Source organism: Hemitrygon akajei, chromosome 3 (genome assembly GCF_048418815.1).
Source record: "Hemitrygon akajei chromosome 3, sHemAka1.3, whole genome shotgun sequence".
NCBI lineage: Eukaryota > Metazoa > Chordata > Chondrichthyes > Myliobatiformes > Dasyatidae > Hemitrygon > Hemitrygon akajei.
The window spans coordinates 196,284,472-196,350,482 of NC_133126.1; the positions used below are offsets into that span (position 1 = coordinate 196,284,472).

At 43.6% G+C, this 66,011-nt stretch overlaps 1 protein-coding gene across 1 annotated transcript; it reads left to right on the forward strand.

The window, feature by feature from the left end:
- Positions 1-34,994: 34,994 nt before the first annotated feature.
- On the forward strand, positions 34,995-52,395 carry LOC140724650 (extracellular calcium-sensing receptor-like). Its single transcript, XM_073039074.1, has 7 exons — positions 34,995-35,197; positions 36,637-36,732; positions 44,839-45,130; positions 46,048-46,371; positions 47,599-47,826; positions 51,275-51,398; positions 51,488-52,395. Exons 1-7 carry the CDS (start codon positions 34,995-34,997, stop codon positions 52,393-52,395), a joined length of 2,175 nt encoding a protein of 724 aa, XP_072895175.1.
- The last annotated feature ends 13,616 nt before the right edge of the window (positions 52,396-66,011 follow it).

The following is a 66,011-nucleotide window of genomic DNA, read 5'->3' on the forward strand; positions in this document are numbered from 1 at the left end:
GCAAAGTGGAGGGGAGGGAAGTTGTTGTTTGGGCGGAGGGAAGACAAGCAGACAGGTGATAAGTTAAATGGGGTGAGGAGATGGGTAGGTGGGGAGAGCAGATTAAGTAAAAAAGTTGGGGAAATGATCATGTTACGTGAGGTTCTTTAGTGTGTTGGCTCTTTTACCCGGCAGCAGGAGGTGTACACATGCTGGGGGTGTGAGCTTGCATGGTACGCTGAGATGTGTCCACTACTCAATGCAGTTTATGGTGTCTGTGTTGCCCTTAAGGCATTTGTTTAGCTTTATTACATTTTCGCTTAAGTAATTCGTTTGTAATTATTTGCTAGTTAAACTTAAGGTTGTTGAAAGTAGATTCACCGTCCGTGATTTATCGCGGCATGCGATGACGTCACACCCGGTTTCGCCGTGTCTTGTGGGAAAATACCGGTTTGGAGAAACGGGAAGAAGGGGGCTTGTGTGTGCAGGATTAGCGCGAGAAAAGCTTTTATTCTACGTACTAAGAAACATCATAGAAACAACGCCATAAGTTTATATATAATCGATATGTTGAAGTAAAAATGTTAACGCTGATTGTACTAAAAGTAATGACGGTTGATAAAATTTATTTTAGTTGTTATTGAAAGCGTTGCTGGATAGTTTGTGTGGTGTATTTAAAGCAAGTTGATGGCGTAGGTAGATTCTGACTGTATGTTGTACTTTTATGTTATATAGTTTGTTACAGTTTTACTTTTACAAGTATTTATGACGTAAATGCAATGCCAAGAAGGAAACAAATACTGTATATATTTTGTATTGATTTATCAACAGTTTTCACCATACGTTAACGTGGAAGAGTGAACAATAAACGGTTAATCTCTCTGCGATCGTGCCCTCATTGACTACGGTTTAAACTCGGTGTTTAGTTCAGAGTTTTTACACCTGAATGAGAACACTACAGTGTCCGAGTTAGCGCTGTGCCATACATAGCCATAATGCACCTGGATATAATTGGTCATATGATGCATTAATAAATTTAATTACTGTTAAAGAGGACTTGCCACATCGTGCCAGTTTCTCAATGGAGACTATATTGGTTTTTCACCTTCCTCTTTAGTTGACAAACCAACTGCATATTTTCCCAGTGTGGATATAATTAATACTGCGTGGCATTCTTTTAATGCTATCAAATTGTGTACATTATTTTACGCAGAGAGTGGCGTGCGTCTAGACCTCGTCGACTGTGGTTGTGTTAGGTACATATATGATATATATCCCTAAAGTTTTCTTAAGTAGGCACATTAATGTGAAAAGTGTGGAGTCACAGGGACTGTTGTTGGCAAGAGGGAAAAAGTATATATTAGATATTGAACTACCAGTGGAAATAGCTTAGCAAAGCTGTTCAAAGATGATGATGATGATGATGATGATGATGATGATGATGATTATTATTATTATTATTATTATTATTATTATTATTATTATTATTATTATTATTATTATTATTATTGTGCTGAACTGTTATAAGTCCCGCAGTACATGGTGTCAGTTCCTCAGAATTTCCATCACCAGTAGAATTTCTCGTGCTTCTATTGAGATTTATTGGTGCCTTCACACCAACGCTTCAAATTACATTATGTTGAGCCCATAAGCTCTCGCGTTAGTGTTACTGGAATATAACACTGCTCACGGAAGATTCTGATCACTGTCTGTCAATTAACTCACTCTCACAGGCGAGTAGAGAACATCTCATCGCTTGAGCATGCACCACCCACTTTACAAGGAAACAACCGTTTCTAATGTTGCTGAAAATCTTGCAAAACGTACACAAGGTACTGGAGAAACTCAACATTTGAGACTGTAGATAAAGTGCGGAATAGGCAGTGGATACTTCGGGCCAAAACCCTTTATGAGAACTGAAAACGCAGCCACTCCCCAGCAATGAGCACCACTGTTTCAATCCTGTCGAAGTGTTTTGGTCTAAAATGTTAATGTACATTTCCCTCCTAAGATAAAGCCTGACATGTTGAGTTACTCAGCTTTTTGTATGTTTTGTTTTTATCTCCTTTTCCACATACTTGTGAGGTCAGCCTTGCACTAATAGGCGAACTGAGGTTTGTCTACTCAGACTCTGTGGGTGGAAATTAGACACATGAAGGGGTCAATCACTCTACTGGAGTTTTTTTGTAGACCACCTAGCCGTAACATGTACATCGAGGAGCAAATAGCGAGACAGAGACTGAAACCCTGAAGTAATAATAGGGTTGTCGTGTTGGGAGACATTAATTTGCCCAATGTTGATTGGCATCTCCCCAGCGCCAGGGATTCAGATGGGGTGGAATTTGTTGAGTGTCTGCAGGAAGGTTTCCTGACACAGTATGTAGTTAAGCCAACAGGACGATAGGTGGTACATGACCTGGCATTGGAAAATAAAAGTGGTCAAGTTTCAGATCTCACAGTGGAGGGCATTTTGGAGATAGTAATCATAATTTTATCGCCTTTACGATAACATTGGAGAGGGATACGAAAAGAAATCCGAAAGCGTTTGACAGGACAGGAATAAAGCGACATATGAAGCTATCTGACAAGAACTTGGAAGCATAAATTGGAACAAATATTCTCAGGGAAATGTACGGCAGAGATGTGGCAAATGCTCAGGGGATATTTGCGTGCCGCTCTGTATCGGTACCTTCCAATGAGAAAGGAAAGGTATGGCAAGGTAGAGGAACCCTGTGTACAACGAGAGTTGAAAATCTAGTCAAGAGGAAAAGAAAAGCTCTCTCTCTCTCTCTCTCTCTCTCTCTCTCTCTCTCTCTCTCTCTCTCTCTCTCTCTCTCTCTCTCTCTCTCTCTCTCTCTCTCTCTCTCTCTCTCCCCTCTATTACAACACAACAACCAACATCTACCTCAGCACGTATGAACTGAACTGAACTTTATACTTATAAATGACAATTCATTATCCCCTAGACATCGATAGAGCTTGTTTATTATTGATTATTATTATACCCACACTTTTAGGTTTAGTATTGCTGACGTGTATTATCTATAAATTTGCATTATTGATATTGATTTGTGTATTTTACTAATAAACACTGTTGAAAATAGTACTACCAGACTCCAACGGATTCTTCTATATTTGCTGGTTAGACACCCATTTACGGGGTACGTAACACATGTCAAAGTAGGACATACACAGTAAATGGTAGGGTACTGACGAGTGTGGAGGAACAAAGGGATCTGGGAGTTCAGATACAAACTTCCCTGAAAGTGGAGTCACAGGTAGACAAGGTTGTAAAAAAGTCTTTTGGCATCTCGGCATTCATAAATCAAAGTGAGTATAGGAGTTGAGATGTTATGGTGAAGATGTGTAAGACATTGGTGAGACCAAATTTGGATTATTGTGTGTAGTTCTGGTCACCTAACCATAGGAAGGATACAGTAAGATGGAAGCCGTATAGAGAAGATTTACCAGGATGTTGCTGGGTCTTCTAGAGTTGAGTTACAGGGAAAGTTTTTTAGCAGTTTAGGACTTTATTCCTTGGAGCGCAGAAAACTGACCGGGGATTTAATAGAGGTTTATAAAATTATGAGGAGTATGGACAGAGTAAATGTGAGTAAGCTCTTTCCACTCAGATTAGGAGAGATAAATACGGGAGGACATTGCTTTAGGGTGAAAGGGGAAAGGCTTGTGGGAACATTAGGAGGAATTTCTTCACTCGGAGAGTGGTGGGAGTGTGGAACGAGCTGCCATCTGACGTGGTAAATGCGGGCTCACTCTTATGTTTTAAGAATATATTGGATAGATACATGGATTGAAGAGGTCTGTGGGGTTATGGATTGGGCGCAGGTCAAAGGGACTAGTGGAACAAAGATTCAACACAGACTAGAACGGCCGAATGGACAGCTTTCTCTGTTGTGGTGTTCTATGAAGTTACGGTTCTACATGGTAAATGGTAGGGCATTGAGCAATACAGTAGAAAAGAGCGGTCTAGTAATAATGGTACATAGTCCCCTGAAGGTGGAATCTCATGTGGATAGGGTGGTGAAGAAAGCATTTTAAATCAGAGCATTGAGTATAGAAGTTGGGATGTAATGTTAAAATTGTACAAGGCATTGGTGAGGCCAAATTTGGAGTATAGTGTACAGTTTTGGTCACCGAATTATAGGAAAGATGTCAACAAAATAGAGAGAGTACAGAGGAGATGTACTAGAATGTTACTTGGGTTTCAGCACCTAAGTTACAGAGAAAGTTTGAACAAATTAAGGCTCTAGTCTTTGCAGCGTAGAAGGTTGAGGGGGTACTTGACTGGTGTTTAAAAGTAAGAGGTAGATAGATAGAGTTGACGTGGATAGGCTCTTTGCATCGAGAGTAGGGGTGATTCAAACAAGAGGACTTGAGTTGAAAGTTAAGGGGCAAAAGTTTAGGGGTAACACGAAGGGGAACTTCTTTACTCAGAGAGTGGCAACTGTGAGGAACGAGCTTCCAGTAGAAGTGGTAGAGGGGGAGTTCGAGTTTGTCATTAAAAAGTGGATAGGTATAGGGACAGGAAAGAAATAGAGGGTTATGGGCTGAGTGCAGGTAGGTTGGACTAGGTGAGTGTAAACGTTCGGTATGCATTAGGAGAGCAGAGATGGCCTGTTTTCGTGCTGTACTTGTTATATGGTTATGTAGTTATACATTAGTGAGTTCCACTTTGGAGTATAGTGTGCTGTTTTGGTCACCGATCTATAGGAAATCTGTAAATATGAAGGAGCGCAAAGGATATTTCCGAGGATGCTACCAGGTCATGAGCTTCTCATTGAAAAGAACAGATCGAATAGCTTTGATGTTTAGTACACGTAACGTAGAAGATTAAGAAGGCTATGATAAACTTAATCAGCAAGAGGTATAGATGTGCTGTTTGCAAGTAGACGTTTTACCCTGAGGTTGGATGGGACTACACATAAAGGTCATGTGTTAATAGTAAAAGGTGAACGTTTTAAGAGCCACATAAGGTGAACCGTCTTCATTCAGAGGGTCGTCAGAGCTTGCAACGAGCCGCCAGTACAAATGGTGTATGCGAGCTCGATTGAAATGTTTAAGGATCGGCAGTTACATGGATGGTAAGTGTACGGAGGTCAATGGGTCCGGTGTAGGTCGATGAGTAGGCTATGACTGTAACTTAATATGTTTCAGCTCACATTTATATGAACTGTTTCAATCTGCCGAGTAAATAATGTTGAAAAAAAAATCCAATTACGATGTTTTCACAAACAACAGAAAATCTGGACATGCTGGAATTATAAGCTACGCTCGCAAAATACTGAAGGAAATCAGCAGCCAGAGCAGCAACTATGGGAAAATGTACAGTAGGTGTTTCGACAGTGCTAGAGAAAAAAATAAACCATGAGTAGTTAATTTAAATATGAAGGAGGCTGTTGAAATATCAAGGTGATTGCTGAAAATGGGAGGGGAAAGGATGAAGCAAATAGCTTTGAAGTTGAATGGTGAAAATGATACAGGACAGGAGAAGGGAGTATCTGTTAGGTACGGATCGAATGCCAGAGGAGAGAGAAATGGAGGGAGGGACATTAAAGAGTGGCGAGGCGATGGACCGGCAGGCAAGAAAATAGCTGAAAGATAAAGAGGATGGGGACAGTTGAAGGAGAGGGCCAGGGGGGTAGGTAGTAGTCCGCTATCGGATTAACGGACATTCGAATAACCAATGTTCATACCATCAGGTAGAAAGCCACCAAGACAGAATATAAAAAGCAAACACGAGGAAATCTGCAGAGATGAAAAACATCGACTTCCAGTTCCCCAGTTCCGTGCCCACAACTGTTTTCATATTAAGTGATAATTTGCCAGGTTCCACCGATTGCATCAAATGTCCTTTAGACTACTGGTCCAATCGGGCAAAAAGAAAAAGAAAAAGTTGAGATATTTTTCTTCCGAGAAGTTCTGGTGTTTGCATTGCTGATACTTGTTCTATTGGCTGTGGGTTTTACATTGATGATTGCAGTGATTTTCTACGAGATCTCAAAACTCCATGGTCAAATCGAACAACTCTGAACTTAGTTTCCTCTCCTCTTTACCCTCCAGCTATGTTTTATTTTTTCGCTCGACTTCATTGGGGAACAGATCGGCTGCTAATTAATGTTGGCTTGTCTGCAGACAGCAAAGGGTCGTGGTGGACAGAGTACATTCGGACTGGAGGGTTGTGACTCGTGGTGTCCCATAAGCATCTGTTCTGGGATCCCTACTTTTCGAGATTTTTATTAGCGACCTGGATGTGTGGGTAGAAGGGTGGGTTGGCAAGTTTTCAAACGACACAGCGGTTGGTGGTGTTGTGGATTGGGTTGAGGATTGACAGAAATTGCAGAGTCATTGATAGGATGCAAAAGTGGGCTGAGAAGTTGCAGATGGAGTTCATCCCGGAGAAGTGCGAGGTGGTACACTTTGCAAAGACAAACTCCAAGTCCGAGCACAAAGTAAATGTCAGGATATTTGGGAGTGTGGAGAAGCAGAGGGATCTGGGCGTACATGTCCACAAATCCCTGAAAGTTGCCTCACGGGTGGATAGGGTAGCTAAGAACGCTTATGGAGTGTTAGCTTTCGTAAGTCGAGGGATGGAGTTTATGAGTCGCGGGATAATGATGCAGCTGTATAAAGCTCTAGTTAGGCTGCACTTGGAGGACTGTGTCCAGTTCTGGTCGCCTCACTATAGGAAGGATGTGGAAGCATTGAAAAGGGTACAGTGGAGATTTACCAGGATGCTGCCTGTTTTCGAGAGTATGCATTATGATCAGAGATTAAGGGAGGGCGGCTTTACTCTTTGGAGAGAAGGAGGATGAGGGGAGACATGATAGAGGTATACAAGATATTAAGAGGAATAGATAGAGTGGACAGCCAGCGTCTCTTCCTCAGGGAAACACTGCTCAGAACAAGAGGACTTGGCTTTAAGGTAAGGGGAGGGAAGTTCCAGGGGGATATTAGAGGAAGGTTTTTTACTCAGAGAGTGGTTGTTCCGTGGAATGCACTGTCTGAGTCAGTGGTGGAAGCAGAGACACTAGTGAAATTTAAGAGTCTACTAGACAGGTATATGGAGGAATGTAAAGTGGAGGGTTATATGGCAGGCAGGGTTTAAGGTTCGGCCAAACTCTGTGGGCCGAATGGTCTGTACTGCGCTGTATTATTCCATGTTCTATGTTCTATGTTGCGCCGCACAGCTTTCGGTGTTCTGTTCGTCCTCTGATTTCCCTGCATCTTGGGCAAAACTATTCTTCTCGTTATTGCCTTTAAAGCAACCCTTCCCAACAGCAGCGTAATGAACTTATTCAGACCCGTGCAGCAACGACCTGGTGTCATCATTCGTACTTTTTCGCAAGTTTTAGTTTGTATTGTCTGGCTATGTGTGTCACGTCCCTATCACTTGAAAAACACGAGTTACTACAGAGACATCATTATATTCGAATGTAACGTTGGCACATTGATAGTCATTTACTTAGTGTCAGCTTATATTTCTCTATTGTCCATCATTTGTTTAGTGTTTGCATTCCTTGCTCGGGAACTGCCGACAATTTTAACATCACCTTCAACATGCTGAAATTTTTGCCGTTTGAATACCTTTTAATAGCTTACGTGAGCTCTGCGGGAAAGTAGACCATGGCTGCAGAAGTGTTCATTGTCTGGGCATCGAACTTTGGTCTGCCTTTGTTCATTTTTGTACAGAAATTTTACATTATCTTACTATAACCGGAGATTAATACAAAGAAAAATATGATATCTATAGGAATTTCACTCTAACTACTGTAATCCTTTGCATCATGGTCACATCCGCGTGCGCAGTTCTCCTTAATTAAACAAAGTTTTGAAACCGTTTCATAAAATTGCAGTTCGATATCCAATTTTGAATGAATTTAATCAAGTGTGTCGATGTTACTGAAAGCGAATTGCAATCTATTTATTTTAGTGTGGATTGTTCGACATTTAATATCGAGTATGTCTAACTTACTGTGTATTTCTGGTTACTGTCTCATCCAGATTTGCCGGTTGAAACTTTTCCTCTGCCAGCACCGATCTTTAATTTACACCGAATGCTACTAATTTGTTAGTTATTTGGAACTTAAGGAATTTGTATGATTGATTTGTATCTATTCAGTATTATTTAATCATGTAAGACGTTAATCATTGGAGAAGCTCGTCAAGGACTGCTAGTGCGAAGTAATTCCAATGTATTCTACCTCAAATGTCATCAGCAGCTACATTACTGGGTGTCTACAACTGCTCCTCCTTTCAGCCCATGTGGGAAGTACAGTCAAATCCAGCTCCTGAAAGACCGCATTAAGGAGATGGGGTTAAAGTTGGATGAATAAGGTTATTGGGGGAGGGAGAGCAATTAATGCATAAGACAATTGAGCAAGTGGTTACACTCAGAGTGCAAAATCCAGAGACAGACGGGAGATTCTGCAGCAGGTAAACAGACGCAAGGATAATGTGTTGACTTGGAGGTGCTCCGGCCGAGGATGTCTCAGAACGGTTGCAAAATATTCATGACGGCGATTGTGAGCAGCCAGATGTCGTGATGTATGTTGGTACCAATGACAGAAGAGGCAGTAGAGGGGTAGAGGTCCTGCGTAATAACTTTTAGGAGTTAGAAATATGACCGAAGAGCAGGACCTCCAACATGATTATCTCCGGATTACTCCCGATACAATGATCTAAAGAAGGTGACAGGTTGAGGACATTGTGCACGGGGCAGGGTTTCTAGTTCTTGGATCACTGGAACATCTTCAGGTGAATATGTGCCTTCTATAAGTGGGAAGGTTGCGCCTGAACTGGAGAGCAATCAGTACCCTGACGGTTGAGATATGTTATTGCTAATGGGGAGGGTTTAAAGTAAATTTTCAAGGAGGGGGAAGAGGGAGAGGACAGGAAGGTTGGTACACAATTAGAGGCAGCTTATATGGAGTTTTGAGGGAGGATAGGCAATGATAGATAGATAGATAGATAGATAAATAGATAGATAGATACTTTATTCATCCCCATGGGGAAATTCAACTTTTTTTCCAATGTCCCATACACTTGTTGTAGCAAAATTAATTACATACAATACTTAACTCAGTAAAAAATATGATATGCATCTAAATCACTATCTCAAAAAGCATTAATAATAGCTTTTAAAAAGTTCTTAAGTTCTGGCGGTTGAATTGTAAAGCCTAATGGCATTGGGTAGTATTGACCTCTTCATCCTGTCTGAGGAGCATTGCATCGATAGTAACCTGTCGCTGAAACTGCTTCTCTGTCTCTGGATGGTGCTATGTAGAGGATGTTCAGAGTTTTCCATAATTGACCGTAGCCTACTCAGCGCCCTTCGCTCAGTAAAGATGCACTCAGCCAGATGGTTTGAGAAGTGTATATTTTCAGGTAAGGAGTAACACACACAATGGTGAAGTTACTGCATGGATCAATAAGTAGAAATATGGCATTATTTGGCCATTATCGTGGCTTCGATGCCTGAGAGGCAAGAATAGCTCGGCGCGTGCCGGCCTTTAGAAGTTTTAATAAGGGCAGCGACGGAAGCAAAAGAGGAGGGGGCGGCATTTCTAATCAGGGTTAGCATCACGGCTGTAGAAAAGTAGGAAGTCTCGGAAGGATTGTCTGGAGAGTCAGAAACAAAACTGGAAAAGAACAGTCCGGGGTGCCAGGTAACAGACCGAAACAGACACCGTGAAGCAGAGAGGGAGGCAGATTCTGGAGCGTTTCAAAAATAACAGGATTGTTGTTATGGAAGATTTAAAGTTCACTACAATTGACTGGCATCTCTCTGGAGTAAAGGTTTTATATTAGCTGGAGGTTGTTAGATGTGTTCAAGAAGTTTTTTTGGCCGATCGAGGCACGACTGCACAAGGGCGTGGATGTCAGCCAGTTAGAATAGCGAGAAGAGTTTAAGAGGAGACGGTTATTTCTTCAGCAGTTTGATCGAAGCTTGAATGCGCAAGCGCGTGGACGTCAGCCGGTTGGAAGTGTGTAAAGAGTTTAAAGGCGACACATTTATAGAGCAGGAGTTCGTAGAGGGAGACAAAATAGGAGGGATTTGGCTCAAAGGGGCTTCTGATGTGGATTACAAATTACAGCAGAAGATAGAAGCGACGTGCAGAAAGGCAATGTCCTGATAATCGTTAAAGATTTTAAAATGTAGCTTGGGAAAACTAGATCAGTACTGGACATCATGGCAGAGAATTTTTAGAATGCCTAAGGAATGGCTATTAAGACCAGCTTGTTGTTGCACCAACTAAAGAATCGGCTGTGCTGAATTGGATGTTAGGCAAAGATATAGAGCTGATAAGAAAATTTAGGATGAATCAGCACTTAAGTGACAGTGATCACAATAGGTTTCAGTTCGTATTGAAGTTTGAGAGGGAAAAAATAAAATCCAACGTGTCCGTATTTCTGTGAAATAAAGGAAATTACAATGACATGAGATGTGAACTGGCCAAAATTGAATGGATGGGACATTCGCTGGAAGGATAACAGGGCCGAAATAGCTGGAGTTTCAGCAAAAGATGGTGTAAGTAAAAGACAGATATATTCCAAATAAGACGTTATTTATTTATTTATTTATCTACTTATTTATTTATTTATTTACTTACTTATTTATTTATTTATTTATTTATTCATTTATTTATTTATTTTAAGGGAAGAATGACACTACCATGGCTGAAAGTGAATTCTGAGCGACAGTAAAATCCAAAGAGCTGGCATACAAGGAAGCCAAAGCTAGTGGGAAGATAGAGGGCTCGGAAGCTTATAAAATTAGAAGGAAACTAAGTAGGGCATTAGGAAAGAAAAGATGAACTCTGAAAAGAAGCTGGCGACTAATATCACAGAAGATACTAACAGCTTTTTGAAGTACTGTATATAAAGTGTAAAAGAGCGTTGATGGTAGATATAGCACCAATACAAAACTATGCTGGTGATATTATGAGAGATGTGGAGATGGCAGAGGAACTGAATGCACCCTTGCTCTCTGAATAAAGTAGCTGAAGAGATTGCAGTGCATTACCGATAATCTTTCTAAAACCGATATATTCTGGCATTACCAAATGACCGGAAAATTGCATATGTTACTAAGCTGTTTATGAAGGGTGGGAATCAAGAGAAATGAAACAGTAGACCAGTTATCCCGACATCAGTGGTTGGGAAATTGTTGGAATCGATTGTTAGGGATGAGATTATAGCGTACCTGGAGGCACCTGACAAGATAGAACAAAGCCGGCATGATTTCCTGAAAGGAAGATCCTGCCTGACAAATCAAGTCCAATTCTTTGACGAAATGACAAACAGGGTAGACAACGGATATGTAGTAGATGTGGTGTACTTAGATTTTCAGAAGGCCTTTGCCAAGGGGCCATACATGAGGCTGCTCAGCAAGATATGACACCATAGAAGTACGGGGAAGTTACTAGCGTGGATGGAGCATTGGCTGGTTGGCAGAATACAGAGAGTGGCAATAAAGGGATCCTATTTTGGCTGGAGTTCCACGGGGATCGGTGTTAGGACCGCTGTGTAGTTTTTTATGTTGTATTTCAATGATTTGGACTATGGGATGAATGAAATGTGACTAAATTTGCCGATGATACAAAGATAGGTGGAGGAGCGAGTAGTGTTGAGGAAACAGAGAGAGAGACTTATATAGCTTAGGGGAATGGGCCAAGAAGTGGCAGATTACACACAATATTGGAAACTGTATGGTCATGCACTTTGGTGGATGAAATAAACGAGAAGACAATTATTTAGATGGATAGATAATTCAGAATGAAGAAGGGCAAAGGACCGGGGAATCCTTGTGCAATATACACTCAAAGCTACCACCTGGTTGAGCCGGTTGTAAAGAAGGCAAAATCAATGTTGGCATTCATTTCTAGAGGCAAAGAATATAAGAACAGGAATGTGATGTGGAGGCTCTATAAGGTACTCGTGAGATCACACTTAGAGTATTGTGAGCATTATTGGGCTCCTTATTTTAGAGTGGATATACTGACATTGTTCAGAGAAGGTTCACGAGGATGCTTCTAGGAATGAAAGGATTACCGTATGAGTAACGCCTGGCAGCTCTTGAGCTGTATTCCCCGAAGTTCAGAAGAATGAGGGCAGATGTCACAGAAACATTCCGAATGTTAAAAGGCTTGAGCAGATTCGATATGGGAACGTTATTCCTCATGGTAGGGGATTCCAGGACAAGAACACATGACTTCAGTATTGAAGGACGTCCAATTAGAACTGAGTTGCAAATAAATTTCTTTCGTCAGCGAGTGGTAAATTTGTGGAATCTCTTTCCACGAGCCGCTGTGGAGGGCCAAATCAGTGAGACAGATAAGTTCTTGTTTAGCCAGGAGTGAAAACAGTAGATTGAGGATGACTGGAAGAATTGGATCATCCCATGATTGAATGGTGGAACGAAGGGTCTCGGCTCGAAAGGTCGACAGTGCTTCTCCATATAGATGCTGCCTGGCCTGCTGTATTCTATCAGCATTTTGTGTGTGTTGCTTGAATTTCCAACATCTGCAGGTTTCCTCGTGTTTGCTGCTAAAATATAATTCACGGGTATATAAATTCCTAGGCTATCGCTACTCCTTTTCTGAATAAGGGAACAGCACTTGCAACCCTTCAATCCTCCGGAACTGCTCCCATCCCCAATGATAATGCAAAGATTATTGACAGGCTCTCAGTAATATTCCTCTCTCGTCTCCCACAGTAGCCTGCAGTACATCTCCACCAGTCCTGGAGAATAATCCAACTTTATCCTTTCCAAAAGCTCCAGCACATCCTCTTTGCAATATCAATACGCTCAAGCTATTCGATCTGCTGTAACTCATTCCTGCAATCGGCAAGATCCTATTCCCTAGTGACACTGAATTCTTGAAATATATCTGCTATCTCTTCCTGTTCTATACAAACCTTTCCCCGTCACACGTGATAGATCCTATTCTCTCATGTATTATCCATTTACTCTGCACATAATTGTCGAATACCTTAGGGTTTTCCTTAATCCTGCTCGCTAAGGATTTCTCATGGCGTCTTTTTGCTCTCCTAACTTCATTCTTAGACCTGCCTAAGAACCTTATAACTTTCCATATCTCTAACACTGCATAGTGTTTTGAACCTTTCCCAAGCATTTCTTTACTTCTTGACCATATTTTCAGCAACCTTCTTACACCACGGTTCGTTTACTCTACTATCATTTCCGTGTCTCATTGGAAAGTACCTATGCAGAACGCCACGCAAATATCCCCTGCAAGTTTGCCGCAATGCTGTCCTACATCTTCCTGAGAACATGTGTTTCCAATTAATGTTCACAAGTTCCGCCTGAGAGCTTTATATTTCCCCTTACTTCAATTAAACGCTTTCTTAACTTGTCTGTTTCTGTCCCTCTCGAGTGCTGTGGAAAAGGAAACAGAATTTTGATCACTGTCTGCAAAATGCGCTGACACCTGATCATGTTCATTTCCCAATACCAGAGCAAGTACAGCCTCTCGTCATGTATTCTTATTTGCATACTGTGTCAGGAAAAATTCTTGAACTCAGATAACTCACTCCACCCCATCTAATCCCGTTGCCGTAGGGAGAGGCCAAACAATATTTGGGAAATTAAAATCTCCCACAACGACAACCCTGTTGTTATTCACCCTTTCCAGAATCTGATTCCTATCTGCTCCCCTATGTCCCTGTAACTGTCGGGTGATCTATAAAGTACACCTTCCTGTTTCCTACTTCCACTAACTGGTACTCTCTGTAAGCATTCCTGGCCCTGAGCCACACAAGTCTTGTTAATGGCCACATCAAAGCTCCATGTGCTAATCCACACACGCAGCTCATCCGATTTGTTCATCGTGCTTCTTGTAGTAAAACAGACAGATCTCAAACTATTGTTCAAAATATATGGTCTGTGTCACCTGTCTGTCCTCCTTCTCGCACTGTCTCTAAACCTTCTGTATTTGTGAACCAACAGCCCCTTTCTTCGTCTCTTCAGTTCGGTGCCCACCCTGAGTTTAAACTCTCTCAACAACCTTAGCAAACCTCCTTGCCGGGATATTGGACCTCTCGGTTTCAACAAAACCCGTCCTTTTTGTACGGTGCACCCCTGCCCCAAAATATGTCCAAATGATCCAGGAATCTGAATCGCTGCCCCTGACTCCAATCTCTCAGCTACGTCTTTAACCTCCACCCCACTCTATTCCTAAATTCTTTGTTGTGTGACCTTAGGGACTGCTCCCTTTCCCTACCTCTGTCCTTGGTACCAATATGCACCGGCACATCTGGCGGTGCTTCATTTCATTTCACAATATGTTGAATACGATCAGGAACATCCAGACCATGGCACCTGGGAGGCAACCTACCATCCCGTATCTTTCCTGCGTCCACTGAATCTTCCTTTTCCTATCCTTCTGACCCACAGGGCTGGACTTTGTGCCAAAGGCGCAGATTACCATTGAGTATATCTGATGAAGGTATGCTGAAGGGTACCAAAATATGTGTTCGGGTATCAGACACAGACAAACCAAAGTTCTACAAGGCATGCTCCCTGCCATATACGTTTCGCCCCATAGTTGAGGCGGAGCTTATGCGATTGCCAATCACTTTCATCAAGGTGATAAACAAGGCTATCCTACCTTGTCCCTTCTGATCACACAGGTCCTGCTGCAGAGCAATGACTACGTTGCTACATTTGCTTTTGCTGGCCCCCATGCTGTTAACGCATATAATCCTCTGCAAGTCAAACAGATTTCAATTTATCTGATCTGTCCAAGGATCTGTCCAAAGATACCATCCACGTCGGAATATTCGCAGTGAATTGGATCTACTTCATGCCATCCATTATTTAACCATTGCCCCGAAAAGCAATGTGTGCAAACAGTAGGTTTACCTCTTATAGACCTGCTTTTCTTCATCTGTGTCATTAAGTGGTCCCTTTAGCTCAATCCAGAGCCAATTAACCTATTATAGACAATAGACAACAGACAATATGTGCAGAAGTAGACCATTCGGCCCTTCGAGCCTGCACCGTCATTTTGAGATCATGGCTGATCATCTACTATCAATACCCGGTTCCTGCCTTGTCCCCATATCCCTTGATTTCCCTATTCATAAGATACCTATCTAGCTCCTTCTTGAAAGCATCCAGCGAATTGGTCTCCACTGCCTTCCGAGGCAGTGCATTCCAGACCCCCACAATTCTGTGGGAGAAGAAGTTTTTCCTTAACTCTGTCCTAAATGACCTACCCCTTATTCTCAAACCACGCCCTCTGGTATTGGACTCTCCCAGCATCTGGAACATATTTTCTGCCTCTATCTTGTCCAATCCCTTAATAATCTTATATGTTGCAATCAGATCCCCTCTCAATCTCCTTAATTCCAGCGTGCACAAGCCCAGTCTCTCTAACCTCTCTGCGTAAGACAGTCTGGACGTCCCAGAAATTAACCTTGTGAATCTACGCTGCACTTCCTCTACAGCCAGGATGTCCTTCCTTAACCCTGGAGACCAGAACTGTACACAGTACTCCAGGTGTGGTCTCACCAGGGCCCTGTACAAATGCAAGAGGATTTCCTTGATCTTGTACTCAATTCCCTTTGTAATAAATGCCAACATTCCATGAGCCTTCTTCACTGCCTGCTGCACTTGCTCATTCACCATCAGTGACTGATGAACAAGGACCTAGATCTCTTTGTATTACTCCCTTACCTAACTTTACACAGTTCAGATAATAACCTGCCTTCCAAATGAGCTATTAATGAGCTCAAATCCAGAGCTCATTATCTTACGAAGACTTTGCGTTCAATTATCGTTGTCCTTTACTACGACGGTTTCATTGTGGTGAGCTAGTAATTTATGTTATGCATATCAATGAGAAATACCTGTTTTCACGTTCTTCAAGTAATTTTGTATCTAGTGAAACACAAGTGTTTTCTACTCAGTCTTGTGTTTGTCTTGTGTTTGTGATTGAAAGGACACAAATAATGTGGTTACAACGGAGTCATGTTATTTGGTCTATCTCAGAGATCCTAGTAAAACACGGTATGTTTTGCATCGTTCGGCGGTACAACTCGGCTTGTGAACCTTAATGCAAGGTACCACCAGTTACTGTTTGTCCACTATGCTGCTACATAATGCACTCTTGGTTATTCCATGAGAGCTCTTTTGGTATTGAACAAGTCAGGCAGCAAATATACAGGGGAATAATCAGTCGATGTTTCGGGCAGAGATCCTTAGTCAGTACAGAAAAGGAAATGCGGAGAAGCCAGGAAAGGAGGGTTGGGGAAGAGAGGAAGGTACACATGCTGGCAGGTTATAATGACAACAAAGAAGAAGCAAGGTGGGTGGCTGAGAAGAGAAGAAAATGTAAGAAGCTGGGAGAATGTCTGGCTGGTATGCTTCTTGATTATTTTGGCTGTTTTACCGAGGAAGACAGATGTGAAGAGAAGCCGGGGAGTTAATTGTCAAATATTCGGGTCAGCTGCGTAAGCAACTCTCTACAGCTTTTTGCTGTTTCCGGTAGAGCTTTTGCGAGACTTAGCAATGATGTATCCAGATAGGATATCTTTAATAATAAAGATTGCTTTAATAATAAATGTTAAATTTCAAAGGAAAATTGCCAGATCGTATCAGTTTATTTTTAACCACAGTTTAAGTAATGTACATTTTGTTTTCGTTCTCTGCAGAACTTCTTCGTTGGTTATCCTGTTCGCATATGATATGCATAGCGTTCTTCTGAGGAACCACATCTCTGCTGCATTGATTCTTTTTTCGATTGCATTTGTGATGGCCCATGACTCGCAGCCATACATCAATATAGGAATAATGTAGCAGCTGAGAGTTCTAAGGCGGATGTCAATTGCTATTTTCTTGTTCGTTAGGATTATTCTTATTTCTGTAAATGCTGTGTTTGCCATTGTAGTTCTTGCTTTTATGTCTGTTTCGCATTTGCAATCAGATGTTACCCATGATCCAAGGTACTTGACGTTGTGAACCTGTTTCAGGATTTCATTTCGCAATACGATCCTACAGTTGGGGATATCAGGTTACTTTGATATTACCATTACTTCAGTTTTATTTTCGTTTAAGCTTAGGCCAAGTCTTTCGCTCTCTGTGTTGATTGCAGATACAATTTTCTGTAAACTTACTTCACTGTTCGCTATCAGTACTGTATCATCCGTATAGCGGAGGTTGTTGATATTGTATCCTCCTGTACTTATTCCAGGTAAGTCTTGTATGTTTCCCATGATGTTTTCTCTATACAGGATGAACAGGACAGGTGATGAACACAATGCTATCTGACTCCTCGCTTAATTGGCTGATATTCACCAATCTCCTTGTCTATCCGTATGGCTGCACTTTATTACCATTAGAGATTCCTGATTATTCTTAGATTGTTTTGCCATCGATATTAATAGCTTTAAGCATTTTCATTTGTCAACCGCTTTTCTGTAGTAAATGGTACAGAAGTATAGGTCTTGTTGTACTTCGATTGACCTTCCGATAATATTCCTGAGAATATAAATTTTGTATTCATCTTTCCTTGCCTTCGACAAAGCTGCACTGTTCTTCACTGATCTCTGGTTTAATTTTGTTTCTTATTTTCAGCATGATGATTCTAAGTAGTATTTTAATGAGGTAGGTCATTAAACTAGTTTTTCTGCGAGGTCCACACTCTGTTGCACCTGGCTTCTTTGACAGTGCAATGAAAACTAGCTTTAAAAGTTCATCTGGTACTTTGCCACCATTGTATATTCTATTCAATAAGATAGTTAATTTCCCTACAGCAAAATAGTCACGGGAGAGCTCAAATCTTGAACTTTCCCATAACTCACTGGGTGGACACTCAGTCCGCGTGGAAGCGCACACCACCGTCCGAGTGTCACTCGAAATACATCTTGAACAAATTGGCTCTCCGTTGGGATTATTGGTCCTTCTCCTCGAAGACAATCATCTGCAGGGAGCACCACCAGAAACTGGGACGGCAGCCTCCTCCATCTTCCCTCCTGTCTTCTCCCAGCCCCTGACAACAAAACCTTTCGCCCCATTGATCTCTGTAACCTTCTCCTAATTTTACCATCCTGATTGACTGACATTACATTCCTAAGTTGAACAACTACCCCTTATCTCAGCTGAAACCGAAACACACTGAAAGCTGAACAGACTGTTTTTACAGAACTGTTAAATCAAATATCTACAGCTCAGGACTAAGCATCTTAACTAGGGCGTTACGTTTACTTTCATGTAACATTACATCCATCAGCCGCTTGTAAACTTGTTGGTTCATACTCAACACTATCATACTGGTTTCCAACCCCTGTCATATTAATTTAAACCAATCCCAACAGCTCTGGTAAATCTGCCCGCAAGAATATCAGTCCCGGTCGGAATCAAATATAATCCGTCCTCTTTGAACACGGCACACCTGCGTCAGAAAATGTACTAATTATGGTCCTCAGGGCCGCGATGGCACAGGCAGCAATCTCGAGATTGCTACACTTGAGGTCCTTCTTCACGGCTTCGTCCATTTTCCCCGTAATGTTTTGAAGACCTCCTCTCGATCTCTACTGATCTTGTTGGTGACAATATGCAGCAGGACTTCTGACTGCTCACCCTTCCTTTTCAGGAAATGGTTATATTTGTTCAGAATCATTACCAACCTAGGTACTTGGAGCAAACTACCATCCCTTATTGCGTTCACAGAATCGTCTTTATATCCCACTCACTATAGAGTCCTCTATTATCTCTGCCATCCAATTCAGTACTCTACCCTTCTGAGCGAAAGGGCACAAGTGCTGTTGCATCCGCCAGGTGCGACTCAAAATGGGAGTAAATATTCTTGAATGGGATGGCCACAGTGATGATCGCTACTGTCTGACATTGTACCTTCCCTCTCCTGACAGTGACTCAATCATCTGTCTCCTTTCTCCTATTGGGTGACTACCTCACTGCTGCTCATGTCTTCACCGCTTCACCCTCCCTGTCAAGGCAATGGTCATTGAACTTCAGTTCCAGATACTTAACACAGTTTCTAAAGAGCTGCATCTCGATGCACTTGGTACAGATGTGGCCATCGTATGACCTAGGAGAGGGGGAGAGGTGATGGCTGTGCTGGGAGACTCCCAGGAATCCCACATCTGTCCCCCGGAACAGAACATTGGCTCTGCAGACATCCCCATATTCTCTCAATAGTTAATTCAGAAAACATTAAATCATGAATACAAAAATAAGGAATGAACTTACCTACTTATCTTGCCTTTGCCTGTTCTCGTCGAAGCCCTGCTGAGACAAAGCTTTCTATCCTGACTCAGAATACTGCGACAAGGACTACTGCCATGATGTAGGCTGTACCACTCTTTAATAGAGACTGATTTTTAAGATCTTCACCGGATCCTCGGGGAAGTGTTTTTGTTGCGTCTGCGCAATACTCCTATTGAAGACCTCCGGCGACTTATTCTCTACTTTTTTAAACCTCTTCACTGGACTTACATGGGACCGCTGATGACATAGGCAGAAAGGGGGAAGAAATCATTTACATTGAATGTATAGAGTTATGAAAGAGGCTGAAGATAATGGTCGCCAAGTTGTATGTCTGGATTACACCCTGTGCCTTTGGCAAGTGCAGATAGACTGGTGTTACAGCATGGATGAATGAGTGGCTGCGGAAGAAGGACATGGGCCAGAGTCTCCAGTGCCTGGATCATTGGAAGCTTTCAAATCAGTCACATCAAATCAAGAATAATTATCATTAAAACCATACATAGAGACAGCGTTCATTTGGGACCAAGGAATAAAACATCCAAAATAGTAGCCACACATTCAAAAATGTCAAGTAACATAATTCAAAAGTGAGGTGAAAGTCTCTCAAACATAGTCTCCCGGAAAACAAACAAACAACAACCAGCTCAAGACGCTGGGAGACTATGTCCAGAAATCGATGAATCAGTCTCCAGGCAGCATAAAAGGCACGCAATCCAGCCTGATCAAACACAGAGGTGCAGCGCCAATTGGAGAGGCCAGACGGCAGGAGAGCTCAGACACCGTGTTATAAATAATCCCGCGTAATTCCCCTGGTCTACAGCAGCCCGTGGCCAGAGGCTTAGTTATCACTACAGCTAAGAATACACAGCTCACATGTCGCTTTCCTCAACACTGGAGAAGGGTAACAGACTTGCAGCAATTTACATTATTACTGCCAAACACAGTTTTGCGATTACAATCGAAGTGTTCAAGACAATCTCCCACGGTGATACTGCAAAATTCCGATGCCTGCGAGTAGCGGGCAGCAACCAATCTGCAGCCAGCTGAGCTGCTCTGCACTGAAACCGACTTTTCCGACACACCGATGGGCACATGCGATATTCCGATCAATTCTTCTCCACAATCCTGATCTTCAGCGACTACTTCGACATTCAAGGCGGCCACTCCCTTCAACGTCACTGTCGGCCCCTCCAACACCTCGGCCGGCTCCGTCCCCAACACAGGCCCAGCTAATTCGATCAACCATAATGGAGTAGTTCTGCAGTAACTTATGTTCGGGGCGGAAATGCCTTTGAATCATCACTCTCGCTCCTTCCCCCGGTCGTTTCAATACAGGCCTCGAATGGGTGCACCACACACTACCGCGTTTAAATTGCGTATCCGACCCAATGCGGCCACATACTTCGTCAATCGCAGATCGGAACACTGGGTGAAAAGACAGGGTACCAAAAAAACTCACCCGCCTTTTCCTTGCTGGCTCCGATGAGTCTCCGTAGCAGATGGGTGTTGCTCTCCACCAGAATTAAAACACCACGTGTCTTAACCAGCAGTAACAGCTCAAGAACTTCAGACACTCCCACATCGGCGTCCGAGAACTCCAGTTTCACCGACAAATAACCGTCGTACAGATAATCACCACCACTGATATCCCAAATCCCCAGCGCACCGAATGGATCAAGGGCAAATGATTCAGAGACTGTTTGTAGAACTAACGGTACAGTAACGTGACCTGCGACCCGGTGTCGAGTATGCCTTTGGCATAGATACCCTCTAACCGTACTGGCACGCAGGAGATAGGTCTCACTAATCCGTCAGGAATAGGGTCTTTTCCATTCGAGGGTTCCTTATTGCATTGCTGGGAAAGTGTTTCCCCAGAGACACCAGGCCGTTTCCTCACTGGATCTCCTCTAACCTTCCCGACACCTTTTCCTGCTTAGATACCCGGGGGCTGGCCCTCCGAGTGGCTTCCTGACTCACAACCTCCTGCCGTAGGTGCCCCTCTTCCCCACAGATGTAGCACACGCTAGCGGCCTCTCCTCTTCTCGCGGAACCCGGCCATCCGCAGACCTCTTCGCAGTCCGTCCCCGGGGGCAGGGGGTGTGGGTCTTTCTAACAGTCCTATACTGCGAAGGGTCTACATCCGCCTTGAACCCTGTGACCTTTTAGTTCGAGGCTCTCCCACTACCTCCTTTACTACCACTTCCTGGGTAACTTCACCACAAGGGGCTACAACCGAGGATTTCACCCTGCTGACAAGAGTCCTCCCGCGGCCCAACACCTTCTGATTCCCCCTCACGTCACTGATCAGCTGAAGAAACTTTGGAGGGGGGTGGCGCCGGAGAATTAAAGCAATCTTGTCCTCAGCCTTGGCACCTCAGGTTACCGGGTCCATCCTAAAATGATCCACATCAGCCGCCAGAATGACGCCCTAGCACCGTAGACTATTCATACGTCTCTCTAGCCGAAAAAACGTTATTCGGAAAGCTTCTCCCCATTCTGCTCACGCATGTTTCGAAACTCCCCTAAGAGCTCTCAGGATATTCCGGTCAAACCAAATCCGCATTCCAATGCATCATAAGGGAGGCAGAGGGCTGGTTAACTTTCACGCTCGTACTACCTTAGCCGCCAATCCCCTCAATCTTTCAACCAATCTCAGTTGCTTTGTATCATCAGAGCATTGCCACTCACTTAGCAACTGAGAGGTCTGCTCCACCCTCGTCTTATAATCATCCTACCCCTCGGGAGATGGCGTTATTCCAATGAAAATTCTTAGCTTCTGGCCGGACCCCGCTGCCTTACTCAACGGGAGGCAATGGCGGATGTCAACTCAGAATTCCGACCCTTCACTGGGGGACGGGAACTAATCAAACTTTCCAAATCCGTCCACTCATTTCCCTAATCCCCCAGTAACGAGAGAACCCTTTCTCTGAAATGTCCGCCCTAACTGCTGGCAACTCAGCTCGCTGAGCTCCGTTTCCCGCCTCAATGACAGTATGAACACGTCATGGTCCCGCCTCCCCCTGTGTCACCACTAAACTCTGGCAGATCCACCGCCGTTACGTCAATGCTGTTCTGCACCAACACCATGTCTGAGCTCGCCGTTTTATCAAACTTTCGCGCTACGATTTCCACCTTGCCGACGACTTTAACGGTACTCAACTGTCGAAGTAACAATTCATCCAGCGTACAAAAATCTACCCCACTCAACAAGCACGCATTGATTACTGGTAGTTCTTCAATACACCCCATTTTCGACCTCAGCTTTATTCATAACAGCACTAATTTAAACAGGGCGATCACACAGCCTCTATTTGAATCAAATCCCGGCCGAGCCCCCACAAATGCAACCCCTAAGCTTTCTGCTCGCGTTCTCTTCCATCAATGCTCCCCCTCCTCCGCTCGAAGCGGAGCCGTCTCCCACGACTCTACAAGAAACAAGTATTTCACCACTAGCCAGATATTCTGGTGACCCCGGTACTTGCAAGAATTTAATTACCCAAAGCGTGCTGACATTCCTGGATCAGCCTGGTCGTTTTGGTGATTATGCCCGAAAATTGGAGTAAATTGTCAATCTGCAAGATGGACCTCTGCTCAGCTTGTTCAATACTTTACGGGAGCGAGGATACCCCGCTGCCCATTTATCCGACATTTCGTTTCAGAGTTAAGGAGGATTTTCCATCATTCAGTACGGGGTCAGGAGGCTGCCCACCGACATTTAGACCTGCACCAAGGCAGAAGAACGGTGAGAGCCTATGCAGTGAAATTCCATGTCCTTGCAGTTCAGCGGGATGGAATGAGAGATCTCACACCTCTGTCGTCCGGCGTGGACTGTATGCAGGTGTCCGGAATGAGATCGCTGTCCGGGATGGGAAGAATAGTCTGGATGACTGAATAATTTGGCTATTGGAGTTGACGACCGGGTAACGGAGTTTCGCAGGGAAAGACTGGTTCAAACTTCCAAAGCGCCGTCTGTTCACCTCCTTTCTTCGCCCTCTCCTCCTTTCTCGTCACCTGATCACTGTCTTCCCTCGCTCTCTCCCCCTCCCACACCACCCAACACCAACCACCCGAAGGAGCCTATGCGCATGAGACTGTTTTGGTAGGAACGAGAGCGGCTCCGAAGAACAGGTTCCTGCCGTTATTGTGGTGACCTGGATACATCTGTGAGGAATGTCACTGGAATGTCCAGTAAAAGAGAATACCCGTAAGCAGGGAGGGAAATCCTGATGGGTCGCTTCTCCTTTCAGTCAGTTTCCCCCAATTGTGTAATACTCGCAGCTTCCATATCGTGGATATCTCAGTACCATGAACTTAAGGCGTTTATTGACTCTGGTGCAGCCGAGAATCTTATGGAAATCTCTCTCGCTCAGAGATGGGGAGTTCCCAATCATGAAGTAGGAGAAAATGTCAACGTCAAGGCGTTGGACGGTCGATCTCTGGGAATTGTCAAGATCCACGTTCCCACCCAATCCTTCCAACTGGTGCTCGAAGACAACCATCGTTCAGAATTATCTTTCATTCTGATAATTCCCCAGAACTGCCACAGGCACGTGGTATCCCCTGGTTATTCCGACATAACCCACGCATTGATTGTTCTCTGAAGGTACCCGTAGAGGAGGGACGGCAGGCCTGTCTACCGGCCTTGGTCCAACTCCAGCTGCATTCCATGAATCCAACATGTGACAGCTAAGGGTGTGGACCTTTCTGGGATTCAGGCTGAATACACCAATCTGCTTGAGGTTTCCAAAAGGAAGCCCGCCACCCTGCCCCAACACCGACCTAGAACTCTGCCATAGACCTCCAACCTGGTAGTACTCCTACCAAGGGTCGGCTCTTTTTCCTCTCTCGTCCTGAAACGGTGGCCATGGAAGAATACATGAAGGGTGCATTGAGCATTGGGTTTATCCGTCCGTCAACTTCGGCAGCAGGAGAGGGCTTCTTTTTTTGTGATCCAGAAAGACGAGAAGCTTCGTCCTTGAATCGATTATCGGCCCTGAACAACATCACTGTGAAGAATCCATACCGTCTTCCCTTGCTGGCGTCTGCGTTTGCACATACCCCGGGAACCAACATATTTTCCAAAATTGATCTGCCCAATGCTTTCAATCTGATTCGTATAAGAGAAGGGGATGACTAGAGAACGACTTTCAAGGCTTCCAATGGCCAATATGAGTAGCTGTTGATGCCTTTTGGTCTGGCTAAAGCCCCCGCTGTATTCCAGGCCTTCGTTTACGATGTGATCAGGGACATGTTGAACCAGTATGTGTTTGTCTATTTAGATGACACCCCGATCTATTCCAGATGTTATCAGGAACATATCCAGCATATCTGGAGAATACTCGGACATCTTCTTGAAATTAACCTGTACGCCAAGCCTGAAAATTGCCACTTCCATGAAGACCAGGTGTCGTTTTTGGCCTATGTACTTACCCCATCAAGTGTGCAAATGCAATGTGTTAGAGTACAGACAGTGACAGATTGGACCAAAACCTCTGCAGTCAAACAGGAATGGCGCTTCATGTGGTTTGCAAAATTTTATCGCGGCTTCATCTGGAATTTCGGCTGTATCATGGCTCCAGTAACTGCACTCACCAAGAAGACCTCGGGAGGATTCCATTGGACGGACTAGCCGACCAAGCATTTTCAGAGATAAAACGACATTACACCACTGCCTCGGTAATGCAACACCGAGACATCTCAGCCATTCTTTGTCGAGCTGGATGTATCCGATTTAGATACTGGAGCTGATCCCTCTCAGCCTCTCGCCTGCGGATAGCCGGCTGCCCACCAGCTCCTTTCTTTCCCGTCGCTTGACTCCGGAAGAGAGAAATTACGACGTTGGCAATCGGGAGCTTCTGGCTGACAAGGAGCCCGTAGAGGTATGGCAACACTGGCTTGTGGAGGCAGAACATCCATTCTTGGTCTGGAGAGATCGAAAGAACATCACCTATATTTAGGGTGCTAAGAGACTCAACTCACGTCAAGTCTGGTGGGCTCACTTCGTCACCTGCTTCATTTTCAACCTCACGTATCGTCCCGGCAGCAAAAATATAAACGTCGGCGTTCTCGCCCGGCAGTTCGACGGATCTGAGGACAATTCCGATCCAGAGTCCATTCTTCCTCCCTCGTGTTTCGCTTTCCCAGTGATCTGGCCAATAAAGGCAGACGTGAGACCCAGATCCAGGCCCGGATGGGGGTCCTCTCAAACTGATGTCTGTCCCTGCTGCGGTGCTTTCCAAAGTGTTGGAATAGGGTTACCCTTCCGTCTGGCTGGACATCCGTGAATTCAACTGACTCAGAAGTTTATAAATAGACAATTTTGGTGGCCATCTATGCCCAGGAGGTCCACGACTTTGTATGTACCTGTCCTACCTGCACTTGGAACAAGACATCACGCCAGCTTCCTGAGGGTCCTTTATGTCCACTGCCTGTGACCCACCGCCCCTGTTCCAACCGCTCAGTAGATTTCATCACTGGGCTGCCCGGTCAGATGGAAACTCCACCATTTTGGTCGTTGTAGATCGATTTTCCAAAGCTGCTCATTTCATTGGGCTCCCCAAGCTCCCATCGGTTCGTGAGAATGTCACGCTCATGGTTCAACTTGTCTTCAGGCTCCATGGCTTTCCTCAAAAAAATGTGTCTGATCGCGGACCACAGTTCACTTCCCACTTTGGAAGGCTTTCTGCTGCCTTGTCGGATTCATGACAAGCCTCTCGTCAGGCTTCCACACCCAATTTAATGGACAGAGTGCGAGAGTGAAGCAGGAGCTGGAGAAAACCCTGCGCGGCCTTGCCTCTTCCAACCCCTCTTCCTTGAGCTACAACTGGTTTGGGCAGAGATCGCCCACAATATCCTCTAGTCGACCTTCACCAGAATGTCTCCCCTTGAATGCCAGAAGGGATTCCAGTTCTTGTTCTTCCCTGATCGACGTAACTGAACAGCTGATCCAGCGCTACAAGCGCACCTAGAGACGAGCTAGGGGTTCTCTGCTTCGCGCCGAGAAACCGGATTCCCGGCAGGCTGATCGGGTCCATCGACGGGTAAGGCCATTCAAACCAGGGGAAAAGGTATGGCTATCTTCAAGAGATCTGCCCCTAAAAGTACAGAATGCGGAAATTGGCACCGGGCTACGTGGGACCGTCTGTAGTGGAAAAGACTGTGAAGAAGGTGTCCTATAGATTGCGCGTGCCAGCATCAAAAAATATCCACCCAACATTCCATGTTTCCCTGTTCAAGCTGGCTACTACCTCTCCCCTAGCTACTGTCACACTACCACTCCTCCTCCCCTCCTGCTAGATGATTCTTTTGTCTATACTGTGCGGCACTTCGTGGCATCTCGCCGTGTGCGTGGTAAGGTCCAGTACCTTGTGGACTGGGAAGGGTATGGCTCAGAAGAACATACATGGATCCTGGTGAAGGGCATCTTGGACAATTCGCTGATTAGAAAATTCCAGGGTACACAGGTCTGTGGCGGCCCTGGGGCTGCGCCTAGGGAGAAGGGCCCTGTGACAACCACGGATCCGAAAGTGCATTAGAAACGGCAATTGCGCTTGTGGATTTGTACAAGTCAGCTAATGTTTATTTAATTGTGATAATATTTAACTCCATACTTGTCGTCGTAGTGCTTGTCGAGTTTTGGACAGAGCACAGTAACGCTTCGCTGCCTGTTTGCTTTAGCCCTTCACTGAGAAATTGGACTTTTGAGTCAATTGATTCTGAAGACCAGCGGTATTCGTTTAGTATTTAGATTTTTTACAGACGCAATGTAGGCTTCGTTTCCAATTTGAGAGTTTTTTGTTAACGACCCTATTTGGACTTGGGTTTATTGCTTATTTTTCCCTTTAACACTGTTCACATTAAAGTTCGTGAACTGTCAACCTGCTTCAGTGTCTCTCACACCGCATTGGGCCATATCCGGACCTAATAACCTTAAAGAGGTTTTCATTGACAAATTTAACAGGACATAGTAAAAAAAATATGTTCCGATAAATTTAATCCATACCTCATTTAATTGTAAATGCCACCGTGGCAGTAGCAGGGAAAGCACAGAAAAAGTGCAATGGAACTAGAATTTATCGTGCAAAGTTTGAAATCAAATGGTTGAGTATGGCAGGCTACTGTGCATTTAAATGCAAGTATTGTATAAAATGAAGTTGAGGTGTAGACATGGATCATTTAGTGGAATTCGACATTGTAGCCATTCATAAGAGCTGTTGACAGGACGGACAGGACTAGCAGCCTAATGTTCCTTGTATCCATTTTAATTAGATTTGATGGAGCGGGTAGGTGTAAAAGGCAAGAGATGGCGTTACTTGTCAGGGAAAATGTCACTGCTGTGCTTAGGCAGGACAGAGTAGTGAGATCGTTTGCTGAAGCTATCTTGCTGGATCTGATGAATCAGAATTGGATAAACACATTTCTGTTAAAGAGACTTGTTGCAAGAAACTTGAATATCTGTAAGTAGGTGACTTCCTACATATTGACTGGGACTCCCATACAGTAAAAGGCCTGGATGGTACAGAGATTTTCATTGTGTACAGGACAGTTTCGTTAATTTGAAAAGAGCTTCGTATGAGTAAACTGGTTCTGAAAAGCTGGTGCACAGCAGGTAAAGACAGATCCGAAGAAAGAAGATGAATGAGCAGTGTAAGAAATGAAATAGAACTCATTAGAAGGAACAAGGACAACTAAAGAAAGGCATGAGCTTGTTCTTTCTGGCAAGGTGACGGAAAATCCTAAGATGTTCGACAGATTAACTAAGAGTAAAACGATGTTAAGGGCCAAAATTGGTCCTCCGGAGGATCAGAATCATCATCTGAGTGTGAAGGCAAAAGAGATGGGGTCTGTATTTAATTGACTTTCTGCGGCAAAATGATCCAGAATGTCGTGTGGGAAAGTAGCAGCGTGGTCATGAACACAGAGTACAGAGGAAGAGGCAAATTACATCGGGTAAATACCCAGGTCCTGATAATGTGTTCCTTTGTACCCGATGGGAGGCAGGTGCGGAATTTACGGGGGCACTAACAGAGATATTTAAAACACTGTTAGCTACAAATAAGATACCGGCAGATTGGACGAGAGGTAAATGTTGTTCTGTTGTTCAACAACGGTTCCAAAAATAAGGTAGAAGAGTATAGGCTGACGAATGTGTCACATATACAGGGAAAGGCATTCTTAGGGAAGGGTATATAAGACCATAAGATAGAGGAGCAGAATTGGTTCCCTTATCCATCGAGGCTACTCATCCATGTCATCATAGCTGATACAATTTTCTTCTCAGCTTCAGTCTTCTGCCGTATCCCTGTATCCATTCGTACCCTGACCAATTCAGAATCTTCACCCTCTGCCTTAAATATCCATGAAAACTTGGCCTCTTGAAATTAATGTTGTAATCGCATTTGCCTTCCTGCCAAAGATTCAGCCTGTGAACGAACCGTGATGGGATCCTGTACAACGAATCCCAAGTCCCTTTGCGCCTCTACGTTTCTGTTTTTGTATTTTCTCGCCACCTAGAAAATAGTCAACCCCTTTATTTGTTGTAACAACGTGGATCACCATACATTTCCCGACACCGTATTCGATCATCTATTTCAGAGCCCATTCTCATTATCGGTTTACGTTCTTCAGCAGTCTCCAGCTTCCTCAAAACTACCTCCCTTTCCAGCTATCTTTACTTTGTCTGAAAACTTTGCAACAAAGCCATCAATTCCATCATCCAAATTATTGGCATAGAACTAAAGAACCAGAGAACCATAGAAGGTTACAATACAGAAACAGCCCTTTTGGTCCTTCTTGGCTGTGTGAAAACATTTTTCCGCCTAATCCCACTGACCTACCACTGGACCATATACCTCCATTCACTTCTCATCCATGTACCTGTCCAAGATTTCCTTAAATGTTAAAAGTGAACTCGCAATCACCACTTCAACTGACTGCTCAGTCCACACTCCCACCACTCTGAGAGAACAGAATATCTAATGTTCTGTTATACATTTTCCCATTCACCCTTAACCCATGACCTCTGTTTTTTTTCTCCCCTTGCATCAATGGAAACAGCCTGCTTGCATTCACTCTATCTATAGCCATCATAAATTTATATACAGTCCCCCTATCAAATCTCCCCTCATTCCTCTATGCTCCAGGGAATAAAGTCATAACCTATTCAAAATTTCTCTGTAACTCAGAATCTCAAGTCCCGGCAACATCATATAGAACATAGAATAGTACAGCATAGTACAGGCCCTTCGGCCCACAATGCTGAGTCGTCCCTTAAACCCTGTCTCCCATATATCTCCCCAACTTCAATCCATCCATATACCTGTCCAGTAGTCTCTTAAATTTCACTAGTGTATCTGCCTCCTCCACTGACTCAGGCAGTACATTTCAAGCACCAACCACTCTTTGAGTAAAAAAAAACTTCCTCTAATATATTCCTTGAAATTTCCACCCCTTACCTTAAAGTCGTGCCCTCTTGTATTGAGCAGTGGTGCCCTGGGGAAGAGGCGCTGGCTGTACACTCTATCTATTCCTCTTAATATCTTGTATACCTCTATCATGTCTCCTCTCATCCTCCTTCTCTCCAGAGAGAAAAAAAAACCGAGCTCCCTAAATCTCTAACCATAATGTATACTTTCTAAACGGGGCAGCATCCTGATAAATCTCCTTTGTACCGTTTCTAATGCTTCCACATCCTTCCTATATTGAGGCGACCAAGAATGGACACATTTCTCCTAGTGTGGCCTAACCAGAGTTTTATAAAGCTGCTTCACTACCCTGCGACACTTAAACTCTATCCCTCGACTTATGAAAGCTAACACCCCAGAAGCTTTCTTAACTACCCTATCTACCTATGTGGCAACTTTTGGGGATCCGTGGACATCTACCCCCAGAACCCTTTGCATGTCCACACTCCCAAGTATCCTGCCATTTACTTTATACTCTGCCTTGAAGTTCGCCCTTCCAAAGTATACCACCTCACACTTCTCTGGGTTGAACCCATCTCCTTCCTGTTCATGACCTGCCGATACTGACTCAAACGAGGATTCTCCTACATCACGCACCCTTTCTGTAGCTGTTATCGGATCCCTGGCCAGTAATACCACACCTCCTCCTCTACCCCCACTCCCCATACCTTTTAAAACATTGAATTCCAGTAATATTGAGAATCCATTCCTGTGCTGGTGCCAGCCATGTCTCTGTAATGGCCACTACATCATAACTCCATGTATGTATCCAAGCCGTCAGTTCATCAGTTTTGTTCCTGATGCTTCTTGCATTGAGGTACACACACTTTAGCCCTTCTACCTTACTAGATTTATACCATTTATTCTGTTTCTCTTTCCTAAAATCTTCTTTATATGTTAGGTCTGGCTTTACTCCATACACTATACTTGAAGCTCTCGCATGACCTTTATGCTCCTCCACCTCACTAACTGTTCTAATACTACTGTTCTCCTCCCCCTGCAAATCTAGTTTAAACCCCCCGGAACATCACTAGCAAAACTTCTCGTAGGGATGTTAGTCCCCCTCTAGTTCAGGTCAATCCGTCCCGTCGGAACAGGTCCCACATTCGCAGGAACAATACCAAATTATCCAGAAACCGGAAGTCCTCCCTTCTGCACCAACTATTTTGCCACGTATTTAGCTGCATTATCTTCTTACTTCTAGCCTCACTAGCACATGGCACGGGAAGCAATCATGAGTTTGCAACCCTGGAATTCATGTCCTTCAACTTTGCACCTAACTCCCTAAATTCTCTTTGCAGGAGCTCCTCCTTCTTCCTATCCACGTTATTGGTCTCTACATGGACCACGACATCTGGCTGCTCAATTTCCCTCTTGTGAATACTGAGAACTCGATCCGAGATATCAGGGACCGTGGCAACAGGGAGGCAACAGACCATCCGGGATTCTCGATCTCTTCGACAAATCCTCTTATCTGTTCCCCTAACTATCGAATCCCCTATCACTACTGCTCTCCTCTTTTCCCTCCTTCCCTTCTGAGCTGAGGGCCCAGTCTCGGTGCCAGAGACGCAACCACTGCAACTTGTCCCTGGTAGATCGTCCCCAACAACACTATCCAAAACAGTTTATTTTGATGATGGGAACGGCCACAACGATGCTCTGCCTATCCTATCTAATCCCTTCCCTCTCCTGTCAGTCACCCAACTACCTGCCTCCTGATTTTTTGATCTGTCTTTACTTCATGCACTAGACTTGCAGCTCTCGCATGACCTTTATCCTCCTGTACCTCACTATCTGCTCTAACACTCTGCTTCGCCTCCCCCTGCAAATCTAGTTTAAACCCACCAGAGCAGCACTAGCGAACCTTTCCGCAAGGATGTTAGTCCACCTCGAGTCCAGGTGCATCATCCTTGTAAACTTTCTCTGTACTGTTTCATCCATATTAATATTCTTCCTGTAATTCGGTGACCTATATATAAAAAAAAAACATTTAAAAATCGGTCACCACAAATACCTCGCAGGAATACCAATCGTCACTGACAGCTAACTAGAAAATGCTCTCTTTATTCCGACTCTTTGCCTCCCGCCAGTCAGCCACTGCATTATCCATGCTAGATTCTTCTTTGTAATACAATGGGCTCCTTTCTTGTTAAGCAGCTTCATGTGTGGCTTCTTGTGAAATGCTTCTGAAAATCCAAGCACCCAACATCAACTCACTTTCTTTGGTCTACACTGCTTATTATGTTTAGATAATTCCAACAGTTTCATAGGCAAGATATGCCCTTCCAGAAACCATTTTGACTACCGCTTGCTTTATCATGTGCCTCCAGGTACTGTGAGGCATCATCTTAATGATCACTTCCAAACTCTTCCCTAACTAACTCACCTTCTGTTTCCTCTATTCTGCAGTTCTCCATTCTTAACGAGTAGGGTGTCATTTACAATGTTGCATTCTTCCAGAAATTTCCAGAAAATAGTGATTATTGACCGAGCATTATAAATCCTCCAAGATCTTTTCAAGCACCTCTTTCGGAACACAGGGGTGTATAACATCTGGTCTACGCGATATGTCTACCTTCGAACGTTTCAGTTTCCCTAAAGCCTTCTCCCTAGTAATAGTAACTTCACACACTTCTTGAACGCTGACTCCTGGAGCTTTCGTAGCACTGCTAGTGTCGTCCTTAGTGAAGGCTGACGCAAAATACTTCTTCAGTTCATCTGCCAATTCGTTGTCACCCATTACTACCTCTCAAGAATCATTTTGCAGTGGTCCAATATTTACTCTTGTCACTCTTTTATACTTTATGTATCTGAAGAAAGTTCTGGTATCTTCGTTAATGTTGTTGATTAGCTTAATTTTGTATTCCATATTTACATCCTTGATGACTCTTTCGTGCCCTCTATGGGTTTTTCAATGTTCTTGAATCCCGTAGCTTCCCACTAATTTGCCTGCATATTGAAATCCTCCATAACTATCAGAAAATTTACCTTTGTCGTGCATTTTCTATTTCATGGTAATTTGTAGGCGACATTCTTCCTACTCGTTAGGGGGTCGGTATACAGCGCCCATAGGTCCCTTTTAACCTTTGCTGGTCATTAGCTGAGGTTCAACATCCGCCTGACCATTATCAATCTTTCTAAAGATTTGATTTCTTTTTTTTTACCCACGTAATAAAACTACCCTTCTCTGACTTTCTGCAATTCCTTAGATGCAATCTGTATCCTTGGACATTAAGGGCTCACCTATATTCCTCCTTCAGCCACTGTTACTTGATGCCGACGATTTCAAACCTGACAAATTACAAATGTGCTGCAAGTTCATTTAAATAATTCCATATATTGCGCGCATTCGAGTATCAACACCTTAAACCCGTATTCGTCCTTTTCGATTTTTTTTCTCCCTCTTACTTTGCAACTCATCCTGCTGACGGCAATTTTGCCCTATCATGAGACCTCTATTTATTACACATAATTTCTGTTGTAAACCAGCTACCTCATCTTCAGCAATTTTGTCCGCCTTTCCTACGATACCAATTTCATTGAAACAAAGGTAGCGCTGAACACGTCTTTTCATTTTTAAGTTTGTCTCAGGTATTACCAACATCGGCCCTAACCTCTCCACTAACTGTTCTGGCATTCTGAATCCAATCCCCCTGTAACGCTACGTTAAACCACTCTGTGCAGCATTAAGAAATTTTCCCGCTGCTAAATTAGCCCCTTTCCAATTCAGGTGGAAACTGTCCCTTCCGTAAATGTCCCGCCTTCACTGCAAGACAGTCAAATAACCAAAAAAATACTTTGCCCTTCTCACTACACCAATTCCTATCGAATTCTATACCAAGCACCTCTAAGCATAGTCACCATGGCTTTGCCCATGGTAGGTGGTGTCTAATCAATCATAGAGTACTTTACCAGGCAGGTTGATGTGGACAAGGCAGCGGATGTTGTCTATATGGGCTCCCGTAAGGCATTCTACAAACTCCTGCGTGAGAGGTTCGTTAAGAAGGTTTAGCCGCTTGGCATACGGTGAATTAACAAATTGGATTGGACATCAGGGCAAGTCAGAGAAAGGATTAGAAGCCTGGCTTTCTGACTGGAGGCCTATGACTAGTTTTGTGCCGTAGAGACTGGTATGTTTGCATTCTTGTTATCTGTATCCACGGTCTAGATGATGATTCAGTAAGCAGGATTCGGAAATTCGCACATGACACTATAACTGGAGTATAATCGACAGCGATGAGACTAGAAAAGCTTGCAACTTGTTTTTAACCAGCTGAAAAAAAATGTGCTGAAAATGATAGATGGCATTTAATGCAGACAATGTGAGGTTTTACAATTTGGGAAGAATAACCAGAACAGATGAAGCTGGGTATACAAAGTCATTTTTCTTGAAAGTACCTTCACAGGTAGGCAGGATCTTCAAGAAAGTTTTCAGCACACGGGCCTTCATCAATCAATAATTTGAGACAGGAGCTGGGAATACTGAGTTAAAAGTGTATAGGGTCGATGATAATAGGCATATTGCTTGTTGGGCACAGACTAGGTGCTTCCAAACGCCTGATTTTGTGCTATAATGTTCTATGATTCTACAAGTAAAGTAAGAGGCCGAATACACAGCCATGTTCGCACCAGTGTTGCGAATTATCGAGGAGGTGTCTAGAATACTATTTTTGCTCCGTGTCAGATCTACGCTCTAGTTCCTCCAGCGGTCTAATCATCTGAAATATTCAGTTCTTCCAAAATGCTTGTTCTGTTTAAATTCAGGATATCTAGATTCTGTTAGTAATGCAAGGGACAACAGATGCTGGAATGTTTATTGATTGTATATGGGGGCAAAGACTGTCTATGACAAACAGATATTAATTTCAATCTCAGCCTGTCCATTTGTGAAATATACAACTTAAATTGTTCTATGTACTTATTATTCCACCTATATTTTTAAACTACTCTTGAGGAGGCCAGGTGACAAAAGATTGAACTACTATCAGGTGTAGTAGTTTGAAACATTTAAACACTCGAGGTTCCTAGTTATTATTTGGAAAGTCTTTACCATCTACAGGGAGTGCAGAATTTCCAACAATTATTCGATGTAATTCCCCAGCTGTTAACCATATCTACTTCCATCTATACATGAGCCCCTCGAGTGCCATGTCATCATCGGAGATTATAGAATGCTATTTTTATAACTGTTTGAATTCGCTTTGAGACATCTGCAGGTCTACAATGAGACAATATAAATGTTCTTCCCTGGAATTGTAAAAAATATCTGCAACTCAGCAATGTCTCTATTTCTGGCTTTGCTGTTGCTTGCCGCTTCACCAGAAACGCATGGAATCCTCTGCCAACGGCGAACAAAGGACGATTTACCTGATTTGTCCAAAGATGGAGATATTATCCTTGGCGGAATATTCACTATGCATTTGGATCTAAATCATGACTTCCATTCATTTAACTTTACACCGAAAAACGCTATATGCAAAAGGTGAGGTTACCCTTTCTGTTCTGTTAATACTGCACTCTGAGGGGATTTTGCTCTTACCAATTCATTAGATTGTTCAATTCTAGAGCTAATATTCACTTAAAATACATAATTAAATCAATGTCTTGTGTTTCTAAGGACACGACATGGTTTTATAATAAATTTAACTTAATGTACCAGTGTGAAATATTGAATTAACTTTCATAAAAATATGTTGTGCCTTTATATGCTTAGATATTTTTTATTTAACACCTGAGTTTCCCTTTGCAATTTAACAGAAACCACCGTGGGACGAAGGGTGTGGCTTTAATAGAATAGTAGTCTTATGTTGTTTATTCTCTGTCTTAAAAATAATAGAATAAATGCACTAAGATTTTTGTTTTATTTCTGTTCGCGGTACGCTATTGCTGATGATGGCAGTAAAGCAGGCACGGTAACGCCTTGTTTGGAATTTTGTCGTCAGATAAAAATGGACATTCAGTCATGTGCCATATCCAAGTATTATACATGCTCCGTTTTTCACTTGACAATGATTTTCTACTGTGATTCTGCACATTGTATGCCTGGTTATTTAGGGATATAATCAGTAGAGACATAAAAGCTGCTGGTAATTGAATGCTAGAAAGAGAATAGAGAATATAAACACTATTTTCTGGAGGAAATTGGTGGGTCAGGAAGAATCTGTGGAAGAAAATGAGTAATCGACGTTTTCGGTTTTGACCTTTCAATGGAACCATATAGCTCTTGCTCATATTAAAAAAAAAGTAGCTATGTTCAATCCCTTTCAAGATACTTTATTTTCCATGAGCAGGTTTGTTTGAGCAGTGACAAGTACAACATCACAGAACTCAAGATACAGCAGACTACATATAGTCAATTATAAAACGCTCGCAATAGATAATAAGTACTAAAAATTACCTTTGTATTTAAAAAAACAACACATAATAAAACTAGCTGTTTGTACTGTCAAGGGTGAAATCCATACTATATATTCAGAATTCAGTATTCAGGAGTCGAATGGAGGAAGACACAAAACTGGATAAGGCTGTTCTGTTGCTGATGGGCAGGGGCCTGCAGTGGCATCCAGATGGCATGAGACTGCACTATGTATGAACTGTATGTGTAATTTCTCTACAATTTGGAGACCCTCCTTTACTGTACGTCTCTTGAGGATGTTGCTAATTGATTGTAGGTCCTGGTTAATAATTTTATTACTTATTTTGACAATTCTATTGAGTGGGCTAAGGTTGATAGTGCTCCTTTCTCCAAACCATGCCGTGATTCTCTAGCTTAATGCTGATCCAATTAAGCATTTATAAAATGTCTGCAAAACTGATGGCTGTATATGAAGTTCTCCCATTTTCCAAAAGGAAAATAGTTGTTTCTGGCACTGGAGAATGTCAAGCCACCTTTTGTCTTCGGTGTGATTTTGTTATCTCCAGTTGTGCCGAAGTATTTGGATTCTCTAACACCCTCTATCGACTGGCCATTGATTTCCAGGTTTGGGACAGTGCACTGATGCTTCCTAAAGTGATGACGTAGGGGAGTGATTTCAATAATGTTTCATGAATATGCGGAGAATGGAGTGATAGTTTAGTAAGACATGAATTAGTTTAGCACAACAGCTCGACGAACTATGGTAAAATGTTCTATTTTCCATTTGTATTTAAATTTAATTGATAACACCTAGTTTTGATGCAGTTCATGTTATTGACCAAAATTACTGGAGATACTGAGGACATTTGTTTCAGGATGAGTCTTGATGAGTGTTCTCTGCCTGAAACCTCGACAATTTCATGAGTTCCTCGAGCATTTTTTTGTGAGTTACTCAGGATTTCCTGCATCTCTGTCTTTTTTCAAAGTTAACATTTATTGCAACTCAACACCACCACTTTCACTTGCTAGAGTTTGTGTCCATGATATCTCTAGTCAACGAAACCGGAATACAACACCTCACAGAATATTTTAGATAGTTCTCTATAATTCTCTATATTCTCCATAATATAGATAGCTCTGAGGAAAGCGGCCAGTGAGTGAGTGGGCCAGTGAAGGAGCGGAGGTTTGAGGCTTTGACTCGAGAGGCTTCGACAGAAGAGGCGGAGGACGAGTTTGTTCCCAGTTAGTCTTTACAATGCCTCCTGAGACGGTAATGTGTCTCTCCTGTGAGATGGCAGTCTTGGGGGAACTCTCCTCTCCCGCAGAGTCACATCTGCCAGAAGTGCATGCGGCTGGGGGATCTGAAAGATGGTGTGAGGAATCTGGAACAGCAGCTGGATGACCATGGACTCGTAAGGGAAAATGAGGCAGTCATAGATGAGAGCTACAGGGAGGTAGTCACACCTAGGCTGCCGGAAGCAGGTGGTTGGGTGACAGTCGGAGGGGGGAAAGAGAAGGTGAGTAGACAGGTAGTGCAGAGCATACGTCTAGGCATTCCTCTGAATAATAAATTTACCGCCCTGGATACTATTGTGAGGACGACCGACCAGCTGTGAGCCCCGGTGGCAAGGCCTCTGGAACTGAGTCTGACCCTGTGGTGCTGAAGGATGGGACGGAGAAGCGGAGAGCTGTCGTCATTGCAGACTCTATAGTCAAGGGAGCAGACGGGAGATATTGTGGAAGTGTAAGGACACCCGCAAGGTTTGTTGCCTCCCGGGTGTCAGGGTCCGGGATGTCTCTGACCGGGTGCATTACATCCTGGTACGAAAGAGAAAGCAGCTAGAAGTCGTGATACATGTTGTTATCATTGACATAGGCAGGAAGAGGGATGAGGTCATGAAGTGTGAGTTTCGGGAACTAGGTAGAAGGCTGAAGAACATGATCTCAAGGGTGGCGTTCTCAGGATTGCTGCCAGTGCTGCGTGATAGTGACGGTAAGAAGTGGATGAGATAGCATTTGAATGCGTGACTGAGAATTTGGTGCAGGGGGCAGGGTTTTAGATTTTTGGATCATTGGGATCTTTTCTGGGTAAGGTGGGACGTTTACAGATTGGATGGGTTGCATCCGAACTCTAGGGGAAGAAATATCCTTGCAGGTAGGTTCGCTAGCATGTTTCGGGAGGGTTTAAACTATTGTGCAAGGGGGATGGGACCCGGAGTGATAGAGCAGTGAAAGAAGTGCATGGAGTAAAGCCAGATCTAACATGTAGAGAGGCTTTGAGGCAAGATAAGCAAAATAAAGGGTGTAAAAGGTAGTAAGCTAGAAGGACTAAAGTGTGTGTACTTCAATGCAAGAAGCATCAAGAGCAAAACTGATGAACTGACAGCTTGGATACATACATGGAATAATGACGTAGTGGTCATAACAGAGAATTGTCTGGCACCAGGATAGGAATGGATTCTCAATATTCCTGGATTTCAATGCCTCAAAAGGGATAAAGAGGGGTGGGGGAGGGGAGGAGGGTTGGCATTACTGGTCAGGGATACTATTACAGCTACAGAATGTTCTGGTCCGGTCCGGATCTAGCATTCCGGGTCTTGATCCGGTCCGCGGATTCAGGACTCCGGGTCTTGTAGCCGACCCTCCGTTCACACTTAAGCCCAAATAGTATCATCTGAACTCAAGGAGGCACAGCTGATGTCTATCGGCTGGTAGGTATGTAAGGGGCTCTGAGACTGAGTCGAGTTGGGGGGCTTGTCCTGTTCCCCTGTTTGTCTTATATGCGCTGATCCAGCAGTTTCGGCCGGTTCGCCTGTACTGCGCTGTCGCGCTGTTCGCCTGTCCATCACGTTCCGACCTGGTCGTCTTGCTTGCACTGTTTGCGATGTTCGCCCGGTTTCACTCTGTTCGTCCAGTTCGCCCCGGCTTGGAGTACCCAGCGCTAATCAGCTAGTTATGTGAGTCATTCTCGGAGTCACCCTGAACCGAGCTCCCCTCCTATTCCTTTCCTCCGTCGGGTAAGCCCGCCCGGACTGCCGTTTCCCAGCAGGGGAGTCTGACTCTTTCCACCCCTCGCTTCCGACGGGTTGTCCCCTGCAGCCTGCCCAGGCCCCTGTGTTCCTGCCTGGGAGGCTGGGTCCTGCCTAGGAGTTTTGCGGCCCGCCCAGGGGGCTATCCTCCCAGCATTCCTTGTCCCATAGAACCATCCTCTAGCGTAAGCAAGATCCTGCCTTGCCATGAACTCCAGTAACCTGCCTTGCCATGAACCTCAGTAACCTGCCCTGCCATGAGCCCCAGTAACCTGCCCTGTCATGAACCCCAGTAACCTGCCCTGCCATGAACCCCAGTAACTTGCCCTGCCATGAACCCCAGTAACTTGCCCTGCCATGAACCCCAGTAACTTGCCCTGCCATGAGCCCCAGTAACCTGTCTTGACATGAACCCCAGTAACCTGTCTTGCCATGAACTCCAGTAACCTGCCCTGCCATGAACCCCAGTAACCTGCCTTGCCATGAATTCCAGTGACCTGCCCTGCCATGAACTCCAGTAACCAGCCCTGCCATGAACCCCAGTATCCTGCCTTGCCATGAACCCTAGTAACCTGCCCTGCCATGAACTCCAGTAACCTGCCCTGCCATGAACTCCAGTAACCTGCCCTGCCATGAAACCCAGTAACCTGTCCTGTCATGAACCCCAGTAACCTGCCCTGTCATGAACCCCAGTAACAAGCCCTGCCATGAACCCCAGTAACAAGCCCTGCCATGAACCCCAGTAACCTGCCCTGCCATGAACCCCAGTAACTTGCCCTGCCATGAACCCCAGTAACCTGCCTTGCCATAAACTCCAGTAACCTGCCCTGCCATGAACCCCAGTAACCTGCCTTGCCATGAACTCCAGTATCCTGCCCTGCCATGAACTCCAGTAACCAGCCCTGCCATGAACTCCAGTAACCAGCCCTGCCATGAACCCCAGTAACCTGCCCTGCCATGAACCCGAGTAACCTGTCCTGCCATGAACTCCAGTAACCAGCCCTGCCATGAACTCCAGTAACCAGCCCTGCCATGAACCCCAGTAACCAGCCCTGCCATGAACCCGAGTAACCTGTCCTGCCATGAACCCGAGTAACCTGTCCTGCCATGAACTCCAGTATCCTGCCTTGCCATGAACTCCAGTAACCAGCCCTGCCATGAACCCGAGTAACCTGTCCTGCCATGAACTCTAGTAACCTGCCCTGTCATAAACTCCAGGATCCTGCCATGCCTGACCTATCTCTGGACCCCAGGATCAACTTTTAACGCCACGTCACTCACGCACGACACGGTCTCCCCATCTTGTTATATCCTTTAGTTGTTCCTGTCCTGTCCCTAGAACTTCAGTGCCTGCGTCCTGCATTTGCGTCCAGTCTCATGTCCCCTTGTGACAGAACGTCTCCCCCAGCAATGATCCAGCAACGCAGGCACTGGAGTCTATCCCCGTCAGCCTGGGGTCCCGTCTTGTCTGAACATTTCCCCCCCCTCCACCCACCCGTATCTTCTCTAGCTCTAGAGACCCTCCTTGGTCGCCTGGAAGCTACCTTTGACGGGGTTTGGGGGGTACTTTTATGGTCCCGTCCAGAGACTGCATTCCGGGTCTTCATCCGGTCCGCGGACTCCGGACATCGGATCTTGTAGCCGTACCTCCTTTTACCCTTAAGCCCAAATAGGATCATCTGGACTCATGGAGGCACACCTAATGCTTATCGGCTGGCGGGTGTATATAAGGGACTCTGAGACTGGGTCCAGTTGGGGTGCGGGGGGGGGGGGGTTGTCTTGTTTTGTCCTGTTCGTCTTGTTCCCCCATTTGTCTTGTATCCCTGGTCCCGCTGTTCCGTCCGGTATGCCTGGTTCGCGCTGTCGCGCTGTTGGCCTGTCTATGCCATTCCGACCTTGTCGGCCTGTTTGCGCTGGTCGCCCTATTTATCCTATTTCGACCTGGTCGTCCTGTTTGCGCTGGTCACCCTATTTAACCTGTTCTGAACTGTTCATCATGTTTGCCCTGCTTACGCTTTTCGCCCGGTTTCGTTGTGTTCGTCCTGTTCGCCCCGGCTTGGAGTAGCCACCGCTAATCAACTAGTTCTGTGAGTCTGTCCCGGAGGCACCCTGAACCGAACTCCCTTCCTATTCCTTGCCTCTGTCGGGTAAGCAGGCCGGACTGCCGTTGCCAGCCGGGGGAATCTGCCACTTCCTATTCCTTGCCACCGTCCGGTAAGTCCGGCCGGACTGCCGTTGCCCGACGGGAGACTCTGACACCTTCCTACCCCTAGCTTCCGACGGGTTGTTCCCCGCGTCCTGCCCATGTGCCCCACGACCTGACCAGGCCCCTGTGTTCCTGCCTGGGAGGCCGGGCCCTGCCCAGAGGACTATCCTCCCAGCATTCCTTGTCCCAAAGACCTACCTCTAGCCTAGCCAATATCCTGCCTTGCCATGAACTCCAATATAGTGCCTTACCCTGAACTCCAGGATCCTGCCCTGCCATGAATTCCGAAATCATGTCCTGCCTGACCTATCTCTGAACCCCAGGATCACCTTTGAACGGTACGTCCATCACGCTCGCCACGGTCTCCCCACCTTGTTCTATCCTTTATTTGTATTTATCCTGCTCCTAGTACTTCAGTGCCTACGTCCTGCATTTGGGTCCAGTCTCATGTCCCCTTGTGACACAGAAAGGTTGGGTAAAGTAGCAGGATCCTCTTTTGAGTCAGTATGGGTGAAATTCAGGAACAGGAAGGGAACAGTTACTCTACTGGGGGTATTCTATAGCCCCCCTGGTAGCAGCAGAGATACCGAGGAGCAAATTGGGAGGCAGATTTTGGTAAGGTGCAAAAATAACAGGGTTGATATCATCGGTGACTTTAACTTCCCTAATATTGGTTGGCAGTTGATTAGTTCCAAGTGTTTAATTGGAGCAGAGTTTGTTAAGTCGGTGCAGGATGGATTCCTGTCACAGTATGTTGACAGGCCGATTAGAGGGAATGCCATACTAGATTTAGTATTAGGTACCGGACCCGGTCAGGTCACAGATCTGTCAGTGGGTGTGCATCTGGGGGACAGTGATCACCGCTCCCTGGCCTTTGACATTATCAAGGAAAAGGATAGAATCAGGGAGGACAATCATTTTATTTTTAATTGGGATGGGAAACTATGAGTCTATAAGGCTAGAACACGCGGGTGTGAATTGGGATGATATTTTTGCAAGGAAATGTACGATGAAGATGTGGTCGATGTTTAAGGATCTTTTGCAGGCTGTTAGGGATAAATTTGTCTCGGTGAGTAACCATGGCTGACATGTGAGGTGGAAAATCTAGTCAGTTGGAAGATGGCAGCATACATGAGGTTTAGGAAGCAACGATCAGATTGGTCTACTGAGGGATATAGGCCAGCAAGAAAGGAGCTTAAGGAGGGGCTGGGAAGAGCGAGAAGGGGGCATGAGAAGGCCCTGACGAGTAGGGTAAAGGAAAACACCAAGGCATTCTTCAATTATGTGAAGAACAAAAGTATGACAGGAGTGAAGGTAGGAGCGATTAGAGATAAAAGTGGGAAGATGTACCTGGAGGCTGTGGAAGTGAGCGACGACAATGTAAGAGTGGTTGATGTTCTGGAGCATGTTGATATTAGGGGAGAGGAGGTGTTGGATTTGTTAAAATACATTTGGACGGATAAGTCCCCGGGTCCTGACGGAATATTCCCCAGGCTGCTCCACCGGGCGATGAAAGAGATTGCTGAGCATCTGGCTAGGACCTTTATGTCCTCGTTGTCCACGGGAATGGTACCGAAGGATTTGCTGGAGTAGAATATTGTCCCCCTGTTCAAAAAAGGTAGTAGGGATAGTCCAGGTAATTATAGAACAGTGAGCCTTACATCTGTGTTGGGAAAGCTGTTGATAAAATTCTTAGAGATAGGATCTACGGGCATTTAGAGAATCATGGTCTGCTCAGGTACAGTCAGAATGGCTTTGTGAAGGGCAGATCGTGTCTCACAAGCCTGATAGAGTTCTTTAAGGAAGTGACCTGGCATATAGATGGCTGTTGCGCAGTGGTTGTGATCTACGTGAATTTTAGTAAGGCATTTGACTAGGTTCCCCACAGAACTTCTACAGGCTTATACAGAAAGTCAGAAGGCATAGGATCCAGGGAAGTTTGGCCAGCTGGATTCAGAATCGGCTTGCCTGTAGAAAGCAGAGGGTCGTGGTAGAGGGAGTACGTGCAGCTTGGAGGGTTGTGCCTAGTGCCAAGGATCTGCTCAGTGACCTCAACTTTTCGTGATTTTTATTAACGACCTGGATGTGGCGGCAGGAGGGTCGGTGGTACACTTTGGATGGATAAACTCCAAGGCAGAGTACAAAGTAAATGGCAGAATACTTGAGAGTGTGGGGGAGCAGAGGGATCTGGGGGTAGATGTCCACAGATCCCTGAAAGTTGACTCACAGGTAGGTAGGGTATTTAAGAAAGCTTATGGGGTGCTAGCTTTCATAAGTCGAGGGATAGAGTTTAAGAGACGCGATTTAATAATGCAGCTCTGTAAAAGTCTGGTTAGGCTACACTTAGAGTACTGTGTCCAGTTCTGGTCGCCTCACTATGGGAAGGATGTGGAAGCATTGCAAAGGGTACAGAGGAGATTTACCAGGATGCAGCCTGGTTTAGAGAGTATGGATTATGATCAGAGATTAAGGGAGAGAGGCTTTACTCTTTGGAGAGAAGGAGGATGAGGGAAGACATGATAGAGGTCTATAAAATATTAAGAGGACTAGACAGATGGGACAGCCAGCGCCTCTTCCCTAGGGCACCACTGCTCAGTACAAGAGGACTTGGTTTTAAGGTAAGGGGAGGGAAGTTCAAGGGAGTTATTAGAGGAAGGTTTTTCACTCAGAGAGTGGTTAGTGTGTGGAATGCACTGCCTAAATCAGTGGTGGAGGCAAATACACTAGTGAAGCTTAAGAGACTACTAGACAGGTATATGTAGGAAATTAAGTTGAGCGATTATATGGGAGGCAGGTTTGAGAGTCGGCACAACCCTGTGGGCCGAAGGGCCTGTAATGTGCTATACCAGTCTATAAATCAAATGACTAATGCAAGGCGACTACAGAAACTCTAATCACCTGAGCACACTGCGTCCTCGCTACAAAGACACAAGGTGCATTGCAGTTGCTGGATTTCTTGAACAACACACACAAAGTAGTGGAGGGAAACAGCGGCTGACCCAAAATGCATGGCAACATATACAGGTGATCGTTGGGCCGAGACCCTTTATCAGAACTCGATATTTCTCTGCTCCCCTGTTCAGCCAACATGTTAAACACATCCCTTTCCTGTCCAGTCCTGACTAAGGGTTTTGCATGGACACAGAAAGTCTCCATATCTTTTCCCTAGATACAGCCTAACATGCCCAGTGAGTCCAGCTGTTTACCTGTGTTGAATGTCCTTGTTACACTCATACTAGAGGTCTAGGACAATACGTACTCTAAAAAATATGTGTCACTTCGAGAGCTTTCCTATAACATCCCTTGAATCCTGTTTTCTGTAAAATAGAGCGTTTATGGTCAATTAATCTGGTGAAATTACCAGCAATCAGTGTGCATCTGAAGTGGACATCAGTACTGTGAACACTGTTTGTCGTTATCAAGAAAATAGTTACAGTTTAAATATTTCAAGATTCTAAATTCTTTAATGTCATTTTCTGATTTAAGTGGGAAGCTTAAGACATTTACCACCTCCTCTTGCAATTATCCTACAGTTTTTGGTTAGCAAATTTTCGACTGGCGCAAACAATGATCTTCGCTATTGAAGAAATAAACCAAAATGATAATCTACTCCCGGGAATCACACTTGGCTATCAGATCTACGATGACTGTTCGTCCACCGAGATCGCCTCGAAAGCAGCACTCGCTTTGATCAACGGAGAAGACAAATCAATTGAATACCCCAAATATAGTGGTTCCTCCAAAGCTGCCTCCATTGTTGGCTGCCAACTATCTAAAAATTCCATCGTAACCGCCAGGACAATCGGTTCCTTTGGTATTCCACTGGTAAAGTTTCAAACATTTTTCGTATCACGGCTCCCTCAACTGATAATCACCCATGCAAACATATGATCCCAGGTCAGGCTTGAGTTCAAACTTCAGTTCTAAGTTGTCTCAACTTAGGACATAAACAGAGCAAAAATGTACTTAATACCTGGAGATTTTATAGTCACTAAAATATGCCGGAAAGTGGCTGTGTTCCTGCATGCTGATAAACTGTACACCGGTCAACGCATCCTTGTTAGTTTTTGCTAAATGAAAACATAGAGCAGTACTTCCTGGAATATTCCATTCGGCTGATATGTTGAGCTGGTATAGTTAAACTATTAATTAAGTAATGACCTAAACTGGTCTCTTTCATCTACAGAATACGCATGTCCCTCCATTCACTACACATTTAAGAATCCACCTAAAAGACTCTCAAATGCCTCTCTCGTATTTAAATCCTTCGACAAACCAGGCAGCACATTCCAGGCATGGAACACTGTGTGAAAAAAAACAGTCGGGTATATCTCCTTTGATCTTTCCCATCTCGCACCTTAAATGCCTGCACAATGATATGAGACATTTAAACAATTGGAAGTGAAAAAAAAAATCAACACTTTCCTTACAACACCTACCCTCCAATGCAGGCAGTAACATATCATCCTTGCCTGAACCTGCTCTAAAATCACTGCAATCGACGGACCATAAATGACAACCGTGATCCTAAAGTGCCAAACCAGAGTTTTATTAAAAGAGTAATAAATAAATCATTAATGGAACGCTGTAAATTATGCAGGTAACATGTTGTATATTCTTCGTGTTTCTTATTCAATTTTACAGTTATGTACAATTATCAGAAACAAGCACTAGAGGTATATCAGTCACTTGCAGTCAAAATTTGGACTAAGATATTCATCAATTTACCTTCTTCTCCACAGGTTAGTTACTACTCCACCTGTTCCTGCCTGAGTGATAAAATCGAATATCCCACGTTTTTTAGAACCATTCCCAGTGATCAATACCAGTCCAAAATCCTGGCTGAGCTTGTGAGAACATTTGGCTGGACTTGGATTGGAACGATTAGAAGTAACACTGATTATGGACATTTCGGAATGCAAGAATTTGTGCAACATGTGGAAACGTTTGGTGTTTGCATTGCATACTCTGAGTCATTTCACAGGACAGACCCTCCACGGAAAATCAGCAAAATTGTCCAGGTGATTAAACAGGCGTCCACTAAAGTAGTAGTAGCCTTTGTTCAGGTTGGTGATATGCGAATTCTATTGAACGAAATTTTGCGTCAAAATGTCACCGGTATACAGTGGATTGGAAGTGAGGCATGGGTGACAGGAGAATTTCTCCTCCCCGAAGAAAGAGTAATTTATCTTGCAGGGACAATTGGTACGTTCACGCGGAGGAGAGAGATAAGTGATCTCCAGGATTATCTTCAAAAAGTCCATCCTTCTAAATTTCCTGGCAATATTTTAGTAACGGAGTTTTGGGAAACTTTATTCACCTGCACTTTTACCACAGACAACAGGACAACCTGGGAGAACTCTGAAAGTCAAGTTCGGCAATGCACAGGGAAGGAGCAGATGAAAGGAATTGAAAATGCGTACCTTTCTGCGATAGGGGACGGAAGTTCATATCACGTGTATGCAGCAGTCTACTCTATCGCTCATGCACTGCACAATCTGTTAACCTGTGCAGATGGCGACGGACCCTTTATGAATAATACATGCGCTTCTATTGTAAATTTTCAGCCGTGGCAGGTAGGCATGTAATTCCTTTGCTGAAGAAAGCACCTCATTGAGATAGCCATCAGTTATCACTTCAATTTTTAATTTTCAGGTATGCAACCACTGTCCTCCATATTTTATCGATATATTCCGTTTGCCATTCCTATACTTATTCTTACAAAATAGTCTTCAATGCTTAGCACGCCAATCATGACTTGGGTAATGGATTAGCTAATTGACGAGAACAGTCTCTTCAAATAAATACAATTCATGGTCGGTTTGTTTATGTAGGGTACTGGTGAAGGCTGAATATTTGCAAGGTCACTGGTAGAACTCTGTTGCCCTCTGTACGGTCGCTGGTTGAAGACTTAATTATTCTATATTATATGGTGTGAGGGGGCCAGAACCCAACTAGACATCGAACAAGGCTGCAGTCGTATGGCTTTGCAGTGGTGAACAGGACTCGAAAACGGAATTCATGTCTACCCTCAGAACGAAAATCCACTGCGTTTTATTTATCGGTCGTAGCTGGTGATAAACTCTATTACTCCTTAAGCACATTTCACGCTCCCTCGACAGTCTCAAATACACATCTCTTTTTTATGTGGTAATTATCATGCAGCACAATTTATTAATTTACGTATGGCAAATATGTATGTCTGTATTTACGTAGACGTAATCCACAACCCGGTTAAAGAATAGCCTCCCTTGCTTCCTTCTCCAACAACCAAACCCCCCCCCCCCAATTAGTTACTGCACTACATCATGAACGTGAATTTCACTGCAAAGACAGGAGAAGTAGTATATTTTGATGAAAATGGAGACCCTGTGCCAAAATATGAATTCGTGAACTTACAAGCGAATTTCAAAGGGAGTGTTGATATTGTATACGTCGGTTATTATGACGGCTCAGCTCCGCAAGGGCGCGAGCTAGTGTTGAATGTCGAGGAAATTAGGTGGAACACGAATGGAAATAAGGTATGCTCCCTCTTTTACCATCTATTTACGTCGTCAAACTAGAAAATAGTGCATGCCTGGGAAATGGCTGATAATGCAGAAAGATACAGCTGATACTGTTCTAGCCTAATGTAATATAAATTGCCATCTCCACTGTTTGATTTGTTTTCTCAAAAATTTAGAAGGATGAGGGATGAACTTGTTCAAACAAAATAGCACCTAATGGTAGATTTGAGATCGATTAATCAATTGCAGATGATAGAACAAAGGGATGCAATCAAGAGGTAAGACGCTCATCATATCAAACTGGGTACATAGATATTATATCTGATATGTTTGTGAATCTCCGTAAATCTCTGCATGAGGGTGGTAGAAGGCAGACTATTCGATATGTTTAAAGTTAAATCAGATCGCTATCTGAAAGAAGTTAAGGGAGTTGGCTCAAAAATGGGTTTTAAGCCAGCGTAGTTCGGACACTCTCAGACTGAATGGTAGGAAAAACCTGAAGAGCCCAGTGTCCTACACATGTATCATTGCGTCCTTGAATGATTATGTTTTCGATTTCGTTGTTTTCGCAAAATATTTACTACTCTTGAGGACATTGTTTCAACGCCAGATTGACTTTGTTGGATCATGGAAAACTACAGCACAGAAGTAGGCCCTTCAGCTCATCTAAACTATATTACACACAAAACATTTAAACTATATTAAATTAGAGCTAAACTATAACTCTGCCTCTTCCCATCGGCCTGAATCCGGAATATAGCACTGCATAACAATCCAAATTTATCGTAAACTTTAAAATCTATTCTATATCCTTAACTTCCCTTGGCAGTTCATTTCTGGTTCTCACAAGCCTCTGAGTAATAGAATTCCCTCTCATGTTCTTCTTTAATATTTCACCTTTCACTTTTAGCATATATCTATTCTAGTCTCGCCCAAAGGTGAAACATCTACCCGGTCTACACGGATAATTAAGTATTCCTCTAAGTAAACTCCCCACATTCGTTAACGCACGAGTGAATAAAGTCCCAACATAGATTAACCTTTCCTGTAACTCAAGTCTTCAGTTCATAGCAGTATCCAGATAAATTTGCTCTACAGCTTTTCAATCTTCTTGATATATTTCTTATAGGTAGGCAGAATTTGCTTCTCCAAATTTTCATAAATCCTTCTGCTCAGCATCCTTTCCATTAACTTAGCAACCAATGATGTAAGACCTGCTAGTCTATAATTTCCTGGGATATATTTACCCATTTTCCTCAACAAGGAAACAAACTCCGCAACCCTCCAATACTCCAAAACCTCTGCTGTACCCAGTGATGATTGAAAGAGCATCGCCTGAGGCTCAACAATCTGCTCCCTCCCCTCGCACAGTAGCCTGAGGTACATCTCATATGTTTCCGACAAGTTATCCAACTCGATGCTTTCCATATGCCCAAGCGCATATTCCTTCTTAATATCTATATGCTGAAGCTTGTCAGTCGGTTGTAAATGATCCCTACAACGCCATCATCCTTTTCCATAGTGAATCCTGAAACATTCATTCAGTACCTCTGATATCTCCTTCGGTTCCATACACCGTTTTCCACTGTCAGACTTGATTGGTCATTTACTCTCACGTCTTATCCTTTTTCTCTGCACACACTTGTAGCATGCATTGGGATTTTCCTTATTCCTATCCGCAAAGGCCTCCTCATGCACCCTACTGTCTCTCTTAATTTCATTCATAAAATCCTTCCTGCTAGCCTGATAATCTTCTGGATCTGCATCATTACAGTATTAAGTATTTGAACCTTTCGTCAGCTTTATTTCTTTTTTTTTTGACTCGCTTTACAGCAGCCTTTGTACACCACTGTTCCGCTTCCCTATCATTATCTCCCTATCCCATTGGAATGTACCTCTGCAGAACTTCACGCTGATATTCGCTGATCATTTGTTACATTTCTGCCGTACAATTCTCTGAGAACAAGTGTTCCCAATTTATGCCTCCAAGTTACTGTCTGATAGCCTCATATTTCCTCTTTTTTCCAATTAAACTCGTTCTTCACTGTCGGTTCCTATCTCTCTCCAATGATACGGTAAAGGAGATAGAATTGTGATCAATATCTGACAATGCTCTCCCACTGAGAGATCTGACACCTGAACAGATTCATTTCCCAATACCAGATCAAGTACAGGCTCTCCTGTTGTAGGCTAATCTAAATATTTTGTCAAGTAACTTTCCTGCAGGCATCTAACAAACTCCACCCCATATGATCCCCTTGCTCTATTGAGAGCCAATCAATATTTGGGAAATTAAAAACTCTCACCAGGGCAACCCAATATTTAATACATCATTCCATAGTCTGTCTTATTATCTGCCCCTCGATGCTCCTGCTAATATTGGGTGATCCATAAAAGCACCCAGCCTAGTTATTGAGTTTTCCCTATTCTTAACTTCCACTCACAGAGACTCAATATGCAATCCCTCCATTAACTCCTCCTTTTCTGCAGCCGTGACACTAGCTCTGATCAACCGTACCACACCCCCACCTCTTATGCCTCACGATTTATTTAATTTGAACATCTAAAGCCTGGCACTGAAAGTAACCATTACTGCCCCTGAACCATCCAATTCTCTGTAATGGCTAAAACCTCACAGCACCAAGTACTGATCCAAGCTCGAAGCTCATCCACTCTGTTCATAATACAACTTGCATTAAAATAGACAGACCTGAAACCACAGGTCTGAACTTCTCTATGACCTCCCTATCGTCACTCTCTCACTTTCTACAGGTTTTCTCAGTGTGTGAGCCAACCACCCCTTCCTGCGTCTCTTCAGTACTGTTCCCATTCCCAGCAATTCCAGCTTAATCCAGTTCAATGCTGTTCCTCTGCACCCTCAGTGCTTAAAACGATATACCTGACGCTCAAAGGCATTTCCATAACGGTGTTCTGTATTAGCAGGCTGTCCCCTTTTCCCATCCTTTCCATCACCTAGTTACAATTTCCCTGCACATTGAGTGGAACAATATCCTCATAAATCCTGGCTATTAAATCGCCAGGCTCCCGAATGATTTGCATTTCACGTGTAAACACTTACACAGTATTAAACGTAGTTCACAATCTCCGCTGCTGATATGATCGCCGTTCCAATGAGTTAATTGGGATGTAAATATTTATTAGCTTACTTTGAGCGAACCATTCATAATTTCGATCTCCATAATTTATCTTCGCTGCTATGAGTTAAAACGCCAATCTTTCTTCACTCTTGCCAATTAACGATTTCTAGAACCCCCGTTCGTGTCTAAACATCGATCACATAAAAAGTTGCGCAGGTTAACTTGCGTCAACATTCATAGGGCATTGACTTTTCAAATTAATTTCTCTGGCTCTGTTTCAGTAGAATTTGTCAGCTGTACAGCATGTTTAATGAGTATTATTAAAGATCTAATGGATACTATCAGGAAGCGTTCTGTTGCTTCAGATTCCGATAGCAATTTGCTCAGAGCACTGTCTTCCTGGAAGAAGGAAAGTAAGTCGGAAAGGGCAACCCAAATGTTGTTTCGACTGTGCAGTGTGCGCTGATGGTGAGTTCAGCAACACCACTGGTAAGTGCTGAGATGAATAGCAGTGTTTCACAATGCCGCAGATCTGTGTTCTTAAATATTTTCATATTAAGTGATTAATTTATTTGCAGATTCCACGGATTGCATCAAGTGCCCCCCAGAATATTGGTCTAATGAGGAAAAAACCGAGTGTGTTCTCAAAGAAGTTGAGTTTCTTTCCTTTCGAGAAGGTCTGGCGTTTGTATTAGTGTCCCTTACTTTCGTGGGAGTGTGTATTACTTTGGCCACAGCTGCGATTTTCTATCGGTACCGAGAAACTCCCATGGTCAAAGCGAACAACTCCGAGCTCAGCTTCCTGCTACTCTTCGCCCTTCTGCTTTGCTTTATTTGCCTCCTCGCCTTCATTGGTAAACCGTCCGGTTGGTCTTGCATGGTGCGCTGCACGGCGTTCAGAATTGTGTTCGTTCTGTGCATTTCCTGCGTACTGGGCAAAACCATACTTGTCGTAATTGCCTTTAAATCAACCGTACCCAAAAGTAGCGCGATGAACTGGTTCGGACCAATGCAACAACGCTTGGGCGTCTTCGCCATTACCTTTTTGCAAGGTTTAGTTTGCGTTATCTGGCTCAAAGTGTCACCGCCCTATCCCTTGAAAAACATGAGTTATTACAGAGACATCATTATTTTGGAATGTGATGTGGGCTCATTGACCGCATTTTACTTAGTGTCAGCCTATATTGCTCTGTTGTCCGTTGTGTGTTTGGTGCTTGCATTCCTTGCCCGGAAACTCCCGGACAGCTTTAACGACGCCAAGCACATCACCTTCAGCATGCTGATCTTCTGCGCTGTTTGGATAACATTTGTTCCAGCTTATGTGAGTTCCCCTGGAAAGTACACCGTGGCTGTAGAAGCGTTCGCTATTTGGGCATCGAGTTTCGGTCTGCTCGTCTGTATTTTTGCACCGAAATGTTATATTATCTTACTGAAACCGGAGATTAATACAAAGAAACAAATGATGGCGAAAGGGAATTTCCCTTAACTACCAGCAAACCTTTGTATCTTGTAGCAACAGTATGTAATCAGCGATTATCAAATGCAGATTTTAGACTTTTTGGCATGTAGGCTGTCGGAATGGAAACCAAATGTTACAAAAGTTGTTTACAATATGCTACAAACAGTTTAGATTATTAGATCGAGAGGACACGAGATGTTTAAATTAGAATGTGATCAAGAGGCAACGTGCTGTCTAATTTACAGTATATTTATAGTGAATTTATCGGTAACATTGCCTGGTCGAAACTAACCCTTCGCCAAAACTGATCGTAAATGTATACAAAACATGAGCCGTCTTATCTGTCTGGTTGGAATTAGCGGACGATTAAAAGTTTGAATGTGTTATTCAATTGTGTTGTTCATGTCAATTAAGGTAGTCATGGGTAGTTCTGATTTGCTGATTTTGAAATAGTTATTAAAAAAATACCTACCTAACGCAGCTCACTCAAATATATTGCTTTTCTTATCGAAGGCATTGCAGCAATATCACAATCAACAACTAGTCCAGTACTAGCTATGCTGCAGTGGTGGACATAAGTCCCAAAGACCTGGTGGTCTCAACGCTACATTTTTGAAAGAGATGGTTTTGCATTTGGTGGATACTTTACTAACTGACTTCCAAAATCACATAGATTCAGATAGGCTCCTCTGGTGAGCGAAAGAGGTTCAAAAGGAAAGAAAAGTACAGGTAACTTGCTGGTACGACGCAGAGTTATGACAATGCTGGAATATATCATGAAGACTGATGAATAAACTACTGATGACAATGTAATCATGTTGCGTTGAGTCAACGTCGATTTATGGAAAGTGTTCGTTTTTTGTCTAATCCAGGACTTATTGCTTTTTAAAGAGGAAAAAGAAGACATTGCTATGTTTAGATTGGTAACATTTTATAGTCTCCATAATCAGTACTTTGGATATGAATAAATAATATTTCTAACGTCTACTATTGTGTTAGTGGTTACAGTATTAAAACACTAAAAATTCAGTAACTATAGTAATTTATCATGTGAAAGCTACATTTAAGGTGATGGAGACTTGTTGAAAACTGCGTATAGAAGGAGGAAATTTTCTTTAATGGAGTGTTCATCATGATTAGCCCGCCAGTGCTAGCGGTTACTAAGGCCATAAACAAAGAAAAGTTAGTTAAATTTGTGACTGCCACCAGTTAAGGACTACTGAAAGAAGCTGATGATATGAACTTGTAGACTTCACTATTGACGTATGGTCAGGTGTTGCACAAGGGATATTAGTAATCTTTACAGTGCGCTGTAACGAAAGGTCATTGGTCGTGGTATGGTTATTGCAGTTGTTCGCAGGGAAATGCTCCCTGATACATAATAATTAAATGACTTTTTTTCAAAACACAGTCATTCTGAAAGAATATACGTCTTTGTAACAACACACTATTGCACAAGATGTTGGTGGACCAGAATAGAATTGCTGGGATTGTTAGTTTAGATTAAGAGTTTGGAGTTAATGGGTCCGATATTTTGGCATGTGGGGATCAATGCGTTACAGCAGGAATCAAAAATTTAAAATAGTTGGTGCTTAAACTATATAAGTGATAAAGGTGAGAAAACGTAAAGCTTTGAAATATGTCTGAGTGATAGAACATAGAGCATGGAATAATACAGAACATTACAGGCCCTTCGGCAATGTTGTGCCGACCCTCAAACCCTGCCTCCCATATAACCCACCACCTTAATTTCCTCAACATACCTGTCTAGTAGTCTCTTACACTTCACTAGTGTATCTGCCTCCACCACTGACACAAGCAGTTCATTGCATGCAACAACCATTCTGAGTGAAAAACATTCCTCTAACATCCCCCTTGAACTTCCCTCCCCTTACCTTAAAGCCATGTCCTCTTGTACTGAACATCGGTGTCCTGGGGAAGAGGTGCTGGCTGTCCACTCCGTCTATTCCTCTTAATATCTTGTATACCTCTATCATGTCTCCTCTCATCCTGCTTCTCTCCAAAGAGTAAAGCCCTAGCTCCCTTAATCTCTGATCATAATCCATACTCTCGAAACCAGGCTGCATTCTGGTAAATCTCCTCTGTACCCTTTCCAATTATTCCACATTCTTCCTATACCGAGGCAACCAGAACTCGACACAGTACTCAAAGTGTGGCCTAACTAGAGGTTTTTAGAGCTGCATCATTAAATCGCGTCTCTTAAACTCTATTCCTCGACTTATGAAAGCTAACACCCCCTAAGCTTTTTTTTAACTACCCTATCTACCAATGAGGCAACTTTCAGGGATCCGTGGACATTTACCCTCAGATCCCTCTGCTCCTGCACACTACCACGTACCCTGCCATTTACTTTGTTCTCTGTCTTGGAGTTTGGCCTTCCAAAGTGTACCACCACACACTTCTCCGGGTTGAACTCCATCTGCCACTTCTCAGCCCACTTCTGCATCCTATCAATGTCTCTCTGCAATCTTCGACAATCCTCTACACCATCTACAACACCAGCAACCATTGTATCGTCTGCAAACTTGCCAACTCAACCAACTATCACCACATCCAGGTCGTTTATAAAAATCACAAAGGTAGAGGTCCGAGAACAAATCCTTGTGGGACACCACTAGCCATAACCCTCAAATCTGAATGTACTTCCGCCACCGCAACCCTCTGCCTTCTGCAAGAAAGCCCATTCTGAATCCACCTTGCCAAACCTCTCTGGATCCCATGCCTTCGGACTTTTTGTATAAGCCTACCGTGTGGAACCTTGTCATATGCCTTACTAAGATCCATGTAGATCACATCCACTGCACCACCCTCATCTACATGCCTGGTCACATCCTCAAAGAACTCTGTCAGGCCTGTTAGGCACGATTGACTGCCTCTGATCAAACCATGATTGTCCAAATGCCTATCGATCCTATCTCTAAGAATCTTTTCCAGCAGTTTTCCCACCACAGATGTAAGGCTCACTGGTCTATAATTACCCGGACTATCCCTACTTTCTTTTCTGAACAACGGGACAGCATTCGCCTCTCTCCAGTCCTTCGGTACCATTCCCCTGGACAACAAGGAAATAAAAATCCTAGCCAGCGGCTCAGCAATCTCTTTCGTCGCCTCGTGGAGCAGCCTGGAGAATATTCCATCAGGCCCCGGGGACTTATCTGTCCTAATGTATTTTAAGAACCCCACCACCTCCTCCCCCTTAATATCAACATGCTCCAGAACATCAACCTCACTCATATTGTCCTCACAGTCATCACATTCCCTCTCAGTGGTGAATACCGAAGAGAAGTATTCACTGAGGACCACGCTCACTTCCACAGCCTCCAGGCAAATCTTCTCACTTTTGTCTCTAATCGGTCCTACCTTCACGCCCATAACCCTTTTGTTCTTCACATAATTGAAGAATGCCTTGTGGTTTTCCTTTACCCTACTCGCCAAGGCCTTTTCTTGCCCCCTTCTTACACTTCTTAGCCCCTTCTTAAGCTACATTCTTGCTACCCTATATTCCCCAATAGACCCATCTGATACTTGTTTCCTAAACCTCATGTATGCTGCCTTCTTCCACCTGACTAGATTTTCACTTCACTTGTCAGCAATGGTTCCTTTACCCTTCCATTCTTTATCTTCCTCACCGGGACAAATTTATCCCTAGCATCCTTAAATATCGACCACATGCCCATAGTACATTTCCCTGCAAAAACATCAGCCCAATTCACACCCGCAAGTTCTAGCCTTATAGCCTCATAATTTGCCCTTCCCCAATTATAAATTTTCCTGTCCTCTCTGATACTATCCTTTTCCAAGTTAATGCTAACAATCAAGTACCGGTGATCACTGTCCACCAGATGCTCAACCACTGACAGATCTGTGAGCTGACCCGGTTCATTTCCTAATACTAGCTGTATTATGGCAATCCCCCTAGTCGGCCTGTCAACATACTGTGACAGGAATCCATCATGGACACACTTAACAAACTCCGCCCCATCTAAACCCTTGGAACTAATCAAATGCCAATCAATATTAGGGAAGTTAAAGTCACCGATGATAGCGGCCCTGTTATTTTTGCAACTTTCTAAAATCTGCCTCACAATCTGCTACTCGGTATCTCTGCTGCTACGAGGAGGCCTATAGAATACACCCAGTATAGTAACTGTTCCCTTCCTGTTCCTGACTTCCACCCATATTGACTCAAAAGAGGGTCCTGCTACATTACCCACACTTTCTGCAGCTGTAGTAGTATGCCTGACCAGTAATGCCACACCTCCTCCCCGTTACCACCCTCTCTATTCCGTTTAAAGCACCGAAATCCAGGAATATTGAGAATCAATCACTGCCCTGGTGCCAGTCAAGTCTCCGTAATGGCCACAACATCATAATTCCATGTATGTATCCAAGCTCTCAGTTCATCACCTTTGTTCCTGATGCTTCTTGCATTGAAGTACACACACTTTAGCCTTTCTACCTTACTAATTTTGCACCCTTTATTCTGCTTCTCGTTCCTCAAAGCCTCTTTATATGTTAGATCTGGCTTTACTCCATGTACTTCTTCCACTCCTCTATCGCACCGGGTCCCATCTCCCTTGCAAATTAGTTTAAACCCTCCCAAACCATGCTCGCAAATCTTCCAGCAATGATATTGCTCCACCTCGAGTTCAGGTGTAACCCACCTAATCTGTACAGGACGCACCTACCCCAGAAGAGATACCAATGAACCAAAAATCTAAAACCCTGCCCCCTGCACCGACTCCTCAGCCACGCATTCAGTTGCCATCTCCTCCAAATCTTGCCATCCCTATCACGTAGTACTGGCAGCAATCCTGAGAAAGCCATCCTTGAGGTCCTGTTCTTCAGCCTTCTGCCTAGTTCCCGAAACTCACACTTCAGGACCTCATCCCTCTTCCTGCCTATGTTGTTGGTACCAACATGTATCACGACTTCTGGTTGCTTTCCCTCTCTTACCAGGTTGTCATGCAGCCGGTCAGAGACGTCCCGTACCCTGGTTCGCGGGAGGCAACAAACCATGCGGGTTTCCTTCTCACGTCCACAAAATCCCCTCTGTGCTCCCCTGACTATAGAGTCTCCAATGACGACAGCTCTCCTCTTCTCCGTCCCATCCTTCTGCACCACAGGGTCGGACTCAGTGCCAGAGGCCCTGTCACCGTGGCTCACAACCTGGTCGGTCATCCTTGCCAACAGCATACAGGACGGTAAACTTATTATTCAGTGGAATGGCTAGTCGGGTGTCTGCACTACCAGTCTAATCTCCTTCGCTTTCCCTCCTTGGACTGTCACCCAACGACCTGCTTCCGGCAGCCTAGGTGGGACTACCTCCTTGTATCTCTCAACTATGACTGCCTGATGTTCCCTTATGAGTCGAACGTCATCTAACTGCTGCTCCAGATTCCTCACACGGTCTTCCAGATCGCCCCGCCGCAAACACTTCTGGCAGACGTGACTCTGAGGGAGAGGGGAGTTCCCTCATGACTGCCGCATCTCACAGGAGAGGCACATCACCATCTCAGGAGGCATTGCAAAGACTAACTGGGAACAAGCTCGTCCTCCACCTCTACTTGTCGAAGCCTCTCGAGTCAAAGCCTCAAATCTCCACTCCTACACTGGCCCACTCACTCACTGGCCGCTCCGCTTGAGCTACCCTTCTATTTATTGGTTTGTGCTTTTTAAACTGCTTGGCCACCTGACCACGATTGCCCAATCAGCTGCTTTTTGCAGAGTCTGCACTATTCAAATCTTGATTGTCTAATCAACGGCTTTCTGCTGAGCTATTAAAATCTTGATTGACTTGATTGCACAGTCCAACTGCCAAAACTGCCAGAAGCTCTCGAGTCAAAGCCTCAAACCTCCACTTCGTCAATGGCCCACTCACTCACTGGCCGCTTTCCAGAGTGAAATAAATAAATAAACAAACAAATACATAAATAAATAAATAAATATTTTTCCTTTTGTTTAAATTTTCTTTCAACTTCCTTGTCCATGTACCTTCATGACAAAAAACACTGGAATCTGAGTGATAATAATAGATGAAATTAATATGCATCTCCACGGTGGGGTGGGGTAGGGACCATAGATTTTCCGGGTTGAAAGCGCTATATCAGGCATCCTACAGCTAGATTGAGAGTTTTAAAGAGTTTTAAACAATTTAGTTACGGTTAGAATACAGTAACCCATTAGGTACCTTTAGTTCCTCTCACAGCGTACATGCTAAGGGCCCTCCAGACTGCAAGGATTTGTTTTTGCGAATTCCTATTTGCCTTGCTTAGTCTTTCCCTTTCACATGCCTAGGAAAGCTTGGTCAGCTTCTGTCACTTATTAGTCGTATCACCTACTTTAAAAAGTTTTCCGTGCATCATTCTTCATTCCCACGGATTGGCTGTAAAATGTAATCCGAGATTGACATTTGCTCCGTTAATGTGCCTTCAGTATAAAACAGTTATTTTGACCTCGATAGAACATTGCGTCTCTAAGCCTGCTCTTGGTTGACTTGAGGACGTGCTGCTCTGAGAAAACCTCCACAAAATATTATGTTAATTTATAATTTCTATTATCTTTCTCCAACTGTTATTATAATTTATAATTTCAAATTCATATACTGATCATATTTCTTTCTGACGGCGATGTGTGCACATACGCTGTGTAGTATGCACACTTAATGATGAATGCCATCTTCTGGAAGCACCGCCATTATATTGGTCACTAAATAGTCCTTTGACCAACGATATCTCCTCTGAACAATATGTCAACTTAAAGCCATTTCGTCTGCCTATAGACCATCTATGGCATTCAATTCTCTTGGAAATAATTCTCCTATTGAATGAACACTTTTCAATGGTTAGTCATAAGAATATAATAAATAGGAACAGGAGTAGGCCAGCTGTCCCGCCTAGCCTATTGCTGCTATTTAATACGTTCATGGCTGATTTGGCAATGGGCGAACCAGCCAGCTGCTTTTCCCTATAACCATTAATTCTCCGACTATACAATTATCTATCCAAATATGTGACAGATATATTTACTGTGATAGGATTCGCTACTTCCTTGGGCACTGTTTGCATCGAGTTTCTTTGTTCAACTACCGCGGAAAGCCCATTCCAGGCAACAACTCTGCGTAAACAATGGGCTCCATATCTTATTAAAGTTTTCCTCTCACGCCTTGTATACATGTCCTTTAGTTGTATGCATTTTCCTCTGTGCAGAGGATGCTGCAAGTATATGAAATTCTGCCAGGTGTGTCCCTTGTTCATAGTACTCAGTAGATGTTCTTAATCTACAGTCATAGTCTCAAAGAGATATCCAGCACAGTAACAAACCGTTTGGTCTATCAGCTCTGTGTTGCATCCTATTTACCTACACCCAGGCATTTTCCTTTTATTTCACTATACCATGTCCCTATTCATATTTTTCATAAATGTTAAAATCGAACCGCATCCACCACTTGCGCTGATAGTTCCTTCTACACTCTTGTTAGCTTCTTAGTGAAGTTCTAATAATGTTCCCGGAACCATTTCACCTTTCACTCTAAACTCATTTCATCTATTTTTACTTTACTGGCATTTAACCAATTAACATAGAAACACAGAAAACAATTTGGCACATCACATACCTTGAGGACACAATGCTGTGCCGAACATGAACTTACTTCTGCAATTGACTGTGGTCACCCGTAGCCTTCTATTTTTCTAAGCACAATGTACCTCTCCTAGAGACTCTTAAAAGACCCTATCGTATTCGCCTCCACCCCACAGTCGCCGGCAGCCCATTTCTCGCACACAGTATTCTGTGTAAAAAAAAAATAACACTGACATCTCCTCTGTACCTACTTCCACGCTCCTTAAAACGGTGCTCTCTCTTGTTGGCCATTTCAGCCCTGGGGAGGGGGGCAAACCTTTGACTATCGACACGATGAAATCTTATCATCTTATATAACTTTATCAGCTGACCCCTCATCCTTCGTCGCTCCGTGGAGAAAAGGCTGAGTTCACTCAGACTATTCACACACTCTCAACCTATTTCTATGTTTACCATAACTATATTGCGTATTATTTTGTATACTTCTATCAAATCAACTCTGAAACTTCTACATGCTAACGATTAAATTCCCAAACTATTCAATCTTTCTTTATAGCTCAGGTCCATATGTCCCGGCATTATCATTGTGCATATAATTTTCTCTGCACTTTCTCAATCCCATTTCCATCTTCCCTGTTGGTAGGAGACACAAACTGGACCCACTAATCCTAATTCTTAAACGAGTTCAACATAACATCGGAACTCCTGTAGGACGTTGATTTTTGAAGACCAATATGCCTAAATCATTCGTTACAAAGCGTACTATCTGTGGCCGCTCTTTCAAGGAATTAATAGATCTTTTTCCCAGTCTGGTTCGGTCTACTCTACTCCTCAGAGAGATAACAGTGTAAGAGGTGTTATTGCGGTCCTACCAAATTCATGTTGCACACACTTTTCTGCATTACCTTCCACCTTCTATTTTAAGCCCATGGTTCAGCTGGCCCTGGTCCGATTTCAAGCTTTTTTTCTTTTTGACACATCTTTTTGTGATTTACCTATTTGGTGATCCAGTTTACCACGTAATGATTCATACTGTTGATAAAGATTACAGGTAACGATGGACTCAGCATAGAAGCTGAGGGCCGCAGCTAGTCAAACGCCTTTAGTCATAGAGAAAGAGAGACGGAAAGTGGGTCATCACTTTACTAATTTAATGCATGAATTTGAGGAAAGTTAATAAAATTAAGCGCTTTGCCAAGATGAACATAGAGTTAATGCTGAAACTGAATCAATAAACTTGGTATCAGTGTCCGAGGAAGAAAAGCTGCAAGAATCATACTTCTGATCTACTCAATGTCTCTTGGCCGTAGGCAAGACTCTTGCTATCCTGTTGCATTTTATATATCTGTGGACCCTCTTAGATTTCCCCTTCACCTTGTAGGTGCGACCTCATGAGTGCTTTTATGCTGTCCTGATTTCCTTCTATGATATACAGAGTAAAAATTTTCCTGCTTGTCATTGCTGCCTTTCACATCTCCAAAAGTGCTCTTGAGTTAAATGCAGGGTCATCAGCCAGGAATCGTCATTCACTGATGCTTCGCCCCCTTCTCCCTGTTGCATTTTCTAGTGGTGGAGCAGTCTCGTTGCTACCCGCTGCATATTTCAATTGGGTTAATCTTTCCCTTAGATTCTGTCCTTCCTCCTCATCAACAACCATAAAATGTCCATTTCAACCTATTCGGCCAAATCCCTGTCGTCTCTCGCAACCTCACTCCAGATAATGGCATAACATTGTCGTCGATGCACCGACGAAACTACGTTATCCTACATTCCCAGGGTTCATGGAAGTCATCCAGCCAGCTTCCTTACAATCAGCAGCCAGGTCGAAGTACTTCAATTTCTTTGACTCTTGGGCAGCCTGCGCTCATTGTTCCCATGGAACAGTTAGCTCAATGAGGAGGACTGGCTTGGTCCACAGCGCTATGCCTGGATGGAGAGATGTGGTGGAGATTTATTTCGGCAACTGTAACCTTCCGCCGATATCTGTCCTCATGCTGCACTCAAGGACACCAGAAAGAATACCTTTCATTGGTATACCTCTCAAGTTGTCATTTATTCCTCCCAGTCAATAACTGCCATTCCCCTTCTTTCTTTTCTTAAATAGGTGCTCAATATTTTTCCAAATTCAAGATTCCATCAAGTGTTATCCTTACATTTATTTTGACTGGAACGTACAGTCTCTCTACTCTCAAATTTTCACATTTCAATTCCTGCCACTGTCCAAGTGAATTTTTGCCTTTAAACAACCTGTCAGAATCCACATCTGCCGAAACCTTTCTGATGCAATCAAAGTTATTTTTTCTCCAATTCAGAATTTCAACCATAAGACCGGATCTGGCTTTTTCCATAATTACCTTGAAGGTACAGAATTTATCGTCACTGGATTCAAAGTGTTCTCCAGCACACACTTTGGTTACCTGTCCTGCTTCATTCTAGGATAATAGCTTTTGTATCGCCACTCTATAGCTGGGACCTGCTTAATTTATACAGTATACAAAGGAGTCCCAACACCGACCCTTGCAGAACAACACTAACCGTTATCCAACCAGATTAGGATCCCTTTATTCCCACCTTTTGCTTTCAGCCTATAAGCAAATGCTCCACCCAGTCCAATGTCTTTCCTGTAATTTCATGGGCTCTCATCTTATTAAGCAACCTCTTATGCGGCACCTTACCGAAGGCCATTTTAAAATCCAAATACACAACATCCACAGCTTCTCCCTTGTCAATCTTATTTGAGATTACCTCAAACAAAATATTCCAATAGCTTGGTGAGACATGATCTTTCCTTCCTGAAGCCATGCTGGCTTGCGCCTATCTTGTCGTGCACCTTGTGGTATTTCATAACCTCGTCCTTGAAGATAGACTTCAAGAACTTTGCAACTACCGATGTTAGACTCATAGGTCTGTAATTTTCTGTTTGCTGTCTCTCTGTCTTCTTAAACAATGGATCTCCATTTGCGACCTTCCAATCCTCCGGAACCATGCCAGACTCTATTGATTCCTGGAAGATCATTTGCTTTTAATTTCATCTTAACCTCTTTCGTTATCCACATATGTGCCATTCTTCCATTCATGATTTTCTTTTTTTTTCTTGGAATATATTTTTCCTGCACTTCCCTTATTTCTTTTTAGTAATTTCAACCAACTCTGCTCTACCGTCCCTGCATCTAGCTTATTTTTCCAAATACTTGTCTAGTTTATCTCTCATACCACTGTTACTTTCGTTTGTTTCACTGAAACATCGATACACCTGATACCAGCTTATCCTTTTGAAATCTTAAACTGAACAGAATCATATTATGATTTCTACTTCCAAGAGGTTCCATTACAGGAAGGTTTTCTTTCTCAGAGCGCTTGCTGCTTGGAATACACTGCCTGAGTCAGTGCTGGAGGCAGATATACTAGTGAAATTTAAGAGCCTACTACTGGACAGGTATATGGAGGAATTTAAGGTGGGGGATTATATGTGATGTTGGATTTAAGAGTCGCCTCAACATTATGGACAGAAGGGACTGTACTGTGTTGTACTATTCTATGTTCTATATTCTATATTCAGCTACAGACGGGAAAATATGACGTTGTGGCTATATCTGAAATTTGGCTAAATAATGGCTGTCATTGGGAGCTGAACTTCCAAGGATAAACGGTGAAATGGAAAGAAAGGTTAGGAGCGGTGGGGGTGGTGTGACTTTGTATACGAATTAATATTAAATCTTCAGTGAGTGGAAGAGCAAATTGTACCAATGATGTGGAGATTCTGTAGGGGCCAATGTCTGCCAGATGGAATACAACGTTGTGAAATGCGAGGTTATTCACTTTGGAGGAAATAATAGGAAAGAAAAACAGATTATTAATTAAGTGGTGAAAATTTGTGCATACTGCTGTGCATAGGGGCTTGGGAGTGCTTGTGCATGAATCTCAAAAAGTAGGCTTGAAAGTACAAGTCATTAAGAAAGCAAACGGAATGTTGGCCTTCATTGCTTGAGGGATTGAATTCAGGAGCAGTGTGGTCATGCTACAACTATAGAGGGCCCTGGTGACGCCGCACCTGGAGAACTGTGTGCAGTTCTGGAACTTAGGAAGGATATACTGACTTTAGAGGCAGTGAAGAGGATGTTCCACAGTTTGATTCCAGGGATGAAAGGGTTAACCTATGAGGAGTTATTGAGTCGCCTGGTACTATACTCTCTGCAGTCAAAAGAATGAGAGGGGATCTTATAAAAAAATACAGCATTTTGAAAGGGATAGATAAGATAAAAGTGGGAAAATTGTTTCCATTGGTAGGTAAGACTAGAACTAGGGGACATTGCCTCTAGATTCAGGGGAAAATTTAGGACGAGGTCGAGGACAAACTGTTTTTCCCAGAGAGTGGTGAATCTGTGAAATCTCTACCCAGGGAAGCAGTTAAGGCTTCTTCATAAAATATATTTAAGAACCAGTTAGATAGGTTTTTACATAGTAAGGGAATTAAGGGTTATGGAAAAAGGCAGGCAGATGGAGCTGAGTTTATGCGCAGATCAGCAATGATCTTATTGAATGGAGGGGCAGGGTCGATGGGCCGGATGGCCTACACCTGCTCCTATTTCTTATGTTCTTATGTTCTTTAGAAAGGGATGATATAGGATCGGAAGGTTCGGAGTCTCTAAGAGTTAGCTTAAGAAGTGGCAAGCATAAAAGGACCCCAAAGGCAATTATATACAGGCCTACAAGCAGCAGACAGAACATGGATCACTCATTATAGCAGGAGGTAGAAAAACCGTGTCAGAAGGGAAATGCCTTTATAATCGTTTGTGATTTTAACATGCAAGTGGATTGGGAAATCCAGGCCAGTACCCAAGGGAGAGAATTCATATAATGTCTAAGAGATTGTTTCTTTTAGATCTGGTTGCTCTTGAGCTAGCTACGGGATCGACTGTGCCGAACTGGGTGTCGTGCAATGATTCGGACATAATAGAGGAGAATAATGTAAAGAACCCTTCAGGAACAGTGATCACAGTATGATTGATTTCAATTTGAAATTTGAAAAAATGGAAGTACATTCAAATGTATCGGTTTTTCAGTGGAATAAAGGAAAGTACATTGGCATGATTGGGGAAACGGCCAAAATTTACAGAAATGGGACACTAGCAGGATGCACAGCAGAGCAACAATGGCCGGGAATTCCGCGAAAAAATTAATGAGGGAAGTGCAAGACCATGATATTCCAAGCAAGAAGATTTTTTCGAATAGAAGAAGGTCACTAAACTGGCTGACAAGTGGAGTCAAATCCAAAAATAAAAAAAAAACAGCGGACATTCTTGAAGCGAAAGCTAATGGGAAAACAGAGGTTTGGGGTGCTTTTCAAAACATGGAGAAGGAAATTAAGAAAGTAATTATGAAGAAAAAATGAATTATGAAAGGAAGCTGACGACTGATATCAAAAAAAGATAATAAAGTATTTTTAAGTGTATAAAGGGTAAAAGAGAGTTTAGGGTACATATACTACCTGTAGAACATAAGACTGGAGATATTGTAATCAGAGACATAGAGATGGCAAACAAACTGAATGCGTAGTTTGCATCAATTTTCACACTGGAAGACATCTGCACAATAGATGACATCAAGAGTGCCAGGGTAGTGAAAATTGCGAGTGAGAAGGTGCACAGGAAAATTATGGTCTGTGGGTAGATAAATCTTCTGGACGTTATAGAATATGCCCTGGGGTACGGAATGTCCTAGCTGGAGAGGTTGCTGAGGCTTTAACAATGATCTCTCAAGCATCAATAGCTTCTGGTATTGTACCGGATGAGTGGGAAATTGCAAAGGTTACTCAGCTGTTTAAGAATGATTGGAGGGAGCAGGAAGGAAACTATAGACCTGTCAGCTTGACATCAGGAGTTGGGAACTCCTTGCGATCTGTTCTTAGGGAAGAGATTACGGAATACCTACAGGCACATCACAATATAGGACAAAGGAAAATACGTCCTCACTAACGTACTGCAATTGTTTGTGGACATTGCAAGCAGAGTGGTCAAAGGAGATGCAGTAGATGTGGTGTA

Coding starts and splice junctions, on each gene's coding strand:
- LOC140724650 (XM_073039074.1), top strand. CDS start 34,995: ATGTCTCTATTTCTGGCTTTGCTGTTGCTTGCCGCTTCACCAGAAACG. Junction 46,372..47,598: donor TAGTAGTAGCCTTTGTTCAG/GTTGGTGATATG, acceptor CCCCCCAATTAG/TTACTGCACTACATCATGAA. Junction 51,399..51,487: donor TGAGTTCAGCAACACCACTG/GTAAGTGCTGAG, acceptor ATTTATTTGCAG/ATTCCACGGATTGCATCAAG.